At 34.0% G+C, this 72,089-nt stretch overlaps 5 protein-coding genes, 1 long non-coding RNA gene and 1 pseudogene across 7 annotated transcripts; 5 read left to right on the top strand and 2 right to left on the bottom strand.

The window, feature by feature from the left end:
- The first annotated feature begins 18,090 nt into the window (after positions 1-18,090).
- LOC143611906 (F-box protein At1g61340-like) lies at positions 18,091-19,479 on the top strand. Of its 2 annotated transcripts, XM_077086014.1 has the most exons (4): positions 18,143-18,197; positions 18,291-18,459; positions 18,545-18,619; positions 18,927-19,479. In XM_077086014.1, the coding sequence occupies exons 2-4, from the start codon at positions 18,298-18,300 to the stop codon at positions 19,119-19,121; spliced, it is 432 nt and encodes a 143-aa protein (XP_076942129.1). In that variant the 5' UTR covers positions 18,143-18,197; positions 18,291-18,297; the 3' UTR covers positions 19,122-19,479. The 2 variants fall into 2 exon arrangements, with proteins under 2 accessions (XP_076942135.1, XP_076942129.1); XM_077086020.1 differs by having other exon boundaries at positions 18,091-18,459.
- Positions 19,480-26,528: 7,049 nt separating this feature from the next.
- LOC143611898 (uncharacterized) lies at positions 26,529-27,169 on the top strand. Its single transcript, XR_013149861.1, has 2 exons — positions 26,529-26,647; positions 26,816-27,169. It is a non-coding gene; the product is annotated as an uncharacterized LOC143611898 (long non-coding RNA).
- A 917-nt stretch (positions 27,170-28,086) lies between these two features.
- LOC143611888 (vesicle-associated protein 4-2-like) lies at positions 28,087-31,239 on the bottom strand. Its single transcript, XM_077086000.1, has 7 exons — positions 31,005-31,239; positions 29,548-29,618; positions 29,396-29,477; positions 29,199-29,317; positions 28,969-29,046; positions 28,765-28,884; positions 28,087-28,202 (listed from the first exon to the last, which is right to left on the bottom strand). Exons 1-7 carry the CDS (start codon positions 31,231-31,233, stop codon positions 28,143-28,145), a joined length of 759 nt encoding a protein of 252 aa, XP_076942115.1. The 5' UTR covers positions 31,234-31,239; the 3' UTR covers positions 28,087-28,142.
- A 3,131-nt stretch (positions 31,240-34,370) lies between these two features.
- On the bottom strand, positions 34,371-35,830 carry LOC143610870 (uncharacterized). Its single transcript, XM_077085230.1, has 2 exons — positions 35,570-35,830; positions 34,371-34,625 (listed from the first exon to the last, which is right to left on the bottom strand). The coding sequence occupies exons 1-2, from the start codon at positions 35,828-35,830 to the stop codon at positions 34,461-34,463; spliced, it is 426 nt and encodes a 141-aa protein (XP_076941345.1). The 3' UTR covers positions 34,371-34,460.
- A 3,359-nt stretch (positions 35,831-39,189) lies between these two features.
- LOC143610862 (F-box protein At2g35280-like) lies at positions 39,190-40,428 on the top strand (annotated as a pseudogene).
- A 2,929-nt stretch (positions 40,429-43,357) lies between these two features.
- On the top strand, positions 43,358-44,424 carry LOC143611878 (F-box protein At2g35280-like). Its single transcript, XM_077085998.1, has 3 exons — positions 43,358-43,563; positions 43,815-43,980; positions 44,098-44,424. Exons 1-3 carry the CDS (start codon positions 43,358-43,360, stop codon positions 44,422-44,424), a joined length of 699 nt encoding a protein of 232 aa, XP_076942113.1.
- A 16,475-nt stretch (positions 44,425-60,899) lies between these two features.
- Positions 60,900-62,223, top strand: LOC143611869 (transcription factor MYB102-like). The gene is made up of 3 exons (XM_077085991.1): positions 60,900-61,057; positions 61,151-61,280; positions 61,416-62,223. Exons 1-3 carry the CDS (start codon positions 60,925-60,927, stop codon positions 62,212-62,214), a joined length of 1,062 nt encoding a protein of 353 aa, XP_076942106.1. The 5' UTR covers positions 60,900-60,924; the 3' UTR covers positions 62,215-62,223.
- The last annotated feature ends 9,866 nt before the right edge of the window (positions 62,224-72,089 follow it).

The raw sequence follows: 72,089 nt of genomic DNA, 5'->3' as shown, positions 1-72,089 counted from the left end.
CATAATCTTTGGTACTTATACTGTTCCTAGTGACTTGCAGATAGCCGCGCTTGCTGACCAGCCCGATCTTGGCGCTTTAAAGAAATTACTTGATGAATGTGAAGGGACTGGTGGCAGTGATGATGGCGCGGGCAACGCTACCTCTGCCAGCGGCTCTGGCGTGGCCAAAGGACCTACTCCTGACGCTATCATGACAGAAGACGACTATATTCAAGACGAACAGCTTGATTATGGTCAGTTTGGAGATGATGAGGAGCGGGTTGCGCCAGATGCTGAGGGAGGGAATAATGATGAGGAAGATGAAGAGGCTGATATTAACATAGAGACTTGAAAAGCCCCTCTTGTTTTTTTTTTAGTCGTGTTTGTAGTTTCTACCTCATCATTTGTAAATTTGTGAACTTCTATATTTTGGAATGAAATTTTGTTGTTCCCTTATTCGCATCTTGCGCATTCCCAATTCATCTCTTTATATTGCATGTGTGTGCTTGTTGAATATAAGGTATGCTTACACAATGAAATTTGAACAAGGTTGTAAGGAAATTATTTTTACTTAATCCTTAACAGTTGTCATATTTCAAGTTTTTTTTTTTGCGATATTCTGAATATGCTTACACGTGCCTTGGCATTTCATTATTCCTCTTTTGCGCGACGTTATCGTGCATTTATTATAGGGAATTATGAATGAGTTTTTTAGCCTTTACGTGCCAGTATGTGTTACTCTGTCTATATCCATTATAATCTCATGCGCGGCCCCGACCTGAGACCTTTACAACTATGATTTGGCATGTGCTTTGCCTTAGTTGTGCTTAGGTATTTTTATGGTCCGGCTGCGCAATACGTAGGATGGATGCTATGATTAATTTGAGCTAAGGCTCATATTATTGGGCTAAGGCCCTGACGTTTCAGAGTTAAAACTCGTTAACGCGTCTGAGCTTGAAGCTCGCGCATGTATGTTTTACTTCGTTTTATTTTTAGTTTGATGTCAATACAATGTTGTCATATTGCTCAAAATTAATAAAGGGAAGTGTGAAACATGTATGCAAAAGGTAATAGAACGCATATTAAAATAGAGCGTATCATTATTTATAATGGCTTACAAAGCCTTGATTAAAAACTTGACAACTTTTACATGAAACATTTTCTAAGTTGTGCTGCGTTCCATGTGCGCGGGATCTTCTTTCCATTTAAATCTTTTAAAGCGTATGCGCCTTTTCCCAATTCTTCCGAGACTTGATAAGGTCCCTCCCAGTTGGGAGACATCTTTCCCGGGGGTATTGCGCGACTAGCTTCATTGTTCCGAAGGACAAAATCATTCTTCTTGAAGTGGCATTCTTTCACGCGCTGATTGTAGTATTTTTCTAGCTTTTTTTTTGTATTTGGCTTCACTGATGATAGCCACCTCTCTGCGTCCCTCAAGCAAATTGAGATCCAACCTCCTTTCTTTCTCGTTATCCGTCTTACTCATCATGAGCACTCTATAGGATGGGCATCCAATCTCTGCTGGAATCATAGCCTCCGTTCCATAGGTTAGGCTGAACGGGGACTCGCCATTGGTGGTTTTGCTTAATGTCCTGTGCGCCCACAGGACATTAGGTAACTCCTCGACCCATGCATGGGACTCTCCCTCCAACCTTTTCTTCAGCCCATTCAGCAAGCTTTGGTTCGCGCGTTCCACTTGACCATTCCCTTGAGGGTGGTATACTGAAGTGAAGACCTGATTGATGTGCAATTCCTTGAACCAACTGGATATCTTCCTGTCAGTGAATTGTTTGCCATTGTCGCTCACGATTTCCATGGGCAGGCCAAAACGGCATACGATGTGGCTCCAAATAAATTGCTTCATTGCCTCGGCTGTAATTTTTGCCAGTGGCTTGGCTTCAACCCATTTTGTGAAATAGTCTACTGCCACTACCAAAAACTTTACTCGCCCTGGCGCTTGTGGTAAGGGACCCACAATATCGATTGCCCAATTGTGGAAAGGCCATGCAGAGGTCACCGGAATCAAGTTGTTCTTTGGCCGCATGGTATTTGGCGCATAGCTCTGACACGCTTTGCATTTTTGGATCTCTTTAACGCGTCCAAGTACATGCCTGGCCAATAGTAACCTGCGTTCATTGCCTTGGCGATCACCATGCGCGGGCCAGCATGTATTCCACAGATTCCTTCGTGTATCTCTCTGATCACATAGCTTGCTTCCTCAGCGTCTAGACATTTCATGAGTGGTCCAAGATAAGAGCGTCGATATAACGTACCATCGAGCATTTCGTAGTTCTGCGACTTGTGTCTTATCTTCCTCGCCTGTGCGTGATCGTCTGGTAACTTTCCCTCCTTCAAGAATTCCATTATTGGAGTTATCCATGATGAATGTGTTGTATGAATTACAAGAACAGACTTCGCTCCCACCGACGGGTTGCTCATTACTTCCACCCTGACATCTTTGCCAAAATGATCGAAGCTGGTTGATGCCATCTTGCTTAGCGCGTCGGCAGACTTATTTTCACTGCGCGGAATGTGTATGATTCTGAAAAAGTCAAATTGTTCGGTGAGTTTCTTCGCCTGCTCTAGATATAGAGGCATGGTGTTCTCCTTGGCATCATAAAGGCCATTGACTTGTGCTGCTACCAGGTATGAATCTACATGAGCCTCTAGCTTTTTAACTCCGAACTTGTGCGCGATGCGCAAACCAGCCAGCAGGGCTTCATACTCAGCTTCATTGTTGGTGCTCTTGAAATCCAACCTGATTGCGTACGTATACTCATGATTTTCTGGATCCACCAGTTTGAGGCCTGCGCCGGACCCTTCGTTGTTTGAAGCTCCATCAGTGAATAATCTCCAAACATTTTCTTCATTATTGGCTTGCGGAGGGTCTACTTCGCGCTGAGCCTCTTCGACTTTTCCTTCAGGGATTTCTGCGATGAAATCAGCTAAGACTTGTCCCTTGATTGCTGGACGAGGCTTATAGGTGATCGTGTGCTCCCCTAATTCTAGCGCCCATTTTGTCAGCTTTCCTGAGAGCGCGGGACGTCGCAAGACTTGCTGGATGTTGTAATCAGTCAGGACTTCAATAGGATGACCATTGAAATATCTGTGAAGCTTGCGCGACGCATGCGTTAGTGATAAAACTAACTTTTCTATGATGTGTAGCGCGTCTCAGGATCTGTCAGCACCCGACTTACGTAATAAATTGGTGTTTGGATTCCCTTGCGATCCACCAATAATACTGCGCCAATGGCGCGCTCTCCTGCTGACAGGTACAACGTTAAAGTTTCACAAGGTAGTGGAGCTGTGAGCGCAGGCAGATTTATCAGACATTCTTTTATCTCACTGAAAGCTTGCTCGGCCTCAGGCGTCCACTTGAATTGGCTTTTCTTTAAGCAATTTCTCAATGTGTTAATGAATGGGGTAGATTTGCTTGCATGGTTTGCTAGGAACCTGTTAATTGATACCAATCTACCATTCAACTTTTGAACTTCCTTCATGGTGGATGGTGGGGGCATGCCGAGGATAGCCTCCACCTTCTCTGGGTTCACCTTGAAACCATCCTTGGTGACCATTACGCCGAGAAATTTCCCTTTTTCAACACCGAATGTGCATTTGCTCGGGTTGAGCTTCATGTTTACTTCCTTTAGGCACCGAATGTGCATTTGCACGAGAAATTTCCCTTCTTCAACGCGAAGACTGACATATACGTTGTGAGCAATCTTTTTATTCTCACTCTTGTGTCATCTGATATCGTAGCTCCGATTGTGATTGTTTGTTATGGGAATTTTGGGTTGAGAATCCATTCCTCTGGCGCGTTGTTTGCCACTGGAAGCTTCATTCTCCCCTCTCGAGGTATACTTATTACTGCGCATAAATGATCTTGGTACACAAATGTTACTCTTGTTGGTGTTGGGAACCCCAACGCGCCATGCGCTGGTGACGGTATGGCGTTGAATCGGGCAATCGTTCCTCTGCCCAAGATCATACTATGGCATTAAGTGGTGGGCAAGACCAGGAAGTTGACAATTTCAGCTCGCTTGTGCTTCTCATCCCCCATAGTTAGTTCGAATTGTATCTGACCTAGGGGGTGAATAATTTCGTTTGAGACACCCGAGATTGGTGCACTCACAACTTCAAGCCTTGCTTGGTCTTCTGGATCCAACTTCCTGAAACATTGCTCATACATGATGTCTGACTCACTACCGGTGTCCACCAGGACTCTTGACACCTCATAATGAGCGATGTGTGCAGTGATGACTATAGGGCTGCTGATAGACGGGCCTCCTCTGATTCTTGGAAAGATTACTTGTTACTCGCGCCAATCCCATTGGATTTGCGCGCTTCTCTTCCTCGAGCTTTGCCCTTGCCTTCTTCCTTCAGCTACACAGATTCTTTTGAATTTTTTACTGGCTGAGGCTCCGTCTGGTTGTTCGTTCTCTAGTCTTGGATTTTTTACCAGGTGAGCCAACTTGCCTGATTTCACATCTTTTTCGATCGCGTCCTTCAAATGATGGCATGCATCAGTGTTGTGCCCTGTGGATTTGTGAAACTCACAATATTTGCCACTGTTCGGTGGTCCCTTATGGAGTAATGGCCTGGGGTTTTTAAACTGGACATTCTCTGTGCTTAACACTTGCGAAGGCGTTTTGGTGATGGGAGTCCATATTCTTGGTAGAGGTCTGTTAGGCTCTGTGCCGCCTTCCTTCTTGTCACCTTCTCCGCCATTAAGAATGTCTTTTTGAGGTTGGGGTGAACTTTGTTGCGCTTGCTTTTCTGTAGGAGAATAATTGGTTTGTTGCAGCCTGGACCATACGGAGTTTTGTTTGCGCCTTTTTTCATTGTTGCGTGGCGCTTCTGTTTGATGCCCTTTATCTTTTGCTCTGTCTTGGGCAATTTGTTTTCATTTCGCGCGAAGATTCGCGATGCTTCCATAAGCTTAGCCCAAGTGGTTGGCATGCCTTCTCTGCTCACGAGAGCTCTGCGGAGTTGATCACTGCACGCACCTTGTATAAAGGCCACGCGCAAGAGTTGTTCAGTGATGCCTCCAATTGCAAGAGATTCCTGATTGAAACGAGTTATGTAGTCTTCGATGGTTTCATCATTCCTGCGTACGCAGTGCATGATGTCATCGGGGTTGCGCGTGTGTCTGCGCTGCTGTACAAAGTGAGCCTGGAACTTTTCCAATAGCTCTTCGAACCCATCGATTTGTCCTGTCGGCAAGCTTTCGAACCAGACACGCGCTGCGCCCGTGAGGCAGCGAGCAAACATGTGACACCATGTTGGCATCGTCCAGCTTTCTAAGTTTCCAGTGTTATAAAAACCTTGTAAGAAATCATCTGGATCTGTTGTACCATCGTACTTGCCTAAACCACTTGGCATCTTGGTTTTGTGTTGAATCGGAGCCTTCGCGATGCGCTCAGCGAATTTTGAATGTTTTACCAAGATGGCTGGCCTATATGGTGTGGTTACGTCCACTTGCTCTTTCGCTTGTGGGTTGTATGGTGTGTATAAATCCATATCAGCATTGGCTCCAGGTGCTATGTGCATGTGTGCGCGAAGCTGTGAACCTCCTGATGAGTATCTCGCGTCTTCTTCATGCTGTGCACCTCTTCCTCATCACTAATATCAGCTTGTTCGGTGTGAACATAATGACCGTCTTTTAGCGCGCGCGTCTTTTTTGTTGTTCCCTGAATGGTTTATTTATCAAATGCGAGCCTTTGTGTTAAATCGGCTAACTTTTTGTGTTTTACCAACTCATTGTATTTGTCCATTAAACGCCGTTGTTCGTTTATGAGCCATTCTTTAGGGTCATTGGTTTCAACTTCCGGGCCCATTGGTCCTTTTTGTTTTACACCAGTCAGATTTTGGAACGTGAGATCGTCTGGGGGAGTTTCAGTTTGACTATGAGGTGTTGTGTTGAAGGGATGGTTACTGGTGGTGCGCGCAGTGTCACGCGGCGCCCTCAAAACCTGATGTCCCTCATTAACATCCTCAAGCTCATTATCCTCCAGAACTTGATCATTGTTTCGAACACCGGAAACCATGGTGAAGAGAAAATTGATGAAATAGTAGTTTTATTGCCATTGTAACAGGTGATGGCGCCAATGAAGAAGCGTGTATCGACTTACTTGTATACGATCAACATTCCTCGGGTACGAGTATGCTATATCACCGATGGTTTTCCGAGATACGAGTTCTTCCACCTACAAAACGAACAGCACCGTGAGCTTACCCCTCAGAAAGGGACAGAGGGGTCCTCTTTGGGGTAACCCTCCGGTGTGAGAATCAGGTATTGTAGGAGAAGATAATCAAGATGTGAAAATGAGTAAAAGATTTAGAGTATATTTTTCTGCCTGCCTCCAGCTGTGGAGGTGGTGTGGTATTTATAGTATTAGGGTTTCCAATGATTGGGCTCAGACCCAATTAGGGCCTTTTTGGCCTCCTCCTATTGCTTCGCGCCACGTGTACTTAGGACACCTGGTGCTTTTTCATTGATTATTCTCTGACCAAGGTATTTCACCTGACCCATGTGCCATCACGTGGTGGCACATGGGCTTTGCTGAGTTGTCCACCCTTCATTGGCAGCTGTCAACATCAGCACATTCTTTATTCCTTAAAAGATACCTTCTGGAAGGTTGCCTGATGAGTACAATCATGGTTGTCCTTATCCTTATTTGGATTAGACTATTGTCTCATTTGTTGTGTGTCGCTTACGCGCGGCCTTTATGCGCCTATCCCGGGGATGCGCAAGGTCTTCTCTTTATTCTCACAGATGTTTCATGCGCTTGCGCGTATGTAATATGCGTCACGCGCAGATGTTTCATGCGCTTGCGCATAGATTTTGGCTTTGTGTCTTCATGACATCCTGATTTCAAGCCTCTTGTCTATATCTTGTGGGTTGACCCGCCCCGCTCGATGTTAAGGATGGTGCATACCTCTTCAGTATGTGATTCTAATTTGTAACGATGATTTGAAGGGGGTGGTACATTTTAAACTAAGAAGGGTTGAGTGTTTGTCTTATAGTTGAACAACCATACGGAGTTTTGAAAGCGACATGACTCACCGGCGTGATCTTCTGGATTTGTCTAGTGTGAAGTCGTTTTATGTGACTGTATCGATATACGGTGGTAGTATTGGTGAAGAAAACAACTTTTTAACATTTTATTTAATTATTTTGGGTATTGCAAATTAATTGTTTGAAGAAGGTACATGGGTCTATTGGGTTAGTTGATTGGCTCGCACATTTGAACGTAAGACGCCTACATGCAATTTCTTTTTATTTATATTTTCAATTATTAATACAGTGGGTATTTGGGCGACGGGTATTCTCTAGGACAGGAGATGATAGGCTTTAGCTACCTAGTGTTAATTGTCTTCGATCATGAGTCTAAGGGTCGCTATTCGCCATTGAATTACCCTAGTGGTCGGCTTTATTAGTTGGAGTTGAAAATAAATAACAATTGTGGAGGTTGTTTGTAATCTCTCTTGTGAATAGCTTTCAACTTTCCTTGCATTTGTATAATGCATTTTTTGTTTTTTTGGCAATTGAATTGAGATTTTTATTTGTTTATAATATTTATTTAATTAATAGTCATTTTCTGAGAATATATTGAATAACTTTCAACCTTTAATCAAATTCGTCCTCGAAATTGTTGATTTAATGCCAAAGAAGACTCATTTTTCCAGGCTTAGAATACGAGAACTCAAACGCGCATAACCAAGATAAAGAGGATGGTGATGGCAAATACATGCTTGTTAGTTGGGGCGGACCTAAGCAACTTCCGTGGGAAGGCCCCACTAAAAGTTAACAACTAATAACCACACCAAAATAATGGCCCCTTTTGTTTATTCGGAGGGCCTTAATACAAAATGGTGTGTAAAAAACATCGAGCAACAAAATCAGTAAAGAGGAAAAATCTTATTAGAGAGATGAGATTTTTGTTTTCACAAAACGTCACGCAACCTTCAAATCAAATTCCAAATTTTCCTCATAACATTTATTTTTTCTACAGCGTAAAACATTTACAAACCCTATTAAAACTTTTTGAAGTTATAAAAAGTGTGTATAAGAGATAGGGAAGGCCATCCCATTAGTCAGCTTTTAAGTCTGAATCCACATACTTCTCCAACAAACTTTCCCTACAAACCACGCCACATAAATTCGCCATCTCCTAGTCCTCATATCACTTTGATTTGGACCACACCTACAAACCAAATTTTGATTCTCAAAAGGGCTGAACATTTGTACTGTCTCTTTATTGTTGAGAGACATATTATTATTATTATAGAGATAAAAGATAGGAATAAAGGATAATTTGTTTTATTGATATTTACCGTATTTTGTTTTATTGATATCTTCATTGTTCTATTTACTCATGTTAATTTTTATGTCCTTTTAATACATTTGAATATTTAAAAACAACTAATGCAGTATTTCTTTATCATATTTAATCATATAAATTATCACTATTCGGCACCTATTAATTTTATTATTATTATTATTATTATTATTATTATTATTATTATTATTATTATTATTATTATTTTATTTGCATATTAAAATGATTTGAACCAATATATGCTTGGCCATACGGCACGTTAATTTGTCACTGTTTTTTAATTAATATTAGATTACCCATTCTGGTTTCACTAACACATGCATAACGCCTTCCCATGTCATCATCACGTACACAATGGCTTTAACTAACTTATTCTTTTAATAATCACATTGTGGTTTAACTGATACTTAAAAGAAAAACAAAAAAAGAAAAAAAAAGTATTAAATATGTGTGCGTTAATGGTTTGTTGCCCCCTTTTGATGGCGTCCCTTTTAATTCCAGTAGGTTTGAGCGCCTGTTAGCGGGTTGCAGCTCAAACCGTTTGACCCAAGCCAGCTCGGTTCAAGACCCAGCTTGTCGGTTCGTGACTAGTTTTCAATCTCGTTCTCTCAAATTGGTTTGGACCCGGTCCAATTTTGTAAGGCCCCGAACCCGGTAGCCTTACTTTAGCGTCTGATTTACTCATAAACACAGTTCTTACAAATCAAGGTTCATTAAAACTTTCGCGGAATATAAAAACTTTCATGAAACGTTACAACAATCCAAAACTTGCCTTATTTAAACATTCTTGTCTTTCAAAATAAACGTCAATTACATTAAAACATCTTGAGTCTTCAGATGCCAGTCTCCTATTCGCCCACCATGTGCCCGCTCAAGCTAGCTGTCTCATTCTACTCACCTGCGTGCATACTAAAAGTCATCTACGCTGAGTGAGTTCTAGTTAATCATACACTATACAATACACATAAACTTATATTCTTTCATTCATACTTTCATACTTTCATACTTTCTTTTGTATTAACTTACTTTCATATCTTACGTTATAAAGAGCATTACGCCCTACATTCCTCGAGTATTATTAGGGCTCGGTACCCTCCTTCCTCGAGTATTATTAGGGCTCGGTACCCTCTTTCCTCGAGTATTATTAGGGCTCGGTACCCTCTTTCCTCGAATATTAGTAGGGTTCGGTTCCCTAGTTCTCGAATATTAGTAGGGTTCGATTCCCTCTTCGTTACCATACAACCATACATCATACCTCAAGTATTATTAGGGCTCGGTACCCTCCTTCCTCGAGTATTATTAGGGCTCGGTACCCTCTTTCCTCGAGTATTATTAGGGCTCGGTACCCTCTTTCCTCGAATATTAGTAGGGTTCGGTTCCCTAGTTCTCGAATATTAGTAGGGTTCGATTCCCTCTTCGTTACCATACAACCATACATCATACCTCGAGTATTATTAGGGCCCGGTACCCTTTTCGTAACCATACAACCATCCTTTCATTCTTTTATTAACTTTATCACGTTCATACACATAAGCATACATATCATACTTACTTTATACATAGCGTTACAACCTGACAGTACGTGCAATATCCGAAGATCGTTCACGTACCATCAAGCAATCATTCAGACATTTCACATTATTCACATAAGGCATACACTTATCTCTTAGGATAAGCGTATTAACAAACATATTGAGTATGCACACAGCCCCGAAAACATAACACATAAATGGGGCTAGAAACTCACCTGAACTCTGCTTCTTCCTCCGATAGTTGTAAATCCCTTCTTTAACTAAGCTCGGCTGACTGTATAAGTTACACGTATCAATACTCGCCTGATTTAATCTGGTGGCCTAGTATTAGCTTACTTTTACTTATCGTTTTTAATTTATTTTCTAATCGAACTTGACTTTAGGCGAAGTTAAACCTTAGGCGAACTTAGCTTTAGGCGAAGTTAAACCTTAGGCGAACTTAGCTTTAGGCGAAGTTAAACCTTATGCGAACTTAGCTTTGCAGGCGAAGTTGTCATCAGGCGAACTTAGCTTTGCAGGCGAAGTTCATCAGGCGAACTTAGCTTTGCAAGCGAAGTTGTCATCAGGCGAACTTAGCTTTGCAGCGAAGTTGTCATCAGGCGAACTTAGCTTTGCAGGCGAAGTTCATCAGGCGAACTTAGCTTGCAGGCGAAGTTGTCATCAGGCGAACTTAGCTTTGCAGCGAAGTTGTCATCAGGCGAACTTAGCTTTGCAGGCGAAGTTCATCAGGCGAACTTAGCTTGCAGGCGAAGTTGTCCAGCTGCAGGTACTGTTCGTCCTTAAATCCCTTAATCATCTTCGTTTCTTAACCAAATAACTCGATTTAGGTATCCACGGAATCGTCTGACCAGCGCCTACAAACCCCAACCATCAAATCGACCTAACATCGATGTTTAAAGGGTGCGATTTAGGCATATAGGTTACGGGTTCTTTTATCAATCGATTAACCCATCAAATCATATCCATTTTCAGTAAGTTTAGCTTTGTTGGATTCGTTTTTACCATACAAACACAGATCTATCATTTCTATACTAATCCAAACCTAAACGAACAAGTTCTCGATATAAACGTACCGTAAATGAGTCGAACTACGAACACGAGCTGGTCTTGTTGCTTTGGTTCGTCACGACGATCTAGCACCAACGAGCTCGGGTCCTCGCCTTTGGATCTTGGTTCGGGTTGTGTGTGTTTTGGAGTGTGTAGAGATTATGATGGATAAATGGATGGAATGGAAAGGATTGGGGTTTAAGGGGGTATTTATACTCCCTTAAGCCCATGGACCGAAGGCCCATATTTCCTTTTGGTCCATATCTAATCCCATCTAATTATCCTACTAAGTCTTCATACTTTGCTATTATTATTATCGTTCCACTAACTCGTTTATTTCACCCGACAAAATAATATAATAAATATTACTTTAGAAATTTCGGGATGTTACAAATTTGAATACATTCCAAAAACTTTTTTTTTTCCCAAACTTATTCAACCTAATCCAAAGCATTTTGATCAGGCTGGCTAAACATTCTTGCCTCCAAACTGGTTTAAAGCCCGATTCAGTTTCTTCCAATCCGGTTTGGATCGCGCCTTGACCAACTCAAACCGGTTTTAACCCGGGCCTGTTTGGGGTATAACCCGCCTGTACATGTTTAAATAACAGTCAAGAATATAGTTGATTGTACCTTTGAACATTTAGGGTGGGATCCTAAGGAATCAGTGGGCTTAGAAGTTGTTGCGTTTGGTATGTTATTGGACATGGATTTTAATTGGACTTGGAAACGTGGATATGGGGATGGGCTTTTAAGAACTGGCATGGGTCAAATTGATGAAATGAGTCAATTGACAAATAAGTTTTCAAGTTTCTAAAACCCAATATACTTAAAAAAAATGAGGAAGAAGAAAATAGTAAACTGGTATTCCAGTCTCTTTTGTTGGGCCAGTTTTACCATTTTTGTCCTAAAAAATCTATTTTATTATTATTTTTAAATAAGTTGTACATTCAGCTTAAAAACTAGTACGCTTAGTAAAAAGACCTATATTCCGCTGATTTAACGGAATCAATTGGATGTGGTTAACGAGTTGGATGGATTTGGCAACTTTTGGAAACCATGAAGACAGAAATGCCAACAAAAAATATTTGGACAAAAATGAAGCTTACTCTAAAAAGATATATACATTACTTTATTTAATAAATATTACTTTTGTAGGAATGTTAACTAGTATATTAAGGTTTAGGTTTCCATGTCTACATAAAAATGTATCAGAATATGAATCACAATAAGTCAATATATAGGAAACTTATGAAAAACAATGTTAGACTGGATTAAACTATGGTGACGTGGACGAATATATTTAGGTGCTGTTTGTTTTTGCAGACATAAACTGTCTGCAAGCTGATTTCATCTGTTTTCATGTCTGCAACTGAAGATGTGGTCTGAAGATCTGCAAGCTGAAAATATAAGACTGTTTGTTTTTATAAGCTGATACTGTCTGCATAACTGTCAAACTTATCTCACAAGATAGAAGTCATTTATTCAAGTTACATCTAGTTTTTAGTCTTTGCTTGCCATGCCGATTTGGTTTTGGTGGGTGGTGGAAGGTGGTGGTGGTGGATGGTGGTAGTGGCGGCGGACGGTGGGTAGTGGCGGTGGATGGTGGTGGTGGACAATGGGTGGTGGTGATGGATGGTTTTGGTTGGTGGTGGACGGTGGTGGTGATGGATGGTGGTGGTGGTGGGTGATGGATGGTGGTGGTGGCGGTGATGGATGGTGGTGGTGGTGATGGATGGTGGTGGTGATGGATGGTGGGTGGTGGACGGTGGTGGTGATGGATGGTGGTGGTGGTGGCGGACGGTGGTGGTGATGGATGGTGGGTGGTGGACGGTGGTGGTGGCGGTGATGGATGGTGGTGGTGGTGGTGGTGGCGGTGATGGATGGTGGTGGTGGTGGGTGATGGATGGTGGTGGTGGCGGTGATGGATGGTGGTGGTGGTGGCGGACGGTGGTGGTGATGGATGGTGGGTGGTGGACGGTGGTGGTGATGGATGGTGGGTGGTGGACGGTGGTGGTGGCGGTGGATGGTGGTGGACGGTGGCGGCGGGGTACGGGGGTGGTGGTGGCGGCGTACGGTGGGTGGTGGTGTTGGCGGACGGTGGTAGGAGCAGTGGATGAGAGGGTGGCTGCAAAGGGAGAAGAGTAGGGTTTTTTTGTGAAGATGTTTTAAGCAAGATTTCCTTGCTTTTCTTTTAAGATGAAAGAAGATAACTTCAGATCTGTTTTAAGAAAAAAAACAAACAGTCTTCAAGGGTAATTTCTGCGCGCCTGCAGACATTAGCTCCCTTGAAGATGTTTGAAGAAAAAACAAACACCCCCTTAGTTTAATCTAGTTGCACAAGTAGGTCAACAACTTACCCAACTTGGAGCATCAATATTCATGCTGGTCAACCTTTTCACCTGATTTTAATGTTTGTTTGGGTACTATCATACACCTATAATTTATAAATCCCGATAATGTAATTATTCATTTAATTGGAATTGGAAAACATTCGATTCAAAATTGTATTTGATTGGTAATTGAAGGAATTTGAATGGAAAATATTTTTTTTGTGATGAAATTATAAACATTTTAATGGAACGTGGCAAGATTATAAAAAACACCCTCAAAATTCATATCCAAAAATTTATCAAAATTAAATCTTCAATCAAAATTTATATCAAAATTCAAAATCACATGAGTTCCAAATCGTAAAACACTAATGTAGATCCATTAATCAAATCTATGAAACATATACAAACAAAAAAGTAGTCATCTAGCTTCCAATGGAACTCGTTCCACATAAAACAAAAAAAGAAAAAAAAGAAAAATCGAGAAACTAAAATCTGTGAAACATGAACAAAGGCCTTCGACGAAATGAGCTCTTAAGAAATTGAGCTTTAAATCAGCATAAATGGAGCATTAGAATTAAATTGACCTTCATTCTTTGTTTATTTAGGAAGAGAAAATAAGGTTTATATTAAAATGGATGAATTAGAAAGTAGGGGACGAAAGTAATTTAGTCATTTACTTTTTTAAACCTTCTAATTATGTTATCAAATTTACAAACCAAACACCACATTAAATATTTGAGATTCCGTTCAAATTCCAATTTAAATTCTAATTCTAATTTCATCACAGAACACTTCTAAAACAAACGTCCCTAAGTTAAAGACGATGAAAAAAATTAAGAAAAATTAGGTAAATGTATAACATTTGAGTTCTAGCTAAATGCTAACAGTTAAGGGTGGCAAAACAAACCCATTTGGGTTGTTTTGGGTCAATTTGAATAACTTATAGAATTGAGATGGGTTAAGATGGATCAAAAGAATTTTGCAAGAAGGTCAAGATGAGTTGGGGAAATGCTAGTGACTTTTGGTTATAGGTTAGAATGGGTTTGTTTATGAGTTAGAATGGGCTAAAGCAAGTTTTATCCAATTTTATTTCAAACAAAACCCACAGAACCGAATAGAAACCAAGAAATCGAAACCGAAATCGTCGAAACCGAACATATACCGAAACCGACCGAAATGAAAAAAAACAAAACCGAAGCGAAAAAAAAACTGAAAAAACCGAACCTGAACCGAGACAAAACAGAGTTTTTTTTTTATTGAACGAGGAAGAAGGGAGAAACATTTTAGTTATTTTACTTTTTGTGTTTTCGATTTATATTTTGAGTTATTATTTTTTTATTAATTTTTTTGAATATTTTTTTGAGGGGTTTTTGAATCCTTTGTATTTTAACCTTTACTTAGTTCAAGATAGGGGTTAACTTTACCCATCTTGACCTATATCCATCCTAAACCGAATGAAACCGAGAAACCAAAACTGAACAAAAAACCGAAAACATTGAAACCGAATAGATACCAAAACGAAAAAAAAGTAAAAATGAACCGAAAAAAAACCGAGCCTAAACTGAGACAAAACCGAGTTTTTTTTTTATGAATAGAGGACAACGGCGATGAGATTTTAGTTATTTTACATTTTGCGTTTTTAATTTATATTTTGAGTTATTAATTCTTTATTGAATTTTTTGAATATTTTTTTGAAGGGTTTTTAAAACCCTTCGCATTTTAACCTTTACTTGGGTCAAGATGGATTAACTTTACCCATCTTAACCCATACCAATCCTAACCCTCTATTTTAAAAACCCATCCTAACCCATACCCATCCTAATCCATCACCTAAATCTAACCCAACCCACTCATATTATCACCTCTACTAACAGTTAAGCTATATATATGTAGATGCTTTTACAATATGTCTTGCTACTGAAATCCATGAGATCCATGAATCAAGCATTAAACTTATTTAAACTTCAAAAGTAAATTAGTAACATATATTTCCTTAAATTGACCCCATTAATTATGTGTAAATGTAACCAAATTTCATATTTGTTTTATAATGTCACGTTCTATAACATTTATTATAATTTCTTTTATAAGAACAAAATAATATTAAAACCGAAGTGCCTTTTATATTATGAAATAAGACTTTAGTAGAGTAGTGAAAAACTTAATGACGTAAACTTAGAAAACATTAAACATCAATTAGGAGCGAACACACGGCAGCAGCACCACTGTGTTCGGTTTGTCACCTAGCATCGTTCGTTAAACCTCGGTGTCTCAACCGGTTAATTATTAATCGAGGTAAACTTAAATATATCGTTAGTTTAATTATATATTTATTGTTTGACTCGTACTTGTATTGTCTGTAACCGGATCCTGTTGGGTTTAGTTTCGGTGCTGATTAATTGTATACTTTCCGCTGCGTATAATTATTAAATAACAAGATTAATTATTATTTATCACGTTTATTGAACCGGTTTTAATAAACAAAATTTTAACTGATCACCACTGAAACCCAACTGGGCCCGGTTAAGACAACATAGTCTGGCTAGAGTGGGGCATCGGGGCTCTCCAAATTTAGAGGGTGCGGTAGCCTAAATAAAAAAAAAGGAAGTCGCCGTTCTAAAAAAAATTAGAATTTTAATTTCTTTTAAAATCATATAAGTCTAAAATTAATATATAAATAAATAAAATCGCTTTTAGATGTATAGGTTCAACCTCACTATCACCAATTTAAATGGGAGATATGATGGATGATCTTGGCTTGCCAGGGTTCGAGTCCTGATCTCACCCGGTTTTACTGGCTCCTCGCTGTCGTGTCGTTTGGCGGGCGTGGGGGTCGGGTTTTATTCGGGAAATCCCTTAATTGGTGGACCGCCAGGGGCTCCGTCTGTCCGGACTCGTAGCCGGCTCGGGCTACATTTAACCAATGGAAGCCGCATACGAATTACCCGGCATTACTTTATTAGTCGTTCAAAAAAAAATTGTATAGGTTGTGTGGTTAAACAAATACTTGTTTGGCAAGTGATAGAGCCGCCACGATGGAATACAAAATCAATATTGATACTTCCATTTTCACCACGTACACAAAACCATCAAACCCAAAACCACCACGTGGCACTTGGTATTCGATAAGCACGCAGGATATTAAGCAACCCACTAACCACTAATAGACTCTTGGGGAAATCCCTAACAATTTTTTTTATATTAAAAGAAACTCTCAAAGTTCTGGAATTTTGTGGCTTACAATTGTTGGATCTCTCTATTTAAATGATGCATTTTTGGAATTTTCCTTAAATTATATTCATTAATTAATCATCAATAAAAGAAATAACAAATGTAACAATAACAATCAGTTTTGATCATTAGTATTTTAAAAAGCGTATCAATAATTCAATATTGTATATAAAAGATAACAAATCTATATAGTGGGAGGACAACATAGACATAAAAAAAACTCATCTTATACATTGAGCTTACACAATTGACATAAAGGACACTATGACATAATTGTCTCGTTAATTCCTCAGCTCCCTGGCTTGATTTGCATCAAAAAGTCACCAAAACAAATACAAAAACATCTATGAAAAACGAAGATTAATCCTTAGAATTGCGTTGGAAAAAAACCCATAGAAACACACGCGCGCGCGGGGGTGGGGGGACACTTTTGATGGCATTAGCGGATCCACTCCGTCTTCTCTAAGTGGATAAGATGTTAATTGTTTTACTTAGAATTGGATTGCTATTACATTTGGATATGATAACTCTTTGATTTATTTATAAAATAGTTTGTCTGAGTTCATTGGATCATATCACGTGACCTAGCCAACTTATAAATTGGATACCGTCATGTATTCACGTTCTTGTTGCAAATAAAATATTGGTCAACTAAGCTGACACGTCAACACCAACATCATCCACCAAATTTGATTCATGCCATAAGTCAAACTCACACAGGTCGTAGCCCTTCAACGGCTAGTTTTCTTCTTATAATCAACCTACCATGAGCCACTCTCACAAACAGTTAAAGTCAAATATTTCTTTTAACTAATTATTTTTTAAATGTTATAATTCTCATTAAGAAATTAAACCTTTTTAAATCTCATTGCTTGAGAATTAAACCTTTTTAAATCTAATTACTAGGAATGATGTCAGCGCTATACCAACGAATGAAACAATACCGTATCGGTTTTTTCGGTTCAGTCATCGGTACTATTTGAAATACTGAAAACGAAAACGAATGGTACGGATACTGAAAACTAGGCATGTAGACGGTCGGTTTTTGGATTCTTGAAAACCAGTTTCGGTTTTGCCATTAAAGTTTGAAACTTTTGGGCTGAATAAAAAAATCTGGCAAAAAATAATGAGTTTAGACATAAATTTTATTATATAATAGCTTATCGATTATTATACATTTACATTAAAATATTGGAGTCACATATATAAATTACTAAAAGTAATTATATAAAAAATAAAAATCTAGAAATTCAGTTCGGTTTATCAGCTTTATCACATGCAAAACAAAGACCAAACCGTAAGTTTGGTTATTACGAAATCATAAAGCCAAACTGTCGACTTTTGTTTCGATTCAGTTCTTACAATTCCGAATCATGTTTTTGGTTTCATGCACACCTCTAGTCAAACATGAAAATTGAGTACCGATGCCGCTGCGAATAACGATTATGCTATAGATTCTTGAACGAAACCCCCAAAATATCAGAACCTTCGAGTGTTTTCCACCACCAAGTATAACTAATCCTTAGAAGGAAGTTAAATTCAAGTGGACCCCACCACAAAGACAAAAATATTTAAATATTTTTGTTATATCTCTATCTATCGATATAAACCAACTTTAATTTAGCTTCCTCTTACAAGATCTACTCTTTATTTCCTTCTCAGAACAACCGTTACATCAATTAACAAGTTACCACCACCAAGAAATTAGGCCTAATTTCCACTTCAAAGAAGGTATTTATTTATTTACTTAGTATTCTTTTGGTATATTTGATATGGGTTTTGGTTCTTTAGTTTGATTGATTATGTTTATGATGGTAATATCAGGACCAATATGGCTTTAGGACTAGTTAAACGTACAAGTTCATTTGGTAGAAAGAGGATATTGATGTTGAATCATATGGAGTTTACTCCCAATAAGAAGCAGTTTTTGGATAGTGGATATGGTTTTTGTTGTCAAAAGTCTTTGCTTGAAGCTCTTCCTGAAGAAATTTTGGTAAGTTTTTAAGTTATTTAATTTAATCAATTTGTGTAGTTTGTGTATGAAGGTTTGCTGATTTTGGGTTGTGATTTTTGAATAGATTAAGATTGTATGTGGAGTGGAACATGATGATTTGAAGAGGTTGTTTCATGTGTCTAAGCAAATACGAGAAGCTGTAAGTTGTTAAACTATAACTTAGGTTATCGTAGTCTAGTAGTCTAGTCATATCACTGTCACGTAGATATGAGGTTTTTTTTTTCAATTTTATGTGTAGTGATTTTAAGTCTTTTAATGGTTAAATGATTAACAAATTAAAAAGAAACAAAAACAAAAGATGTGATTGGCCCACGAAACGCCTCACACGTAGTGGTGTATGGGTGTTTTGAAGAGAAAACGAGGGTGTGAAACGCCCCGTTACTTAATTTTGAAAAATGCGTTATTACTAGAAACATGAAAAGTTAATTTTGATGCACAAAATGCAGGTTGTGATTGCAAAGAAGTGGCATTTTGAATATAGCACACCGAAAAAGATCCCGGCTTTTAGATGTTCATTAAACATGGAGGACTTCCCATCAAGCGATTTTGATGAAATCGAAGCTCCAAATGCTCCAAAACGAGGGCGATTTCATCGTCCACGTACTAGCATTTGTGTGTCCTTGTTTGCTTTGTCACCGTGACTCCGTGAGATGAAAACCCGCAATTGTTTTCGGCTATTATAATTTTGATTTTGCATATGGAGTGTTTATAGATATGGGTGTTGATTTGGGTTGTACATTAATCTTCAAATTTTTCATTGAAGAGGTGTGGTTTGCTTTTAGGGGTTTGTACAATTAGTGTAAAAATTAAAAAAAGGTTAGGGGTATACAAAACCTTTTAGTTTTGTGGTGCTAAAGAAGTGTAGTTTACAAGTTTTTATGCACAATGTGCAAGTGTGTTTCATATGTTTTTGGAGGGAAACCAAATTGAGGCATGAAAAGAGGACAAGATAGTGGGTGTTGATTGAACATAAAATTTGGTGTGGTCAAAAGGAGAAAAAGATGCATTTTTTTATCTTAAAATTTGATTACTTGTGTATTATTATAAAGCTTAGTCGTCAAAAGAAAAAACATAAATTTTTATCTTGAATCTTAATTATTTATCTATTGCTAAAATCGTAATCTACTAAGAATAAATTACATGATATCATACTTATTTGGCAATTAATCATAGTATAATATTCACTTGAACGGTAACTCGGTAAGAGTGGTTGAGCGGATAAGTTGAGTTGTGAGAACAAGTCAAGACACATACGTGATACGTCAGTTTGAGTTTAGGTTAAGATTGGCAACTTAAGAAAAGTTCAAAATAGGTTGGTCATAGTAGATTCATCAACTAGGTTTGTTTTTCACCATATGGACTTAATTATAAAAATGCATAAAATAAAAAAATAAAAAAGTTGTCTAAAAATAAATAAAACAAGCTGTCCAAATAAAATTCTCTACAAATACAGAAAGTGATAAAACAAGATCCTAAACCCAAACCTGATTTGTGGCAGCCCAAATTAGTTCAGTGCTAGTGACAACCCAAACCTGATTTGTGGCAGCCCAAAACAGATTTTGTTGCAGGCCGAAGCATACTCTTAAAGCCCAAAATCTGAACCCAAAAACTCGATGTATGTTAATGTTACAAGTTACACATTAAAAATCTAACTTCTAAAACTTTTAATTAATAATAATAATACTAATGAAAATAATAATTATAATCTATCTACTTATTATACTAATAAAAGAAAATAATCTGGACACATGACATTCTAAGGTTAATCATCACTATCAAATTCCCGTCTAAATCACTTCTCTTGATGGAAAACAAAAAAAAATATCTTTGTTCTAAATATAGGATTGACTATAAATTCAACATACCGTATTAATTGGTCAATCTCTATTAATTAAATTATTAATGTTATAAATTATATTGTAAACATACTTAATATAAAAAAAATATTAATATATATAATAATTACGTGTCATAAAGATATTTTCTTTAAAATTAAAATGTATATAAAAAAATTTGTGTTTAAAGAATACACTAACATTTAATTTTTAAGACATCTTCATATTGAAGAAAATTATAATAACTTTGTTTACTTTTTACAAATATCAATGTTTAATAGGTCATAAAAATCATAGACAAACTTTTCATTTTTTATATTGAGTATAAGACTATTATGATAGTTGGTGTCTTTTTTTGTTTATGACTTAGGGTTTAGGGTATGGAGTGAAAAACATTTTTGTGAAAGGCTTTAACTACATCCTTCATATATAAATGACTCATTGTTTTAAATGCTGCTTCCAGTGGTATTGCTTTTTTACATTAATTATCTTTTATTTTAATTCTATTAAATTATTTATTAAATTATTCATTGTAATTTATACATTAACTTATACCGTGTAATACATGGGGTTCTAAAGCTAGTATACAAATAATCAACGTGGTAGGTTGAAAAAGGAAAAAAAAAGGGAGGGGGGGGGGAAGCTGGCTAACCATGCATTTTACATGTAAAAAAATAATTAAAAAAATTATTTGTACATGTATAAAACACATTTTTACATAATCATTATAGGGTTTTTAAATATAAACACATGTAGAAGTTGTTTTCATATATTTTTTTAAATCGGCTAAAAAGGTAAAAAATTATATTTTTAGAAAATTAAATTTTTTTATTGGAATGTCTTCTACATGTATTTATAAGCAAAAGCTTCAAAAATATTTATGCTAAAACTAATTTTTAACATATGAAATTGAGCTTTATATGAAGGTTACCGAGTTGTGTCAGTTCCTTTTTTTTAAAAACACCAGTTTATCTACAATTTAAGAAAACAAAATGTTACAAATAAATTCTTAATTTATACACAATCACTAAGTAACTGATTGCGATACGCCTAACCTTATTATGCCAAGATTCTTTTTCCGCTTATCTTAATTTACCCTTTCGTATTTGTAGTAATAAAACAAAACATTTTTTTATATATATTAAACTTAATATAGTAACATATTTGAGATATTATTGACTTTAAATATTAACTCGTGTGATATACGAGTTTCTAACTTAATTAGTTACCCACCTAATGTATTAACAAAAAGATAACAAGGCATATACGGTAAGTTTTATAAATTCAAAGTTTTTTTTCATTGAAATAGTAATCATTATTCAAAAATAATATCATAGAGTACATTCATTTACGGACGTTAAGTCTCTTCACATGACATGAGAATAACACGATACAACATTCGATCTATACGACGCATAACGAGGAACAAACACAAGCATATGCCTTTAGAAATGATTCAGTATACTTCACATTGTTTCTGATACTTGTCTTTTATTTGATGATGTCTATGTTACAATGCAATCTTTGTGTTTGTATAACATTGGTGAGATCATCACTTTACGTTTAACATATTTGTATTGGTTTATATGTTGGCCTCATTATAGGCCATGACTTCTATAAATTAGTGTGGCATTTAGCACAACAATGCATCTCCTCAAACATCAATCTATAGACAAGAAGATCTAAAAACATCTATAATGGCTAAGATGATTAACAACAAAACATTCCTTTGCATGCTTTTCGTCTTCGTTCTTGTTGGTATCATGACAACAACCCAAGGCCGAAAAATCTCATTCGGTAAATATTTCATTTTAAAATTCATGATCATTTATTAATTTGTCGCATATTTCATTTTAAAAATCATAACGTAGAATTTAACAGATTCATTTATCTCACTTAATATTATGGTCTTTAATTTTTCAGATTTCCCAATAACATTCCCTGTCTGTTCATCTGTTGTCGGTGTCAAAAGTGGAGATACTTGTTTTGACATTGCGCAAAAGTTCAAGTTGACCACCGATGTTTTCAACTCCATCAACCCGAATCTGGATTGTGACAAGCTGTTTATTGGTGAATGGATTTGCGTCGATGGAATCTAGTTACCGTCTACAAAATGACTCGGTCCATAATAAGTTGTTCTTTTGCTTGTATGTTTATGTGATGTTCGAGCTGAGAACAGTGTCTTTGTAATGTTGTTTTTGCCAGTGTTTAAGAAATAACATGCTTTGTTTTATCCTTCAAGTGGATCGCCTTGAAACCAAAACATTTTTTTAAAGCTACTTATTTACGCTTATGATTTTTGTTAAACCACCTAAAAACACTCTTGTAACATAGAATAATAGAAACCGCATAAGATATTACGTATTATTTATCGACTATTATATAAATACAATATGTAACACCGAACTTTTATAACATCATGTTGATTAATCAATGACTAGCAGAAAGTTGGTCATAAGGCCATGATAGCTGTTTACACACTTAGTGATGCTTCAAAACACATGAATTTGTCATTTGAAAGCTTATCCTTCGTCGTCATAATTAAATTCTCGAGATCTTAAACGAACCCATCAATCTCTGTGGAGCCTTTCCAACATGCCATAATACAAGTATTAGCATAATAGTGTGTTAAAGACCAATGTTTAAACTTTAATTAATCTGTTGGTTTTAATAATGATCAAGATTAATATGACCTATAATGTTACATTGTTACTTGTTAATTATTAATTATTATATGTTACATACGTGTCCCTAAATACTTAATGAACCATCTTTTAGTGATAACAAATTACACAATCACATATATCAAGACTCAAGAGTATGAAGACATGATGTATCTTGCATCTATAACACAAAACACACATTGAATAATTGCAAGAACTATACATTGTGGCCTTTGCACCCCCATTTTCTTTAGCGTTTTGCTCTCGTCTTTCATATATATATATAGGAAGCGTGGGAAGACTTTCAAAATTTTTTTCCATGCAAATAGGACATTATACCTATTAAATAGGATATTATACGGTTTTTAACACTACAGATTGATCTAAACCACTAACTATTTTGATCTAAAAGCTCAGATCTATTTCTATGCTTCTTAGAAAACCATATATTATTACAATAACCCTACCTTACGCGCGCGCGCACACACACACACACATAATTACACATCTCTTTTTAATTAAGGCTGTTTATATCTAACATCAATTTAAAGAAAAGCGCTCAAGTAGAAGAAGGAACAAAGAGAAGAACAAGTTTGACAACATCATTCATATTCTCTTATATAAGTGCCGGAAGTGGTACTAGTGATTTGTTTGTTAGTTGTTCATCATTTTGTTGATTTCAAAAGGGAGCACTATCTTGATATAACGTTGTTTTATTGTTGAGAGTCTAAACACTATCTTGATATAGTGTCGAGAGGTTTCAATATTTTGATGTAGTGTATGCTTGTTGAAGTGTAAAATACATTCTATCTTGAGATTAAACAAAACATTTTAGTATTATTCATGTATGCATGTGTGTATACACATTCATTACTTATATAAGTATAAAACAAAGCAGCTTTCTTATTAAACCCTGAAGTACAAACTATTACAAAGCCATTGTTATAAGATCAAACATCACACAAACATACAAGCAGAAAGTACAAATTATTGTTTGGATCATTTATTGAGGCACAACTTTGAAGTTTGTAATTATATTCCTTTGATGCAAATCCATTCACCCACAAACAACTTGTCACAATTCAAATTCGGGTTGATAAAGTTGAAGAATTTAGAGTTCAACTTGAACTTCTACGTGATGTCAAAACAAGTATCTCCACTTTTCACACTGATAACAGATGCGCAAAGAGGGGTTGTTATTGGAAGATCTGATAAAAGATCATAATTATATGAAGTGAGATAAAAATGATTCTTCTCGGTTGTTTCAAACAAAGGTTAAATCAACATTTTGCTTTTTTATGTGAAAAAGACGGCAATATTTTCTAAAAGACGTTTTGATTTCACGGTAAGCTATAACCAGGACTACCAATGACCAATACCCGAGTTCGAGACCTGAGACGGAATTTCAACAGTCCATTATTCGTTTGACGCTCTAGAGTTTCGAACCAATCAGGACCTCCACAGGAGGAAACCCCTAAGGGAAAACAGACCTCTCGACCATAGGCATGATGTTAAAAGACGGTAAATTAATAAATGATTATGAACTTTGAAATACGAACATTATGTGACTTACCAAGAGCAGTTGTGGTCATGAGACCAACGAACACGAAAAGCATGCACACGAATGCTTTGTTATTGATCTTAGCCATTATATTGCAGATTTTGTTGCTTGTATAATGTTTGAAGATGATCTATATGTATTTAACGTGCTAAATGTAACCTATTTTATAGAAGTCATAGCTTAGAGTGAGGCCAACAACATAAACCAAAACAACATAATGTCATATTCACTAAATAAAAATATATAGATAAGTTTTGTATATGATTAAGAGTAATATGTTTACAAATTGAAAATATTGTATTTTACTAAGTGACCATATTTACCAATGCAATTACAAAAATAAGACCTTTTTTCCTTCCAAAATAGCCATTGAATGCCACCTCTAAATTCAATTTCACTCGTAAGTATCAAGCGGGTGAGAGTAAATACGTCAAAAAAAGTAAACAATGCAGCAGGCGTATAAATCTTACGCACCGCTACATGAAGTAAACGCACAATATGTTTGGTAGAAGCTAAACTTAAATGCATTTAGTTCAAAACAATTTAAAAATATAACTTTAAATAAATTTAAAAAATATATAAAAGTTATTTGCGTTTAAAAAGTGGATAAAAGTCACAATAATGTCATCATTTTACTATCCTCAACAAACAATACGTGAATTAGAGTCTACATGAAATGCTCCGTCTAATTTTAGTCGTTAATTATCCTTGATCAATAGTTGGTAATTGGATAGCATCGATTACTAGCAACAAGAAACGGAAAGATGAAGATGAAAATAAAAATACATAAATTAAAAGACTAACTATCAACTAGAGGTGGCAAAATAAATGGATTGCGCTGGATTGGATTAATTGTTGGATCAAAATGGGTTTTGGTCATGATGAGTATAGATCAAGATCGGTTATTTACAAAGAAAATAGAAAAAGTTAGGATGGGTTAAAATTTTCTGGACATACTATTAACCAATAAATTAGCTAAATGGACTAAACGGACCCTAGCTTTATTCGAAAAACTCCCCAGACACACAACCTTCTGTTCGACAGCCAATGAGCTGGTGGTGGCGTGGTAAGGGAAAGAAGACTTGTTATTCCATGTGATCCAGGTTTGAAACATGCCTCACTCATTTTAGTTTTGGCGACACCGGGTGATGATGGGAAACTAGAAGAATATGAGGCGTTCACTAGTTGGATCCTTAAATTGAACGGGTTTTATCTCACCGCACTGTCATGTCTTAGGGCAAGTGTTCACGGACGTTAGCCTTAGGTGGGTTTTCCCCTGATGAAAAGGCGAGTGGTATTCCGATGTGGTGGATTTAGCCAGTTGTTCGTTTGAAGAATTCGTTAGCCGTTCAAAAAACATTATGTTCGACCTAGATGACATGTAAAAAGATTCGGACTGAGCCCACCAACCCGGTTCATAACCTGACCCACTTCACTTAAAAATCTGGTCTCCAAAACGATTCGTCTATCCCAAACCTGTTTTGACCCAGAGTTTACCAACCCGAACCGGTTTGGGTTTAAAACCGATTTGTACATGTCTAGTTCGACCTGATAAATCAAGTAGTCCACTTCACAGCACGTTTCCCGTATGAAACCAAGCTATTAAGTCCAACAAAAAGAACTATAGTTTAAACCATTTTAGCCACATTATATCATTCCATGAGTTGTTTCTTTTATTTGTTCCTTGTATACATTTGTCATTTTGTGTTAATGCAATAGGGTTAAGTACAAACTAATGAGACACAATGTATAACGATGTTTCTCTTGTTTATATCAACTTAAACAAACATAATCTTAATTCTTAAAAAAATGTAGTCATGTAGATTTGATGCATATTTTTGGTTTTACTAGCTACTTTCGTTGGTTGGATCAAAAGCGAGATTTACCAACGTTGTTTTGGTTTATGCGTTGGTTTCATGTAGGATATGAGTTCTATAAATGGACTAACATTTACCAAATCCAAATCATCTCTAGCTACAAACTTCTACAAAACAACATATTCATCATAACAATGGCTAAGATTGACATCAAAACCGTCATTTTCATGCTTTTCGTCTTTGTTTATGTTGGTTTCGTGATAACAGCCGCAACCAGAACTATTTCTCGTGGTAAGTCCGATACTTAACTAGAGAATAATAATCATTATCTCTAGTTCTTCTAAACATTGTTTTATTTTTAAAACGATAACTCACACACTCTCAAATATGCTGCTAAAATACACATTTGAAATGAATCTTTTACATGAAGTCATGAACTAATAATATGATGATTCACAGGATTATCAGGAAGAGAGCCGGTTTGTACTTCTGTTGTCGGTGTGCAAACCGGAGATTCATGCTTTGGCATAGCTCAGAAGTTCAAGTTGAGCTCTGGATTCTTCGATTACATCAACCCGAATTTGAACTGCAAGAAGTTGTTCGTGGGTGAATGGATTTGTGTCGATGGACTCTAATCAATGTCACCGATCTATGAACGATATGATATGATCCGACCAATAAATATTTCTTTCTGATAAAGACTGAAATACGTACTAAATATTTAAGGGTGTGTTAAAGCCTCGTGTGGATAGAAATAACGGTTTTGTACCATATGTTCTTCGTTTATTAATAAAGGAATTCGCTTTTGTTTCATGTTTGTATCGTTATCTATACGATACATGTACTCGTGATACAAGACAACCTAATGAGACGCGATAAAGTGTTAATACTCTTGTGTTAATAAATCAACTATGACAAACTTCAAGAATAAAATCTAGCATCCACTATATGCTTTATTATACAAGTGAATAATATCCAAGTGCTTTAACAAACCATAAATGACATAAATACAAATTTTGTCCTTTAAACATAGCTGATTTATGGATCAGGTCCTTTAAAAAATTTATTTTCATGCAATGTCCTCTATATGGCAACTTTCTTTGCTTTTTGTCCTTTACACTAATGAACGTTAAGTTTTTCTGTTAAATCACCTCATGTGTAGAGCATATGAGGGCATTTTAGTCTTTTTACACCTATAGTATATCAATTTATTTTTAATTACAAATAAATTAATAGGGCAAAAAGACTAAAATGCCCTCATATGTACTGTACATGAGGTGATTTAATAGAAAAACTTAACGTTCGCTAGTGTAAAGGATGAAAAGCAAGAAAAGTTGCCATATAAAGGACACGCCTGAAAGTAAACTTTTTAAAAGACCTGATTCATAATCAGCTATGTTTAAAGGATAAAACTTGCATTTCTGTCACCATATATTGATGTTTGTTTTTGCAAATAAAGTGTACTACAGAATTCGTTTCATTCGGGTCGATAAACCATATGCTAAAACAACTCTAATAAGCGTACATATTGTGAATCACGCAAGAAAATAAAGGTTCCGCCTGTTGATGGAACTGTCGGGTGCAAGCCCAAACAATGCTTCATGTTGTTTTGACTTGTACCTCCTACACGTTACCACCAACGGGTGTAGTTTTATATACGTGTTGTAACTTGTAATCTACCTCTCGAGTTACATATTCAACATCGGAAAAACCATTTACAATGAGAAACAACATAAACAGAATCCACAACATTGTACACGGGTTTAGGAAGTAAAATGTTTTATTATCATACCGAGTCGTCTCCTTCAACTTGTTGTCGGGCCAGGTATCTCTCGCGTCTCTCTTTCTGCAATAAACAGTCATACTATTATCAGTAATTTTATACACCTTGTGAGTGAATCAGTTTTGTTATACTTTATATAAGGTGTAAACAAAACGACCTGAATCCAAGCTTGACTAGGCTCGAGCTCAGCTCGTTTAGAGCTTTATATCTAAAGCTTGAGCTCGTCTATTATTTATTAATTAATTTATATACATGTGTAACTATTTTAATTATAAATTTTATATATAACATAAAACATAATAAATATTATTTGGTTATTTTTATCATTAAAATTTACATACAATAGTAAATATTATATAAAAATACAAGCCATATATTTGATAAAACCTCATTTTTAGGCTCGAGCTCGTTTAAGCTTTCAGTGAGGTGGTCTCGAGTAGCTCACGAGCAGCTTGGCTCGTTAACACCCGTGATTTTATCTATATCTTGTCTGCTTGTCAAACGGGTAAAAGAAATAAGCTAAAAAGCAAACGGGTCGAAATGATTTTGACAGAAAAATGTTTACGGGCCAACCTAACCCGCAACCCAATACCCATCCCATTGGCCCGCCCGTACAGTAACTCACCCATTCATCTATGACAAGCCCATCACCAACAATCTTTGGCCCGGTATCTTCTGGAGGCTTTTTTCGGGTTTCCAGGGCGGCCTCAGCCTCGGCTATTTGGCGCTTCAGTTTCTCCAGTGCCTTGTATCATGTCAGAATAACGTTTAAAATAAACTTGTAACGCGTATGAAATATTAAAAAATGACAGCTTTATTAAAAACTTACCGGGCTTGGTTTTGCGACGTCTAGGAAAACAACTTGCAGTATCTGCTCCACGGTTACTAAATCTTTCTGCTCGTCAAACTGAGCGAAAACACAACTTAATAACTACTCTGGTGTTAACCTAATTACTCTAGTTATTTGTACACTTCTCACGATAAAAGTCATTTGTATTTGATCCAAACCATATACAAATGTATGCAATAATATCTCAAAAGACGGTGTATATAACTTACTAGCTCGGGTACATAATCCATCATTCCTTTCACTTTCAGACTCATGATTTTAAATTTCACTTTCCTCTTTCGGTCTATCGGCTTTTCATTATTTTCCGGAGGTTCCACAAACTTGAAAACTATCATAAAAAAACCAAAACTGAAGCTTTAGTATACAAACATACAGAGGCTGCACTTGCAGGAACAAATGTTGTTACCAGTTGCAATAATACTCTCGCCGGGAGTCAGAATAGCGCCCGGAGGACGCATGAAACAGCTTTTAGGTGCAGTTGTTTGAAACTAAAGTAACACAACAAACAACATATGTCAAAACTAATAATTTAAGATATCCTATAAGTAATATTCATACCTTGAAAGCCACATGAGACTTGCTAGTGTTCTTTATCTTAATAGCACTTTGGACTTGCTTGCCAGGTTCATCTACAAAGTTAATATACTCAAGTAAATAAAATATTGTGACAAATATAAGACTGATTTTACTCTCTTTGAATGATAGTATTAATGTAAATAAAAAACTCAACCTCAAGTTACAATTTGTGATACAGAGTTAATCCAATAGTTAGCAGACTCTTATAAGGACCGAGTTTATAAAAGACTCAAATTTCTTCATATCACGCCCTGATTTTAAATACAAAGATTATGTTCGTTTTTACTTGACTCAATTTTTAGTCGTGAAACGCGTATGTTACTAATCCACCCGTTGTCTTAACTCTTAATTCTCTAATTTAATTTCTATCAATTTTGATTTTCAAGATTTGACGTTACTTCCCAAATTTAGAATCACAACGCGCTATATAAACAGCTAAAAATTACTGCATTTTCTCTATCATGTTCAATTAAATAATTGTTTTTATTCCTTATTTGTTATCTTTTCTCTTTCCTCCACTCCCAATCATTTTCAAAAAATATTATACGGTGTGAACATAACCCCAAATTTAGTTTTCTCATATAACATTTTCTCTCTCCTCTACCTACAGTCACTCATAATCATACCATATAATTTATAAAATACACTCACATAATTATATGTCACGGGTTGAGAATGCTCTAACAACATACAACCTAAGCAGTTAATGCGGAAAAATATAGGATATCAGACAAGAACCGATATCTGAGATATCGGTTATCGCGGTGAGATATCGATCGGATATCGGTAATTTTAATATCATGTAAAATTCGAATGCATAGCAAATTTAACACTAACAGTTCAGTATACTCTCCTACCCCTAACAAATTAACCTTTTGCTACTTGCAAAACACTAACAATCGTAGCAAGCAGGAACTGATTAGGACTTAAAACACTAACATTGAACACTAAAAGTTGATAACAAAGACTTAAAACACTATTATTGAGAATTTCAGTGATATATCAGTCAAATATTGGTCCAATATCGGTAAAATATCGGTCAATCGCCGATATTATCGGTACCGATATTCTGACTGATATTTTATCAAGTGGCCAATAACCGAGGTGATATCTACTGCATAGCATACAACTTGTGTTATCAAATTTCAAAGGTAACAAAAAGGGAAAAAAGATTTCCACAAACCATTACTAAAAATACCTCTAATAAGTCACTTAACATAGTACACCTTAACTATATAAATCATAACAACAACAATAATAAATGGGAACTTAATTTAAATAGTTGTTTGGTAGCAAAAGGCCAAAATATTAAAACACAACACTTACATAACTAATCATCTGGATCTCATGAAACAACAAATAAATAAATAAACAAACAAACAAATAAATAATAATTAATAATAATATAATAATAATAAAAGAAGCTAAATAGTTCATACATGGAAAGTAGAGTTTAGACCGTGGATCAAGCCTTAAACGACGCCGTGTGGGAAGCAAAGATCTAACAACCGAAGACATCGAAACATTCGAACTAGAACTACGATGTTCCTCCACTTGGTTCGAGGTTGTTGTTGTTGGACGACTTGACTTGAATAATAAGCCCCAAAATCCACGACGGCGTTGGACTTGAACCGGTTGTTGCTGTTGTTGTTGGTCGAGTATTGGCATATTATTATTTTTGATTGATTGATGAAGTTTGTTTCTCTCTCTAAAAAAATTTAATAAATAAAATTCTATGGATGGAGGATTGACTTCGAACAGGTCGTGTTGTTTAATGTTTAGTGTTTACTTTTGTGTCTGTGTTTGTGTGTTTTGTCATTGGAGCATTCAATACGAGATTTTGATAAATACTGTCGGGTGGTGTTTTGAATATTATTATTTTGTAACATTAATTTGGATATTTTTTATTTTTATTTTTACTTTTTTGAGTTTTGAACCACCTGTAGGGTGTGAACGAGTGGATACGAGCCGAGTCAAGTCTAAGCTCGATTTGTTTTGACTTTGGAGAGTTTCAACTTAAGTTTGGCTGGTTTATTATTTATTAAATGATTTATAATATGTTTTTAATTGGTTTCATATATTTTTTGAGAAAAAAAAACCTTAAATGAGTCAAAACTTAGTTTGAACTCGTGTGGTACCTTAAACTAGTCAAAGGTTGGCTCGAGCTCGGTTGTGCAATGTTATATTAATGCATAAGGCGAAAAGAGGTAAAATTTAAAATGCATAAGGCTTGTTAAAGCTTGGCGAGGCTCGAGCTTAGGCTCGATAACTAAACAATATTTAATTGAGCTCAGATCGAACTTGAGAAAGCTCGGCACATTTTGAGTGTTTTAATTGATACGAGCTCGGGTAACTCACGAGCATTAAGCTAGTTTGCACCCCTAGAACAATCCATGAGTTATTTTCCATTTTTGATCAAAACAAGTTTGGAATACATTAAAACGTGATCATATAGATCCCATGAATTAACTTCCTTTTTTTATTGTTATTATACGCTGATATATATACGTGGGGATCCAAGAGATTGTTGCAAAATGTGATCATATAGATACCATGATTAACTTTTTCTTTTTTTAATTATTATACACAGCATGCGGGTGATTCAAAAGATTGTTGAGAGAGTTCATGGGAAGGTCGGGTAACCAACACCATTGTTGAGTGTAGGGGTATGGTACTAAACGCGGCTTACGACCTTAATTTATTATGTTTGGCTTATTTTATTTTATGGACTAATACAATATTATTGGGCTGAGGGGGTTTTGTGGAGGTAACCCTAACTGGGCTAGGCCCATTAGGGTACCATGATGGTGGCCATGAGGCTCCCTATATAAGGAGGTCTCCACCTCCTTATTAAGGGTCGTTGTTCTCAATAAGAGCCATCACCATAACCATTTTTGTGTCTATAAACAAGAGATCCTCGAGATTTCTTAGCAGTCACCTCCACACCCTCAAAAATCATTGCAGATCTCAAGCTACCGGAGAAGAAGATCGAGTCGCGGTTCGTTCATCTCGAAGACCCAGGAACATCGTCATGGATCAGGTCAGATTCATTTCATGTTTCTACATTGAGCTCTACACCAAGTCAACTTAGCCAGATGTGAAAGATACCCGTAGACCGTAGTTATGATGTAACCAAATTAGGAAAAATGTTGTAACTAATATACACTATGTATCAAGAAAAACTTTTAACACGATGAGATATTTAATTATGAGATAGTAGCAAATTAAACTTTAATCGCCAAATTATAATCGTGCTTACTTGTCACATTGTAAAAGGTATGGCAACTAAATTAGGCTATTTTAAGATTTTAACAAGTAGAAAGAATTCTATTTTCGGTAAAAAAAACGTTTTGAAACTTTTATGAGTACTTCGTCTAACTAAGATGTCGTCTGAGTATTCATAAAAGGTATAGTAACTTTCATGAATTACTTATGTGCTTGTTTGTTGGTTATTTTGAATACAACTTTAATGCATCCCGACTTCAAGTAAAGAATGTTGGATCACAAACCCTTTTTCTATAGTTATCGCATCATTTTATATAGAAACATTCATGAAAAGAATCGTATATCATACATAAATATGGTTGTAAATGTTTTATACAAATGATAAGTTTTCGCAATGAGTTCTCTCTCATACATACTTAACAAATAAGATTTTGACAGATTAATTCCTCACGTATAAATATGTATGAGAGAAAACTCTTCGAGAAATATCCGGTTTGACATTTTGACTTAATTAAGGTAATCTTACAAAAGGTTTGATGGCTACATTTAAGTTGGGAATAGTGGATGAAATCATTATTAAAGGTTCTTTTACATTAGAATAACTTTATCCAAGTGGATTAGTCACTTAATGCACATGCTTAATTCTAGAATTAGAATATAATATCATTTTAAATAGGATTAAGCTCTTTTGGTATATTTAAGAGTAGAATTTTTATACTAATTACCGTGAGAATTGATGTGATATTTTTGTTGTCCGTTCTGTTTCGCGTTTCCTTTTGAATAGGATCTAGCCAAAGTAAATTGTATTAGAATCAAATAGGCTGTTTCCCTCATGACGATGAAGCTTATCCCCCATTGTCTCACTAGCCGACCTTGACCCTGTGATTTTGAGGTCATACACATGCCATAATCTATTGTATGAATCTCAGTTCAAAGGTAACATAATATGGACCCTAGTTAAACTCTGTTTTGCAATAGAGACAAGTACACGCTCATGATGTTGTGAACTTGTTATAGTGCCTTTGATGCTTACTTGTATAGTTATATGTGATCTTAGTAGTTCACAATCTTACAAAACATTTTAATGTTGGTTTTCATTTTGCTCAAAAGAATACGAAACTTGATTATTACACAATTGTCTTATTTTTGTTTCATTCGCACGCGTAACACCTTTTTTTGTATTTGATTCAAACTTTGTGTGTGTATGTATATAGAGAAGAAATCATAAGAAAACTAACAAAATATGAGAAAAGTACTGCTAAACAATCAACTTTTTTTCATTTATTTTCATTTTAATGCTAGAAATGTAAAAAGTAAAAATAATTTAAAAAAAAACGCTCACAAAGTTACATATATAACTTAAATTATTATGGAATGTGATTTCTTTAATAGTGTATTATTCTAGTTTAGAATTATGGGCACAAATCAAACTCTATTTAATACCAGAAAAGTAAACATATAACCCTCAACTTATTAGATGTGTTTTTCATTCGCACCTAAAGTATGCTTGAAGTTCACAGTCATCGAGTCTAAACTCGATAACTCAAGTTCAATAATCAAATTATAATCATCTGATAAACCTGACCAGCATAATTTCGCAAATAACAAAATATCACCGAATCATAGCATGTAACAAGATTATGAGTGTGGAAATATAGGATCAAAATGTCCTATAATATGAAATCAGATTCGTCCCATTGAAGAACAGGATCCAAATTTTTTTCCCTTTTGAGTTTGTCCTTCAAAAACCAATCGCACACCTTCCCCGCATTTAGTTCTTCGATACTACTCCCTTCTTGCTCCCCTATCACTCTCAAAAGATTTAAGGACGAGATCTGTACAGTATAAATTGTTATATAAACTTATTAAGTCGTCACGTTACACGGTTTGTAATAATTACTAATAGGAAAAAAAAACTTTACTAAACAATGAAGTGTGAAAACACACCATCCATAACATAGTCGGTTTTTTTTTTAAATTGTGTAGTTTTGTGTTTAAATTTTTGAATGCAATAACAATAAAATTATCAATATATGTGCACAAATATGTATGTTAAAAGTAAAATAACAACAAAATAACTATATATAGCACAAAAACACTAGCGGTGAAAATGAGCCGAGCTGCTTGCGATCTACTCAAGCTCGGATTGATAAAAAGCTCGAAACCAGCCGAGTCCAAGCCTCAAATAAAGCTTGTTTAGTTATGAGCCCGAGCTCGAGCCTTAACAAGCGTTATGTATTTCTTAGTTTTACCTCTTTTAGACTTTGATATATTAATTTCACGCCGCGCAACCGAGCTTTGGCTCGTTTAGTGTTTTTCTCTAAATATATAAAAATATTTAAAAGCCTTTGTAAATTAAATAAGAAATAATAAATGAGCTGAGCTCGAGCCTGAAAAAATATATCACGAGCGAGCGTGAGCCCGAACTCTCATAAGTATAACGAGCTGAGCTGAGCTCGAGCTTAGTCAAGCTCGGCTTGGTTTGCTTACGATTAAACACATTCAAATGATTAAAATTTAAACTCATATGACTCTATTTATAAAGTACCGTTTACCTAGCAATGTTTGCAAGCTGACATGGCAGCCATTAATCATCAGTCTACAAATTATAAAAGGTCCGACACAATATATGCAGGCTACATACACGGGACAAAAATAAATTTAAAAAAACACAATCAACAATTAATATTAAATGTCTTTTAATAATTATTTAATTAATGAGTTCATACATGATATAACATGACATGATACGTAGTTAACTATTAAGAACGAGGCATACCGTCAAGCGACATAAAAACGCTTCATGAGAGCTCAACCCGGACATTTCAACAATGCCGGCTTCTTCGAGGGTCAAGAAGCTTCGCCTTTCCGAACTTGTTTTATCTTCTTGCCCATCAACACTAGCTTTCAATACAAAATGTGTTCTACTAGATGTTCTAGCAGTCGCATAATTAATATTTCTGATTCGAGCATGCGTCGAATATTTATAGAGTACTGATGAATGATAACTAGTAGCTTTGTATAGTTTGAGTGTATTCATGGTGGTTTTGGGGTCCTTCACTGGATGAAGAAGAAATTGACACAAACAACCAATTTTATTTTATTTATTTTTTTGAATTATTTGATGTTGTGTATGTGGTGCACGTTAAGATATGGATCTGGATAACCCTACTCTTTTTTTTCCCAAATAAACAATATTTTATAAAATGTTGAATTATATAATTATATACCACGTCTTTATAATTTATTTTATTTTGTTAACAAAATAATTTATGGTTAGAAAAGGCTAACCAAATATAAAATATATGACATTGTTTTTAAATCACTCTATCAAAGTTACCTTTATTTTCATCTTTCCACTAACTAGCCACAAAAAAAAGAGAAAAATAGTAACTGAATATAAAATAAGATCCGATTTTAAATCATTAGCCTTGAAAATACTTCATTCTAGTCCCAAATCACCCACTAGTACATGTAAACAATACATTCTACCACTTGTTCATTAGATTTGGGCATCTTTAATGAATCTATCCAAGTTACCATATCTTTCGGTTTCAGAGTTACAAGGCCCGCAATCTTCAGCAAAGACTTAATTAATCTATAAGCTCGACTAGAAATCTGACAAGACAAAAAATGTGTTATGTTGTTTCCATCTCGTTTGCACCAAACAGAGGCACGAAGAAAGAAATACCGTAGCCTTTATTGTAGAGATTCACAAATTCTATGCCAATTCCATGCCTACTATTGTTTAATTTTTCCGATCAATCATAAGACAATCTTTATCCGATTTAAATAATCTAAGATAGATCTTCGCTAAAATTTGAATCTCACAGCCAAACACCTTAATCAACACGAAAGGAGATAATGGATCTCCTTGTCAAAGACCACGGTAAATGGAAAATTCATGTATAGGGCTTCCATTTTTAAGAACCGAAGCTATGGCCGAGCTTAAACAAGATTTCATCATCGCCACCACCTACATACTACTGAAACCCTTGAATTCTATGAACGAAAAAAGACAATTCCAACCAAATAATTCCATTATTTCATTGTCATATTTGTGGTGTTCTAATTGTAGTATTATATTTTTTATTGGTTGAACTGAGTGGATTAAAAATCCTCTCCTTAGCATGTAAACGTTTTTGTTTTGTCCCGGTTTAGTTTTTGGCTAACCGGGTTTGTGATCTTTATAAAGCTGTCTTTCAAAACAAAAACAAAAAAATGATTGTAGGCTTTCCCAAAGTTCACTTGGAGTTTCAATTTTTTTAAACCAATTGATCGCCTCGTTAAGGATCAAGTGGCCATCCGAAACTTGATGGTCTTTTATGAATGTAAAAAAAAATGAATTCGGAACTGATTAAACTGAAAACCAAATTGGTTTCTACCAAATTGGTTCTCAAACCGAACTAAACCGTCGGTTCATATAGCGGTTTGGGTTTTTTTTCAATGAAACCGGTTAAAACCAGTTTCAAAACGATTACACACTGACCCGAACCGTTTGGATCAGGTTGGCTAGTTTTATGCTTAAACCAGTTCAGCTTAGAAACCGGTTTAGAAAATGCAAAAACCAAACCGATTCGGTTTGTTAAAAAATCGGTTTTGTACACCTCTACTTCTCCTAACGTCGGAATCTCTTCAAGTTTGATTGCCACATTAGGATCTATTCTTTTGAATCGAAACCCATCGACCAAAGCCGCTACAAAACCTTGCAATCTCTCCGCAAGGTAGTTAAACAAATGGTTTTGATCGAATTGGACCGAAGTTACCATAGTTAAGGTTAAGAATGACCGGGCGATGGTCTCTAATACTTCATGTCACAAGAAAACAATCTAAATGATTAGGTTTTAAGAGTAGATCCATCTCTATTAATTCGAGTGAATTTAAATCCCTCTTGGGAGTTTTTAAAAGCAATGCCTCGTCAACAAATTTAATAAAGTCGTTCGCCTCAACCTGATTCAAAGCGTATCCCATCCTTTTCGATGTTAATACACGTACCATTTGTTCATCCATAATATACGTACCCTAAAAGGGAGTAAACATGGAAACACACTGGCTCATAACAACACTCGTACACACAGTAAGAGGACTTGTACAAAAATGAGCAGTACAAATGAGCGTGCAATATTGGCTCATAACAACACTCGTACACAGCAAAGGGTTTTATTTTCAACGGCGAATTTATTTTAATCATTGTTTTTTATGATGCTTGAACTCAAAGACCTCCATTTTCAAACACAAGTATTTAAAAGATTTGTTTTTTTCAATAGAATGCCAACCTATTAGTAACCGGGGACTAAGTTAAACAAGTTTACTATACTTGATATTACAAGGCTTATGATGAGTTGTTTTTGTTATTTCATATATTGACATTTTTTAAAATTTATCAAGTTACATAGTAATCATATTATTATATTCTAAACATATATAAATATATAACTACGTTTTGACTGATCAAGTTTCTTAATGACTCAGCAGTGAGCAGTGCAAGGTTATCAAACAACCCTTAGTCATGCACTCACTAAACTTTACTCATAAAGATACATCAGTTTTCACTGGGGTACACGTTAACGTAAACGACTTTACGATACAGCTTGATATAATTACAAGCCTTAGGATTACTAGGTTTTGTTCTTATATATATTTACCTTTTCCAATATTTATATAGTTACAAAGTAATCATATTATATATTCAAACATATATCAATTGTAGTATATTTACATTGATATTACAGGTTACAATTTAAGAAAATTCATTACTAGTCAATTTGCAAGTAAAAAGCGTCACCAGTTGGATACAACCAGAATTTGTTATCTGATCGTATCAATTTTGTTATTGCAAATTTACTCAATTAACTACAAATTAATGTTTTGGATTAATGTTTAAAATAATCACATTAAATAATTGATAATTAGCATTAAATACAAGTCAAAGTTTCATTTTGATTATGCCATTGAACCTTTGGTCCATTAGCAGTTTGGCTTCTTGTCTAATGACATGGGCCGGTGATGGTTAAGGTTTGAGATTTTAAGGCTTTAGGTGCGAAATCCGAGTCAATGGGGTTTTCCCACAATAGTATGTTTCATCCTTAGTGGTGTCCATAAGCGAATCAGGCATGTAGCGTTAAAATCAGTATAGACAGTTGACATCTCGTCTCATTAAGACTCACTCGGATATTGGTGGTAGTTCCAAATGTTGTTTAAAAAATAAAATAAAGGTTATTAATATATGGTAAGGATATTCCCCACAACTATATCATATTCAAATCTTCAAGATTCTATTGCTACTCAAACTCTCATGTGTATGTATATATAAAGCCCATAAGGGTCATAGGTACATACACTCATTGGTATATTTTCTTTGTAATACTGTAATCAAATACACTTGTTATTTGAATAGCAATGGCCATTCCAAAGAAAACAACAAAAAAAACACCAAAGATACCAATGATGATCGTATGAGTTTGAGTGTCCGTAGACAAAGAGGAAAACGAGTCAGTAAACTCGTTAGCCAACCAAAGAGAACTATTATATCGCTTCCTAGAGATCTTTTAGTTAGCATTCTTGCCTGGGTTGCATCGTCTTCTTTCAAAGATCTTTTTAAGGCAAAACTATGGTAAGTTTCATAATCTCATGACCTAACTTCGTTGTTCATTAACTTTAAAAAGAAGATTATACTGTTATTTTCATATTTAAATATACTGTTAGCATTAGGAATAAGATTAACTTGGATTATCGATTTTAATCAATTTCTTTTAATATGCAGTTGCAAGGATTTTCTTGATGCAGCTTCAGATGACTATATCTTTCAATGCATTTCCATTGACAAATTTCCGATAATCCAGTGGACCCCACCGGGTGAAGAAGAACATTTTTCATTCTTAACTCATTGCTTCAACAAAGGAAATCCTGAGTCGTTGTTCAGACAAGGAATGGTAAGAATAACTTAGATGTGCATGGTACTGTAATCGTGACTCCTAGTTTGGTTTACATTTTCAATCTAAGATGCTAAAATAATCATGTTCATTATCATCCGTAATTTTAATTAACTACAATGATGATTTTTTATTTTGTCAATATAATTATGTTCATTATCATTAATAATTATGTTCATTACCGTTCAAAATCCTAAATTTTCAATATAGGATGCTAAAAATTACGATGATGATTTTAATGAACTACAATGGTGATTTTTTTAACAGTTTGATATTTTCTGCCTCGTTGAGTATCTCAACATACCTGATGTTGAATCCGGGTTAGAAAATTTGAAAAGAGCGATTGAGAAAGGACACACGGGGCGATGTGTGTATATGGAATGATTCTTCTTTCACGTGGGGACGATCAATCTGATCAAGAAGGATTAAATCTTTTGAATTCCATGAAGTGCTCAAGATCAAGATGTTGGAATATGCGAGAAATTAGAAATAAAGTTGAATGGATATTTAATCAAGTTCGGGCCAACAACCCGGTTACTCCAGAAATAGTACACACAAAATGTCAGAAACAAGAGCACGCTAGACATTTTGGAAGTAGAACCTGGTTTTTTAAATATGTTAAGGAAATTGCAAGTTGTGATGTGTGTTGTTGGTATCGAGAACTGGTTGATTTTGTAGAGCGATGAATATTATCTTTAAAATTTAGTTAGCATCAACAAGTAAGAATGTGTGTTTTTAATTGTATGGATGGTTATTAATGTTTCAAGTTTTTTACATATATTTTAGTTTGGTTTCTTTCGAGAACTGGTTTATTTTGTAGAGCGATGAATATATTAAAAAAATTAAACTTATAACCAAAACATAGGGTGTAACATAGATTACACGTGTAGAAATAGGTTATCAAAATGTCTTTCTATAACTGGAATTAAATCATATTTAACCCATTGAAGAAGGGGATCCAATTTTTGTTCTCTTTTGAGTTTAGCTTTAAAAAACTAATCGCACGCCTTCCCTGAATTTTGTTTTTTGATGATCAATACTACTCCCTACTCATCACTCCTAAAAGATTTAGCAACTAGATTTCTATAATATAATTTTTTATATGAACTTGTTAACTTGTCACAATACACGCGTTTGTAATAACTTTAAAAGTTGTTATAGAAAGAAATTAAACATATTTTTAAGCTGATTGTTTAAGTCACTCGGTCCAAGTTACATTTATTTGCTTGTTTCTACTCACTAGCCACAAAAAGGAAAGATGATTAATCGAATATCTAAGATAAGATTCTATTCTAATATTTTTTTTAACCCTGAAAATCGCTTTAAACTGAGTATTCTAAATCACCAACCAGCACGTGTAAATAATACCTTCCACCACTTGTTTCTTAGATTTTGGCATCTTTAACGAATCTATCCAAGTTACCATGTCTTTTGTTTTCGAGGTACTGGGCCCACAATATTCAGCCAAGACTTAATCAATCTCGAAGATCGAGAAGAAATCTGGCAAGAACCAAAAACATGTTCCGTCGTTTCCATCTCATTTTCACCAAAGTACACATAATGAATGGAATATCTGAGCCTTTATTGCAAAGGAAAAAAAAAATTCAATTCAGGTCTTAAACTTCAAATCACAATAAAAGTATTAAAAGATGTTCGACAAGAAAGGCCAAGAAGGCATGGGCGATGAGAAGGGAAAGGCCACTGAGCCAATGAAGAGTCAGGCGACATGAAACCAAAGCGTCAAATTCGACTGGCTAGGAGACTTGTAGAGGTAACACACTAAAATAACAATCTGAGATCGAGAAGAGGCGTATCTCCGTAGATAAAGACAGAAGTGGTTCCAAAAAGAATGGTTAACAGTCATTATAGGAAGTGGGTCCCAACGGTATAAACATAATATCTCCTATATAGTGGCATATAGACGTATAGTCAGGCCCGGCCCAAGGGGAGGGCGAGGAGGGGTGATGAACCCGGGCCCACTCTCTTGCGAGACCCATAATTGTTAAAATATAAAATTTATGTTTTATATTTAATTTTGTTTTAACAGAAAAAACAACAAAATGACTCTTTGGTTGAATGAAAAGTGTTCTAAACTATGGAAACAAAGATTATAGGTTCGATTTCCACAATTACTGTTTTATTTATATAGAAAAAACATTTTATATGTCATTTTATTAATATTTTATTATTATTTGTTTGTTTTGGTCTTTTGAAAGTAAACCTTACTGGTAAAATATCTATTAAATAATTGAGAGCGTGAGTTTATGGGTCGTCTTTTTACTCGTCCCAGGCCCCAACATTTTTGGGGGTTTTCGGAAACGGCCCTACATGTAGTGATCCCTAAACGTGCCCATAGATGCAATCCATGTCTGTATATATATTGTAAACTTGTAATAAATCACAATTAATTCAATCTGTGATCTTACTCTCAGTTATCTCAGGCAAACTACCATATTTTTCGATAAAGTAAATATATTTCCGTTGATCTAGATTATTGATATTTGCTTTAACCCTAGCAGTATTTTTTATCGAATTTCGATAGCGTACATCAATAATGATCAACAAATTATAAAAGGTAAGACAGTTTCGAACGGGAGATTATGGATATCTAGATCATTTAAATTGCAATTATAGGTGCAAGTTTCCTTTTAACAAACCATAAGGAGTATTAATTTTTATTTTTTATTTTTTTTTTGAACGGGAGATTATTATTAAGGTAAAGATATTTTCGACAACTTTTAACCGTCCTATTACTATTAGGGCGCGTTCGTTTGACGGACTTTTTTTTAAAGGATTTGGAATTAGAATTAGAATTGGAATTGGAATGGAATGGAATGGAATGGAATGTTTGATAATCCCTATCATGTGTTTGGTTGCTTAATATGTATTGGAATTGGAATTGGTTTCGAGTTGACACGAGTTTTCGCACTAGACGGGTTGGGTTTCGGTTTTCTTTGTTTCTTTTTGGTCGATTTCGGAGCACTGGACGGGTTGGGTTTCGGTTTCTTTTGTTTGTTTCTGGTCGGTTACGGATTCGTTTTCGGCCATTTGTTTCGTTGTGGTCGGTTTTTTCAGTTTCATTTATGTTCGGTTTCAGTTTTTTTGTTTCGTTTTGATCGATTTTTTCGGTTTAGTTTTGGTTTGTGTTTCGTTTTCGTCGACTTTCGGTTTTGGCTCAGTTTCCGGGGTTTTTTTTTTTTTTAGAACGAGGGCAAAGGCGGAAACGTTTTAGTTTTTTTACATTTTTTATTTATATTTTGAGTTATGATTTTTTTATTAATTTTTTTGAATTTTTTTGGAGGGGTTTTTATTGTTAATAAGAAAATCTTTTATTTTTCATAACAATCATTTCAAATAGGTGGGATTTTAAAATCCCATGAAATGTGGGATTTGATGGGATTTAGTTTCTATTCCCATTCCTTCATTTAATGAAACGAACATATCAATTAATGGGATTTAAAATCTCATTCCTTATAATTCCTTCTAAATCCTTGAAACGAACAGGACCTAATTCAAATATTTACTTTCCCAACAAGTAATATATTCTATTCTTATATAAAAAGCCCATATGGGTCATAACTCATAACTCTACATGCACTAATTCACATTCTTGTTGTTTTACTGAAATCATACCAATGGCCATCCCAAAGAAAACAACAAAAAACACCAAAGATGATCATAAGAACAGTTTGAGTGTTCGTAGACATGGAGAAAAACGTGTCGGTAAACCTGTGAAACGATCAACAAGAACCGTTGCATCGCTTCCACGAGAGCTTTTAGTTAACGTTTTTGCCCGGGTTGCATCGTCTTCGTTCACAGATCCTTTTAATGCTAAACTTTGGTACGTTTCATATGTATGTATAATTCATGCGTGATGTTAAATGTTGTTATTATATTTCGATTTTTTTAAGTTTAATTATTCGGTTATCATAATGATAAATAGATGTATGCATGCTTGATCATATATTTTGTTTAAGCTGGATCATCAAGTTTAATCAATTTCCTTTTATTATTATTATTATTATTATTATTATTATTATTATTATTATTATTATTATTATTATTATTATTATTATTATTATTATTATGTAGTTGCAAGGGCTTTCTCGAACCAGCATCAGATGACTATATCGCTCAATGCATTTCCCTCGACAAGTTTCCAATAACTAATTGGTCCCCGCTGAGTAAACAAGCACTCGCATTCTTAACTCACTGCTTCAACAAAGGAAACCCCGAGTCATTGTTCAGACAAGGAATGGTAAGAATCACTTATGTATATAGTACTATAATTGTGACGGCTAGTTTGGTTTTATATGTTCATTATCATTCAACATAATATTTAACTACAATGATTATTATTATCTTTTTTTTACAGATTGATTATTTCAAGCTAGTTAACGTTGAATCTGGTCTAGAGCATTTGAAAAGGGCGGTTGAGAAAGAACATCCAGAGGCGACATACGTATACGGCATGATTCTTCTTTCACGTGGGGATGATCAATCGGATCAACAAGGATTAAGTCGGTTGAATTCCATGAATAACTCAAGATCAAGGTGTTGGAATGTGGGAGAGAGTAGAAATAAAGTTGGCTCGATATTAAATCATATTTGGATCAACAACCAGCTCACTCTAGAAAGTGTCAACACAAAATGTAGAAAACGAGATCACGCTACACGTATTCAAAGAAATTGCAAGTTGTGATGTGTGTCTATGGTATCGAGAACTGGTTTATTTTTGTAAAGCGATGAATGTTATCGTGTAAAAAGATTAGAAAACATATAAAATAAAGAATATATTGATGATTACTAGATTTTATTAATGTTATCGTTTTAACTTTTAAGAACGTGTGTTTTAGATCGTATGTATGGTTATTAAAGTTTATGTCAATTATCTTATCTTTATACACATATATTTTTAATTCAGTTTTTCTCATGTACACTGGTGATTCTTATCGGGCTTTGGAATGGGCCACTGGATGTGTATAACTAGAGGTGTACAAAATCGGTTTTAAACCCAAACTGAACCGGTTTATAAACCGAATCGGTTTGGTCAACAACTGGTCAAAATCAATTTGACTTAAACCAGTTCGGTTTATAAACCGGTTTAGAAGCAAGATAGGTCGGCCTGATCACGTCGGTTCGGTCCGGTTTATAAAATAGTTTAACCGGTTTTCCTCTAACCAGATCGGTTTTAAAACCAGTTTGATATATATTAAAGGAACCGGTCCTGAAAGGTTTGGGTCTTTGCCTAAAACCGGTCCCTAACCGGGGTTTTTCACACCTCTATGTATAACCATAACCGGAAGTTTTTTTTTCTTTCTTTTTAAAGAAAAAAATATATTTTCTTTTCTCATTAAACGTATTTGAATCAATTCCTTTGTAACTAAAAGATCATATTATATAATTATTCGTTATTGTTTTTATATGTATAGTTTTTATCACAATGGTATAATTTTAGTATTAGCTTTATTGTTTGTAGTATGATATAACGTTTTGGGCTTGCCTATTAGCTTTTCCTTTTTTTTAAAAAAAAGGAAAAGGAAAAAACATTGTCATACCAAGATAGCAATTAAAAAAACATACTCGATATAATCTTTCAAAGACAATAGAAATACCGAGAAAAATATCATATGTTAAAAAGACCATTTTGACCCTATACATACCACAACCCCTCTCCTCGTCACGTTTGAGCTTCTCCTCGCTCTCTCTTCCACGTCGGTAGGTCATGCCCCTAAAAACTCCCAAGCATGAAGCATATAGTCCAAAGATACTCGATTGCAAGAAAAAATGACTATTTTGCCCTTGTCAAAGGTGGTTCAATTCAATCCCCAAGAGCTCAAATACATAACGGTCTTAAAAGATTCTTCTGTTTGATTCGACTTCTTCAAACCGGACGAAGTAGAATCAACCCCATGATTAGAATACACCATTGAAGCCTGCTTTGAGCTAGTTGAAATTAAGTGCCTTAACTTCTTGATAACCACACTCTCACACTTTGAAGTAATTTGATCTTTTTGTGCCATCCTTAATTACCTCCCTTAATATGTGTTTGTGTATTGTAAACCTTTTACTATTGGTTTAGAAATTTTAAGATATCATGAAGATGTTTGGAAGCATATATATAGAGGGTCTTAACTTACACTTCAACCACTTGTAGTTTTACCTATTCACACTTTAGCCTTTAAGTTCCTAATTTAAACATTAAGGTCCTTACACTTTGTCAACAGAATACATAATAACAATACTGCTGGTACAATATGGGAGTTGATGTAACAATGTAACATGACCCAATGTAATAAGTACGTGAAGTTGAATTTTATCTTAATTGTAAGCACTAGTTAATGAGATGTAACTCGACATAGAAAGTATTATTTTCATGAAGATTGATGTAATTTAAATATAATAAATAATCAGTTATTTGTGTGTTAGTGGTGTGAGTTATCTCTAGTTGTGTCCGACATTTATTTTTTTTTTCAACCATCAAAAGATTGTTTAGAGCCAATTTGCACCACCAACTGATCAATAGTTGTTTACTTGTTGGTCAAGCCCTCAGGCGTTGATGTTAAGCTTGGAGTTTATTCTTCCTTAACGTTCTTCGAATAGTTGATACGTAACCTCTAATTTATTATTGTACGTAGGGTTGTAAATAAACCAAATGAACACGAACCAGCCTTGTTCATGTTCGTTTGTTAAGGAAATAATGTGTTTACGAACGCTTACCGACCGAGATTTTAGGATCATGTTCGTTCATTAAGGAAATGAATATGTTCACGAACACAAATAAAATTGACAAAGCCTAGAGATTGGGACCGATGCATTCATTTATGTGAATAACGAGAAAGGAAATGGGAACATTGCAAAAACAATATAAGAATTTGGTTTTCTATTATGTGTTAGAGGTAATAAATTAAATAATATAAAATTTTTAAATAAAATAAATAAATGTACAAAAAACTTTCATGAAAAACATAGAGAAACGAACATGAACGAACGTTTATGAACATATTATGAATGTTCATGAACACAATCGAACGAACGAAATTTCTTGTTCATTCTCGTTCTTTTATTAAACGAATGAACATAAATGACCTTTTCGCCGAACGGTTCACGAACTGTTCGTTGAACGTTTGGTTCATATACAACCCAATAAAATTGTACCTATTGTCGTACTAGCTCGTAAATTTCTAACAATGCTAAATTGCTAGTATATGAATCATAGACCCATTTGCATAATATAACAAATGCATGGACTCTTTTGTATGAAACTAAAACTCTAGGGGTTTAAAGTGAAGTTAAGGGGCCCCTAAAAACTGTGGACTGTAGACGAAGATTTGTAGAAAAAACAACCGGCTGTGGAAGACGGTTACCGGTTGAGTGGGCAAATAAAAGGCAGAAAACCGGGGGTGTAACCGTTATCTGTCGGTTTCATTTTTGGTCTCATGGATAAGAATAAATGTGAATTGTTCACTTACAACATCATTTAAGAACATATGTCATTGTTGTGAACCACCGACACTATTTATGAATGACACATTTCAATTTTGTCAAAAGACGTTGGCCACAAAAACACTCAAGATGTAATTAATGGTCATGTTCGTCTCCTGTACATTTACCTTTTGTGTAGTATAAATACTACAACGATGGAAATGAAATATCATCCCAGTATAATTAACAACTCATATATCTCTTCACTCTCTTGTCTATTAGATATAATAAAGATCAATTATCATTTCAATAATCTTGTTATAATTAGAGCTAATATTATAACACGTTATCAGCACGAGCCGCTTATATCCTAACCAAGAAAGGTAATAGACACAAAGGTATCTACATAAGCATAATAAACACTTCTTTAATTATGTACATTAGATATATATCTATGCATATACATATACTAACTAATATACTGAGTAATAGCAATAATGTGTATAAACATTGTTATTAAAATTTGATAACTATTCTAACTTTTATTTATATATGCACACTAATATCTCATTTAGAAGTTAGATTTATTTACACTAACAATTCTATTCTTATTATTGTGCATACTAATTATATATATTTTATAAAATAAACTGTATTTAATATCTTATTTATTATCTTACTTTAAAATAATTAATATTATATATTATATATACACACACACACAAACGGTAATGTTACCGTTATAAACGGTAATATAACCGTTATAAATGGGTTATAAACTTTCGCTATAAATAACCAATCATTAACCCCATTTCATTTACAACAAACATTCTTCTTATTAAATTTATCCAAGATAAAATTCTCAAAATGATTCACCCGGTTTTGATGTTGGTCACTATAATGCTTATACTACTTCTCATTCTAATTTTTAATCTCCCATCTGAAGATTTCGGCATTTTCTTTTTCTTTTATATGTTTATAGCTCTACCAATGTATTGTATCTCATTGTTGATTGATATATATGGATTCTAATATTTATCTTATTATTTGCTCTATTATGTTTAGCAACAAAATGTCAAATATAGCAAAACTCGAATTCCCTGCACTCAACATTTCTGAAGAAAATTATATGTCTTGGACAGCAAATGTCAAAAGACATTTAAAATCTATGGATGTGTTAGACACAATCCAAGAATACAATGATTGCTCTGACCAGGATAAAGCAAGAGCTGATGTTTTCATCCATAAACATATTGATGAATTACTACAGCATGAGTATTTTAATTATGATAACCCATATATGATATGGGAAGATTTGAAAAGCAGATTCGGTCATCTAAAGGAAGTTTTACTTCCTACTTCTAGAGATGAATGGAACAGTCTTAGGTTCCAAGATTTTAAGAGGGTAAATGATTACACCTCTGCTTTATACCGAATTTGTTCAAAGCTAGAATTTTGTGGGTATCCCGTAACAGAGGAAGAAAAGTTAGAGAAAACTTTCTCCACGTTTCATGCATCAAATATAAACTTGCAAACACATTATCGTTTGCAGAATTTTAAGAGATACTCTGATCTAAATGCATTACTCCTTATAGCAGAGAAAAATAATGAATTATTGATGAAAAATCATCAATCTCGTCCCACGGGTTCATTAGCAATACCAGAAGCACATGTTGCTCACAAAAGTTCTCATAAAAATTCTGATCATAAATGGGAACAAAGTCGAGGACGAGGCCGTGGACGTGGACGTGGTCATTTTGACAAAAGGCATTTTAATGATCGTAAGCATCCATTCAAATGGAACAATAACTCTTACGGTCGTGGTCGTGGCCGTGGCCGTGGTCGTAACCAGAGAGCCAATAATTATCATGTCCCACACAATACCAATTCCAACCACCAAAATAAATGGAATGAAGCTGGTAGGTCTGAAACAATGGCACTTCATGTTTTAGATGTGGAAGTACAAACCACTGGGCAAAGGCTTGTCGCACAGCTCCACATCTGTGTGAACTGTACCAAGCCTCTCTAAAAGGAAAAGAGAAAGAAGTGAACCATGTTGATATTTTTAATAATATCAATGCTGAGCTGAGCGTTGAAGACTTTGGGGTAGAACTTTGAAACAAAGTTGCTTGACCACTATAATTAGATGCAGTTATTAAGTGTGTTCTCATTATCTTTAATTATGTAGTTCCTCTTTCATGTACTACTTGTGTTTCAATTAAATAAAGTTCTTATTAAAATATCATATGTCATCGTTATACACTTATTTTTTTTCTTAATATTTTTCAAGATTTAAAATGAAAATCACCGGAGCACAAGATCAAACAAATGAAGAAGATATATGTATAGCGGATAGTGGAGCCACGCATAATATACTTAGATCTAAAAAATATTTTTATAAACTGAAACCAACAAAAGGGATCATCAATACAATATCAGGTCCTACAAACTTGATAGAAGGAGTGGGAAAAGCTAATTTAGCATTACCAAATGGTACAAAGCTCAAAATAGAAAATGCTTTATTTTCCCCAAAATCAACAAGAAATTTGTTGAGTTTCAGAAACATATATCATAATGGATATGATACTCAGTCAAGGACTGTTAGTAATGAAAAATATTTGCATATCATAAGCAAATATCAAATATTGGAAAAATTGTCAATGCTCCATTCTGGTTTGCATTATACATATATAAATGTGCCTCAAGCACATATGGCAGTCAAAGAAAATTGTTGCGATTCTGGTATCATAAACTTATGGCATGACAGATTAGGCCATCCAGGATCCACAATGATGAAAATGATCATTGAAAATACACATGGGCATCCACTGAAAGGTCAAAAGATCCACAAAATAGATAAAATGCCTCAATGTACATCTTGTTCTCTTGGAAAATTAATTACAAGGCCTTCGCCATTAAAAGTCGATAAAGAAACACCAATGTTTCTTGAAAGAATTCAAGGCGACATATGTGGACCAATTCATCCACCATGTGGACCATTTAGATACTTCATGGTCTTAATAGATGCATCCAGCAGATGGTCTAATATCTCTTTATTATCGACTCGTAATGTTGCTTTTGCAAAATTTCTTGCTCAAATTATCAAATTACGTGCACATTTTCCGGATTATACCATTAAAAGAGTAAGGCTTGATAATGCGGGAGAATTTACATCACATGCTTTTGATGATTATTGCATGTCTGTGGGGATTGTTGTAGAACACCCTGTTGCTCATGTACACACACAAAATGGCTTAGCCGAGTCGTTGATCAAACGCCTACAGCTAATAGCTAGACCATTAATAATGAGGACAAAACTCCCTGTTTCTATTTGGGGTCATGCAATTATGCATGCTGGATCATTAATCCGCGTGAGACCAAGTGCAAATCATAAATACTCTCCCACACAACTTGTTTATGGAAATGAGTCAAATATCTCTCATCTTAGAATTTTTGGTTGTGCTGTGTATGTTCCTATTGCACCACCACAACGCACAAAAATGGGTCCCCAAAGAAGGTTGGGAATATATGTTGGATATGAAACATCTTCTATCATAAGATACCTTGAACCTTTAACAGGTGATGTATTTACAGCACGTTTTGCTGATTGTCATTTTAACGAGACAATGTTCCCAGCATTAGGGAGAGAAATGAAAAAGCAAGAAAGAGATATATCATGGTGTGTACCATCATTGTTACACCTAGACCCAAGATCAAAACAAAGTGAGACAGAGGTTCAAAAAATAATGCATCTACAAGAAATTGCAAATCAGTTACCTGATGCATTTACTGATATAAACAGGGTCACTAAATCTCATATACCAGCTGCTAATGCTCTAGCACGAGTTGAGATTCCAAGCAAGCAAAATAATAATAATCCACCTCATGAATCTCAAAAGCGTTTAAAACGTGGAAGGCCAATCGGTTCAAAGGATAAAAATCCTCGAAAAAAAAAGGGTTCTGAGAAGGATACTGACCCTAAGGAAGAAATGATTGACAAAACCTTCCCTCAGGAAAGAATAAATGATATAACATTTCCTCAGGAAGAAATAAATGATTCCAATAAAGAATTGTCAATAAACTATGGTAAATCACATATAATGTGGGATCGAGATGAAATGGAAAATATTGATGATATATTTTCTTATTCTGTGGCAAGCGATATCATGGAAGAAAATGATGACCCTGAACCAAAATCTGTAGATGATTGTAAAAATCGACAAGATTGGAACAAATAGAAAGATGCTATGCAAGCTGAATTAAACTCACTAAACAATCGAAAGGTTTTTGGACCTATTGTCATTACACCAAAGTCAATGAAACCTGTAGGATATAAATGGGTTTTTGTGAGAAAACGAAATGAGAAAAATGAAGTTACAAGATATAAAGCAAGACTTGTAGCTCAAGGTTTTTCTCAGAGGCCAGGAATTGACTATGAAGAAACGTATTCTCCTGTCATGGATGCTATTACGTTTAGATATTTAATCAGCTTAGCAGTCTCTAAAAATTTAGAGATGCGCCTTATGGATGTTGTCACAGCTTACTTGTATGGATCACTAGATAGTGACATCTATATGAAAATCCCCGAAGGATTTAAACTCCCCGATGCAATAAGCTCAAAGCCTAAGGAAATGTATTCCATCAAATTACAAAGATCCTTGTATGGACTGAAACAATCTGAAAGGATGTGGTACAATCGTTTGAGTGATTATTTGATAAGCAAAGGATACACAAATAATCTTATTTGTCCATGTGTCTTCATCAAGAAGACAACATCAGGATATGTGATCATAGCTGTGTATGTTGACGATCTAAATTTAATTGGGACACAAAAAGAAATTAATGAAGCAATTGCTCTTTTAAAGAAAGAATTCGAAATGAAAGATCTTGGAAAAACCAAATATTGTCTTGGTTTACAAATTGAGCATATGCATAATGGGATACTTGTGCATCAGTCAACTTATACTGAGAAACTCTTAAAACCTTTCAATATGGACAAAGCAAATCCTTTAAGCACACCGATGGTTGTTAGATCACTCAATGTTGACAATGATCCATTTCGTCCTTGCGAAGATAATGGAGAGATTCTTGGTCCCGAAGTACCATGCCTCAGTGCAATTGGAGCACTTATGTATCTTACTAACTGTACAAGACCTGACATTTCTTTTGCAGTTAATTTATTGGCAAGATTCAGTTCATCCCCTACTAAAAGACATTGGAATGGCATTAAACATATTTTTCGGTATTTAAAAGGAACTATTGATTTAGGTTTATTTTATCCTAACGATTCAAAAGAAGGGTTAGTTGGTTATGCAGATGCAGGTTATTTATCTGATCCCCATAAAACAAAATCTCAAACTGGATATGCATTTAAGAATGGAGGAACTGTGATTTCATGGCGTTCTCAGAAACAAACACTCATTGCAACATCTTCAAATCATGCTGAAGTCATTGCATTGCATGAAGCTTCAAGAGAATGTGTATGGTTAAGATCTATGTCACGACACATATTGATTTCTTGTGGACTAGAGAAAGATCGAATTCCAACTCCTATCTATGAAGATAATGCAGCTTGTGTCTCGCAAATGAAGGAAGGATATATCAAAAGTGACAGAACAAAGCATATACCACCAAGATACTTTGAGTATACTCGAGACCTTATTAAAGACAATCAGGTTGAAATGAGATATGTCCAGTCCAGCAACAACTCAGCTGATCTTTTCACAAAAGCACTTCCCACAGCAACATTCAGGAAACATGTTCATGATATTGGCATGCGCCATGTACGAACAATGTAACGACCTGCAATTTGAGGGGGAGCTATATACTGCACTCTTTTTCCCTTAGCTAAAGTATTTTCCCATTGGGTTTTTTTTTCTTTAGCAAGGTTTTTAATGAGGCAGTACTTCAAGACCTCGAAGTTTTGAAAATGTGTCATCCAAGGGGGAGTGTTGTGAACCACCGACACTATTTATGAATGACACATTTCAATTTTGTCAAAAGACATTGGCCACAAGAACACTCAAGATGTAATTAATAGTCATGTTCGTCTCCTGTACATTTACCTTTTGTGTAGTATAAATACTACAACGATGGAAATGAAATATCATCTCAGTAGAATTAACAACTCATATATCTCTTCACTCTCTTGTCTATTAGATATGATAAAGATCAATTATCATTTCAATAATCTTGTTATAATTAGAGCTAATATTATAACAGTCATGTAATAAAAACATTTTTTTCAAAATATATATTTCAATAGAAAGGTGGTGGTTTATGTTAGTATAGAAAGCAAACGGATAATAACATGCGTCGCTAGTTATTTTCGATACTAAAACTAATTCGTTTAAAAACAATGTTCATAGAACGTAGGGCTTTTATAAAAGGTTTTTTCATATTCGTGTCTATTTATATAGGATTAAATAATTTTATATTTCTTTTATTAGTATTATTATTAAAATTTTATTTTTCTCCACTCATAACCATCATAAAGAATAAATATAACAAATCCTTATATTTCTTTATATTTAAAGAATTCATGTAACTTTTCCTCAAACTTTAGGAATGAGACAGGTATCGTACCGGTACTGACAACGAAAATTATGTTACTGGATTGTTGTTAAACCTTAAGTATTTTATTATTATATATTTTCTTAAAATTGTCAAAACTAAGCACGCGAAATGAAATAGTCGTTACAAAAATATTTAACTATCTAGATAAGAGAAATTGTACAAGATTAAGTCATAGGTTCTTGTCAACATGGTTCATAATCGATTGTGGTTCGAGGTTACAAACATGTTCTTTTGAACTTCACATACGGGGTATTTGCTTATTTGGGGTTTGATTATTTTAAGCAAGTTATGAATTATTAACTTTTAAAAAAGTTAAAAGATGTTTGATATTATGCGTTATTATAAGGGATAAGTTAATAAGTTACAAAGTTGTAACCTGTTGACTTATAGAAAAAGTCATAAGAAGGTAAAATAGGAAATCTCAAATAGAGGTGTACAAATTCGGTTTGGTCAACGGCAAGTCAAAACCGGTTTGATTTAACCCGTTTTAGAAGTAAGATAGGCCGGCTTGGTCCAGGTCAGTTTGGTCCGGTTTAGAATCGGTTTAACCGGTTTTTCTCAAATCGGTTTGATTTTAAAACCGGTTTGGTAGATCTTAAGGTCAGTGCTCGAACTCACGGTTTGGGTCAGTTTAGGAACCGGTTTGGGTGAAACCGGTTTCATTATCAAACCGGTTCGGTTCAATTTGCATAAAACCAGCTCCAAACTGGTTTTTGTACCACTCTAATCTCAAACACCCCCTTGGACCCTTAATAGTCAGTATATACGTAAATACGATGATGCTAGCTTAAAGCCCAATAATAAAGGCCTAACGCTACGCTTTTCCTAAAAAGGATTTTGGTCCTTTTTAATTATCGCTTATCATGTAACACAATCTTAATATTTTACGATTCTTTAAACATCTTTTCCGTAAATTATTGATTATAAAAAAACATTTGTTAATAGAAAATTTTTATTGCTTTTTTTATATATTAGACAAAACATTTATAGTTATATACATGTCTTTCATGTTATGTATAAAACTTCGGTCGTAAAATTCGTTTAGTATTTCGTATGAATTTAAATAAATTTAGAAATATATATTATTTAATATATTTGTTATATATAAAATTTGGACAGAAATAACCATTTGTGTAATAAGCAGTGTTGATTTGTTGTTTGGTGTGAAAAGTTTGTAACGTGTTTGATGAGAATAATGATTACGTAATTATACATATCTGTCACATAGTTGATTTTATTAAGATTCAAGAATAATACAATTTACAAATAACAATTGACACAACAAGATTACGATATTTGATGATATTTTACATTTCATGTAACTCTGCTATAGTAAAAGGAATCAAAGATGCAAAATCACTAGGACCGAGTGGCCTAAGAACATGTAATTTTTTTAAGTCCTGGCACCTTGCTACAAGTGTTATGAATAATATCCTTTAATAAAAGGGGAAAATTCTCAAAATAAGCATTTATAAAAACAAATTTTAAGTTTTAGTTATCATTTACAAAAAATTTTCAGAAATAGGTATTTTAAACTAGCCGTGACGAGTAGTTTGTAGAACCGATTAAAACTTGCCGTATGTCCTTAAACTAACCGTAACGAGCACGTTAACTAATAATTTACTCGTCACGACTAAATAAGTTTCATGCCTCGTAATCAACGCCCACGAGTAATTCATAAGTCCTTTTAGTCGCGAAGACTAGCTTACCCGGTTAACATTCCTTACACGAGTAGTTTATTAGTAGTTAACTCGTCGCGACTAGTTTAACCTGATAATCTACTCGTCGCGACTAAAGGACTTACAAATTACTCGTGGGCGTTGATTACGATGCATGAAACTTATTTAGTCGTGACGAGTAAATGATTAGTGAACGTGCCTGTTACGCTTTGTTTAAAGACACGTGACAAGTTCTAAGTTGTAATTGGTTTTTACAAACTATCCGTCCAGACTAATTTATAATGCCTATTTCTGGAATTTCTTACAAATAGTATCTAAAACTTGAAATTTATTTTTATAAATGCTTATTTTGAGGATTTTCCCTTAAAAAAAAGCTTAATTAGTATAATTTGGTTTAATATTCTACTAAATGTGTTGAACTTTCCAGAAACAGTTTAGGTTATTATTAAAGATTATCCAAATCTTGAACCTGTTAATATACGTGAAATCATGCAGAAATAATATATAACACCAGCATTTGATTGGTGCAGGTGGTCTTAAACAGGGATAATATGCAAGTACGTAAAAGAGACAGCTAAGATATCAAGGCTATCTTGAATCTTAGTGGCTCATCTACCCATGTAGTAGTTTAAAATAAATATTACGTTACATGTATAGATAATGTATATCTATATTATATTTCTTTAAATCACATTATGCCACGCTATCACCTTTTTCATTCCAGGTGTATTTAGGGCATAAACAAATGAGTGGCACCACTTTCACACTCATTATTATATGTGTTAGATTGCATGTCACATATCTTTGATTAACATGCATTTAAATAATATTAGTTATGCATGAAGTTGCTTTGTATATTAAGTGTTAATGATTTAAGATTATGTATAGAGAGGTGAGCTTTATTAAGTAAGACTGAATTATTAGAAGAATATAAGAGACAATTTTGAATTGTTTAACTCATTATTGATAATTATTTTTTTTTTTAAATTATTGTGGCTTTTGCATGTTTATATTAAATAATATCCAAATTATAACAAATGAACATAAATGAATAAATATAAAATTAAGTACGTAATTCATTTAAAGTTTTATTAAAAAATTAACATAACCTAACATAAATTAATCAAAATAGGTTCAACTGTTTAAGTATATTTTTAACTTCTTACAATAAATAAACTAAAAATCCAAAAAATATATTCACGATATTAGAAACGAAAATATTAGAAACATAATAAATAACTTCCATAATACAGGGGATAAAAACTAGTAAACAATAAAGAAACTTATTCATATTTTTAAATTTTAATCATTTACATACATATGTGCAATTCTTGCTCATCAATTTTTTTTTGTTAAATGCAGGTGATTTTTAATTACTTTATTTATAATTATTTTTAGGTATCGTATAAAATCGAGTTCTTTGTTTTTTTGTAACTTTATAAATTTATATTATATTGTGTGCTATTTATTATATTAATTATAACGATAATAGTGGTGCGCAATTATAGATATAAGTGTGTTATTATTTTAATACGTGCGTTTTTTAACATTTTACATGAGCCAAATATGTCTCTAGACTACACATATGCATGTGTATAGAGACAATGTAATTAGTAAATTATGCTAGAGTTAATTAGTATTATATAAATACATGTTACGTATATTACAAGTACCTTCTCTCCAATCCATGGCAACTTGGCACCTCCTACAAATAGCAAATGATCATATCCACACACATAGCACACAATTTGCTTAATTAAACCAATATATGCTTAGCTTACATCACATGGTCAGGATCTCACATCAAGATTATACACATATATATTTTGTTAATTAAATTTCGATGGTTGTTTGATTATTAAATAAAGTAATTAACAAATCTTTCGTCGATATCCTCAACCAACTCTACTAGTTGTTGCTGGCCTTACCCAATTCGAGTATGAAAGTTTAATACATTCTTAAATTAATAGAGATTAATAGTGACTAATGTACACTCATGCTATTTTGGGATGATATAAACAATCTTAATTATAAATGAATTCTGCAATTGATGAATAAACTAATATGTGACCAAATACGGAGAGCTAATTTTCAATGGTTTCACATGACACTTCACACTTGCTCAAATATATAAATGTTTAAAGTCTTGAAAAACTGCTAATTTACTTTTGTATTTTTATTGGCATTTCAAAATTTTGGAAGTTTTATTTAAGTGTGTAGTAATTTATAATAAGTACGTGGTCCTTTTGTAGATATATATGTATTTTAAATTTGTTGACCATATTAAGGTTTGAATTTATGATTAGTGACTAATATTAGTTCAATAGATATATAATATAAAATAACACATATATGGTTTGCCTAACAGAATATGCTAGAAAGCTTATAAACAACGTGGAGAATGAAGATGGTGGCCAGAGGGCTCAGAATCCACAATGAAAGAGCATAAAAAGTCAACTTTGATATACATTTTTTCACCGTAAGTACGAAATACACTAATGCATGTAATTATAGTTTTGTTAAACCTATATAGCTTCTAATATAATACAACCTTTTCTGTTATCATTTATATTTATTTAACAATATGTGATGGCATACATGATGTCACATGAATGTTGACCTTGATGTTGACTGGTGAATCCTATGTTAAATTAGTCTTACCCTTGAACCTTGATTACAAATGAAAAAAAAATTATTAATCTTAACTAGGACGACAAAGAGGTCTCACGATTACTCGGAAGTCAGGACATGATGTTTTTTCCATCCGTCCCGTGCAGAAACGTCACCTGTCACGACTAGTACCGATAGTTTTTCGGTATGGTTGAGGAATTGATGTCGACCATTCCGAATGTTTAGGTTAATAATAAATTTAAAAAATCAGGAAAAAGCATTATAATGGTTATGTTTAAATGATAAAAACAATTGCTATTTAATATTAATAATATTTGTTTAAATTTTCATGGAAAATGTATATACATAGTTACGGAATGAGATAGAACAGAGTAATGTAGTGTTGATGTGAAGAAGAAATGATTGCAAGATAGAAAAGATGGGAAGGATGTGCTCCGACCCCACTAAGAAAACTTAAAAGATTAAGTAACGTCATATTTTAAATGCTTCAAATACTATACACATTTTGACGGATGATTATATTTGCTAGGAGGGGAGGCATAATGGAAGAAGAGATAGTCTCATGTGTTACAACTCAATATAAATCCTAGTGTTGAATTAAATCATCAATCAAAGTTTAAACACAATACTCCTTGTTATGATCGTGGGTAGTAAGAACACCTTTTAACGATTATGAAAAAACCAAAACCATTCCTAAGAAGAAGTACAACAAAAGTCGTCAATATTCGTTCTGATCATCCTAAATTCTTTGCTCTTGTATGCATTCTAATCTTGTATTTGATGTTCATATATGGAAATTCAGCATTAAGTAGTGATTTTATAGGTGTTTGAGAGTCGTTTTAGAGCGCTTAGACTTAAGTTAGAAACTAAATTTCGAGATCTCCTAAAACCAACGTTGATTATATGTTTAAATAGTGAACAAACTCTAATTCGCAACGACAATCATTGTGTTTTGCAAACGTTTTTGTTGAGAACCTAATGTTTTCTTGACGAACCAAAATGAAAATTTAACAATATGTTTATCTTCAATATAGTTCGTCATTTTGAATTTTTTTTTCGGCTTGAAAAACTTATAAATTAAAAGCAAAGTATTTACAAACGCACTTTATATTTTATATACTTTGTTTGATTATTTAATACAAAACATAAAAAAATAATAAAAATAAGTTTATTATTTTTAATACTCATAACCCATTTTTGTATCATACCTTATAAGTTTAGTTAGAATAAACAAATCCATACATAAAATGATAAAATTAAAACACAATGCAATCATGCATGCAACTTTTGTTTAGGTTAAATGTTTTGTTTTGCAATCATATTATTTCTTTTGCGTCTTAAAATACAACTTTTAGTGAAACAAAGTTGTGAATATGATAGCCGATGGGATATATACGTACGTGGCTCTTTAGTGTTGGAAGAAACAGCTAAATATGAATCTAATCGATTAGAAAGCTATTGGTACCATTGACCACCAGCACCGTACCACGACACCACAGCATTCACCGCCCCACTCCGCCGGAAACGTGTGTTTTTTTATTTGTGTGTATTATTATTGTTATTCTATCATATCAAATAGTTTGCCGTAATTTGTAAACAGTAAATTAATGGAGGCGTAAATGTGCCAATTCAAGCCTAAGCTCTACTAGGCTCGGATTATGAGTGGCTTTTTTAAGAGATGTTAAGCTAAAGCTCAGATTATGAGTGGTTTTTTTAAACTCGAGCTTGGCTCGTTCTTAATTTAGTTAATTTGTATACGTCTTTAATTATTATTATATATTTTGAAGAAAGAAAACTTTAATGAGTCTAAGCTCGTGTAATACCTTAAACAAGCCAAGCTCGGTTTGAGTTCGGTTGTGCAATGTAAAATTAATATATATGAGTCCATAATAGGAAAAACTTAAAAATGCATAGGATCGACTCGCTAAGGCTCGACGAGCCTAAACGATCTTCCCATATAAGGTATGAGCGTGGGCCCGATAACTAAACGAGCTTTATTTTAAGCTCAGGTTTGGTTCAAGCTTGAAAAAACTCGGCTCGTTTTGAGATTTTATCATTGATCCGAGTTAGAGTATCTCTTGAGTGGTTTGACTCGTTTGTAAAGACTAAAAGGAAATATATAAGCTATTACTAATTTTTTTTGGAACATTATTAACAAAACCAGACTGTTACAAATATATCACAATCCAACAAGCATACTTTTATGCTACTTTGTTATGGGTTTTAATTACATGACCTTAATTTACTCTATCTTAACGCTAAAGCAACTAGCTGTCTTTTGAAGTGTCATATAAACAAAATATCATCGACATACATGTAAGCCATGGGCATCCTCAATGAAGGTCCATATAACAAAACCTGATTTGATTTAACATGTTTTTAGCTTTTATTGACGTAGCTTTATTTTTTAAATCCACTTAACCTAGCTACCTACCGCGGGATTTTAACCATCCGTCTTTAAATGAAACGAGCACCAGTTGCACGCGCTAATATCGTTGCGAGTATATGAGTATATATTCGAACCGTGATCCCATGATCACTCTCATGTTATTTTCCTTAAGCACCACCTTGACATATATGTAAAGTTACTAGAAGCTCAAAAGGCATTTGACTTTGTAAAACATTAATTGCCATCGATACACACACAAGTGTGTGTTTTACGTGTGCTTTTGTGTATGGCTTTAAAAGAGGGGACACGTCGCCATATTGATCAACAGCGGACGGCCACCGAACCACTTTGACTTCCACTTTTGCTTCTTGTCTCTTTCTCCTACCACATGTGTCTATATATATATGACACACATTAACACATAAGTACATACACTCAACATACATACATAACACTTTTTAGAAGCAACATACACAATCTATTACAAAACTTGATCAACGTCATGGGAAGATCACCTTGTTGTGAAAAGAATGGCCTAAAGAAAGGTCCATGGACCGCAGAAGAAGATCGAAAACTTATTGATTACATTCAAAAGAATGGTTATGGGAATTGGAGAACTCTACCCGCAAATGCTGGTAAGTTTTTGATCGAATTTATGGACTAGCGAAGTTTTTATCTTCTTTTACGGTTTTACCTATATGTGATTATTTGAATTTGGTGGTGTGTAGGGTTACAAAGGTGCGGAAAGAGTTGCAGGTTAAGATGGACGAATTATCTTAGACCAGATATTAAAAGAGGAAGGTTCTCGTTTGAAGAAGAGGAAACAATTATTCAACTACACCGTGTTTTGGGGAACAAGTATGTCACATAATTTAAATTAATTAGGTTACGAAAGCAACATTATATTATTTTATAGAAAGAGTTATTTTGAAGATTTGAAATTTGGATACATGTCAAGAGTTGTCTAATCATTTATGTTTGGTGATTCGACAGGTGGTCTTCTATTGCGGCTCGATTACCAGGAAGAACGGACAACGAGATTAAGAATTACTGGAACACCCATATTAGAAAGAAACTTCTTCGTATGGGAATTGATCCGGTCACACATAGTCCTCGGCTTGATCTGCTTGACGTCTCATCTATTCTGAGCTCGTCCTTTTATAACTCGTCTCATGCAAACATGTTCGGGGTTCAACCTCTTGTGAACCCTGACTTGTTCGTGAGGTTAGCAGCTTCGCTACTCTCGTCTCAACAGACCGTCCAAAACCGCAACTTGGTTCAACAAAATGGTCAAGAAAACCAATTCGGACATTGGTACCAAGGTCAAGAAAAGAGTCTACCCCAACTTCAAAACCAAGATCACCAAACCCTAATTCAAGACATCCCTAGTACCCCTTTGCAAAACACAAATTGTGCACCATTTGCTAGTGAATCCGCCCAACTTATGGAACCAAATGTTGACCAACTTCCTTTTTCCCATTTTGACCAACAAACTTCCAATTTAAATGATTGGATGAACAATCTTGATAACATTATAAACGCCAACGAAGGCTACCAACAACATATTATTGACCCTCAGTCAAATATGACCTCGAGGGACTTTGATGTCCCCATGCATTTACCGAACCTATCGACGCCTTCATCTAGTCCGGCTTCTCTAAATTACTCAAACTCGAATTCGACTAGCTATGTTAACGGAAGCAGCACAGAAGATGATAGAGAAATTAGCAACTATAGCAACTTGTTCAAATATGAATATCAAGAAATCTTGGATCCTAATGTTTTTATGTAATTTTATGACTATATACATATCTAGAAGTTCTTTTCTTTTTTATATATTCCGGCTTCTATTATTTTTGCTTCATTATATCAACATATATATTAAGTTCTTGTATTTATGTAGGTTCCCATCATTGATGATGTCTTTCATTTTATGTATTTCTGATTGATGTTTTGTCAAATGTGGAAAGGTATACATTATTAATTCAACATAAAAAAGTTATTCAAAATTATCATAAAATATTTAAACCAATTTGTACAGTGAGAGTTGACTATGCATGACATCTTGAAGTTCACATAAGAGCTGGTGGATCACTTATTCACTCTCACACTACTAATCCTTTTGAGTTCTCTCTCTCCTTTTCGTAAAGACAAACATAAAAACCGTCTAAATTAACAAGACATGGTTACCTTTTTTTTTCTAATAACGGCTCCTAATCTACTTTTATAAATAAATCTTACGTATATATACGTTATAGGATTTTTAAACTCTCCATATCATGAAAAAAAGACAGACGTCTTATCTTCATGATGTCCTTGAGGGCACGATTTCTTTCGATACGTTTATTGTTACACATAACAATTAATCAACTTAATTACTATGCATGCTTCTTTGGTCCAAAAAAAATGAAATGTAATTGAGCGTATTGGCAATGAAAATATTACATTATTTATTTCTATTAAATACCATTTTTAAAACCATGAAACTGCTTGATGTAATTTTGGACTCCAAGCTACAAGACGGTGAATTTGAGCAACCAGTAATGACAAGTTGGTTTTAGTTGGTCATGTTTCCTAATTACAATATGTTTTCTAATTATTTTGTAATTAAAATCGGTAATGTTTTTTCCAAGAAAGTTAGATTAGTTTATATAAATCAAGTTATTGTTAGACATTAAAGAACGTGAGACGCAACCGAGTTAGGGTTCATCTAGAGACACACACGAGATGCAATCGAGTTGAGATTCATCAATAGTCTAACCTAGTTCGTGTTTGAGAGATTATAACAGGTTTTTTAAGTTATATTTTCTAATTAATAAACCAGAGTTATTCGTTTAATTCGTATATTCGTTTATGAGAATCAATTATTAACTGTCAATAATTGGTCTCCCGTAAGCGAATAAATAATCTTTTATTTGTGGCCCTCATTTGGTCCGACCTTTCACCTCAAATATAGAAAGTATTCTTCAACAAGACAATAAAATAAAATAAAATGTAAAAAACAAGGACGTGTGTTTGGCACGAAGAAAGAAAGTCTCGGTTAAGCATTCAATCATAACACTCAAAACTCTTTTATGTTATTACAATAAAAAGCGTGTATCCCATTGAACATTCACACTATAAATAAAATTTTATAAAAAATCTAATCAACAACTCGGTTGCATCTCATGTTCTTTGAGTTATATTTTTTGACTAGCCACCAGTGTTACGTGTTCCATACAACCATCAAGTTTTAAGGGATTTGAGTTTGTGTTCATGTAATGTGCTTATTCTCTTGAGTCTTTATGGTCCTATTATATCGTGTGTAGTGGATGAAGTCCCTATATGATCGTTTTGCGTCATGTGACACCACGTTATTATAGAGTTTTTTGACAGATAGGAGTGTAGTGGATTAAGCTCATTCCAATTATTACCTATTGTTTTTTATTAAAAAAAACAAATAAAGCAACCACCAATCATCTTTCACCCCCTTGCGTAAAAATATTTGCGAAGCTTGGAAGAAAAACGAGTGGGGACTCAAAGTTCGGACGAAGATAGGTAAATTTACACTAAATATAAAAAATTTCGGATAAAAGCAGATAAATTTACACAGTTGAGCAAAAAAATAGTTGGGGGGGGGGCACTTCGGGTCTCTATTAAGCTTCGCTAGCAACACTATATATAAAATTCTGTTTTCAATATAAAACTTTATATTTTATATGTCTTTGTTTTATTTGGACAAAAATAAATAAATCACAACACTATTTTGGTTATGCATAAAATATCGTACATTGAAAGTTATGAAAGAAAAATGAACACGTATAATAAATTAATAACTAAAGTCAAGTCTCTTGATGTAATAATAAGAAAAAAAAAAACTATACAAGTAGATAACACTAAAGAGTAAAATTCCTTGCATGTCCTTTCAGATATGGAAATTAGTTTTTGTTATGATCAACTATTAAATAATATATTGTTATTGTCCGACTTCGATAGAAGATCATAGTTAAGAATCAAGAATTCAAGTTCTTTTCTCTTTTAGTTTCTATTCATTCTAATAAAATGTCGTCTTTCAAACAAAAAAAATCCATTTGATAGGTTTTTTCTATATTTTCGCTTCATTATTACCACTTATGATTTTTGTAAGTTTCGTTATTGGCGATGTCTTTTAGTTTGTATTAACTGTCTGATTGATGTCGCTTATAAAAAAAACTAACAATTTGATTGATTGATTGTTTGTCAAATATGTAAAGGTGTCGTTTATTAATTGAACATAAAATAATTACTATTTCAATTCCTATAAAGAATGCATTTTGTTAAGAAAAAGAGACCAAAAAAATCATACAATATTTAGACCAATATTTGTATCTGAAGTTGACTATGCATGGTGATCTTGACAGATGTACGTTCACATATAATACGATTATCTTCTTATATAGCATTTACTGTCACATTGAAAATATCATATTTGATTTCTTTGGTCCCAAAATGGTTGCCATTCGCATATTTAATAGAAACATTCAACTGTTAATTCACTGTAAATTAAAACATGAAGATGATATTTTATTAAATATCTTGTAATCATCTTTTTGTGTTCTTATATTATATACTTCATTAATATTCCATAATATCTCATGAAGTTTTTGTTTATTTCATATGGTATCAGAGTTTTGAGGTTCTAGCTTCTGTCTTCTTTCTTTTATTTTCCTGCCATTCTACCCCAGAGACACATGTACACACGCATCAGGTTTTCTTGCTTTATTAGTGCCTAACCGTCTTACTATGGTCCAGTCGCCGTCAATCTTCTTTGATCGCCCAACCATCACCGATCTCTCTCAATATGTGCAGTCACTGGTATAACTCCTGACTATGAACTAGCCCCCCCTGTTTTTTTCCATTAACTTAAAAAAAATCTTGGTGCCATACTCTAGGATTTATGTCTTTCTAAATATTTTTAATTTTTATTTTTTTTAATAAACTCACGTATTTAAGTAACCAGCTAATCGAAGACTTTATATATATTGGGGGGGAAGTGGGCGGTGTTATTTTTCATTTGATAGCAGTCATAGTGCAGATTTTGTTAATGCAAGTTTGGACGTTGCATGATACAAAAGAACAAGAAAATGAACATATTTTGATGTATTTTCGGTTAAACTATGAGATTTTTTTTTTATATTTAAAAGGTGTTCCCTGTTGCGGATTGCTGAATAACCGTCCCCTAGTTTGCGTAAACCTCGTTAAATTAGAAAACAAAGTTTATTTTCTAGAAACATAAATCTATTAACAAGTTAACAAATCGCTAGAAGCAAAAGCAAGGAAGGTAAGTGAGCTATAATTAATATGTGGACCAAGCTTTACCCATATCAAGTCATATCCGAAGACCCCAACATCCTAGACTGAAACTACCTAGGTTTGGTCATAGTGCATGTATAACGAAAATAACAATAAAACATGTTTTTAACTACACTATGGTTTGTAAAGAAGGTCATGAAATGCACGTTTGATTGGACTAAATAGTGTAATTTTGTTTTATTTTATTTTTTATCAATTTTAAAACTACCAATATTTGGAGTAAGTAGTGTACTTTTAATTTGACCTATTTTTCCCGGTTTGCTTCCAGCTTTTTGCTAAAGCCTCTAATATGTTTAATAAAAATCATTGCTAAAAAGAATATCTAATAATAATTTAAGAAGTTTCTTTAAATTGAAGTAAATCTAGAGAAGAGAGAATTCAATATTAAGTATTTCAAAAAGATTTTCTTGCGTATCAAGAAGTGATTTTGTCTTATGAAAATAATGGATCTTATAGTTTTGGCGTATACATCTATTCAATGCATAAAATTATACTTCTCCAAGAAAGTTATAAGGGATATCACTATCCGGGCACTCACAGGGTGAGGGCTATTGCTGCTCGTTAATGCATCAAGGTTTTGTAATAAAGACATGTTTTACACAACCTGAGATGTTAGCAAAGACTTTGTCGGTCATAATTAGATTCTTTTGATGCTTTGGGCCTCATGTATAATTTTCAATCGTGTTTCATACTATATATGATTAAGCGTTGCTTATTACATGTATAGCTTTTTTTTGGAGTATCGAGTACACCTTTTTATGATTTGATCTAGTTAAAAATTATCAGTCGTGTGCAATCGCTAACCGAACCAAAAACAACGAAACTAAATCGAAATTAACCCAAAAAACCAGTTAACTGAAAGCCGAATTAACTGTGAATTGGTTATCGCTTTTTGAGTACCCTTGTTAAGTGCAATTAACCAAACCGAACCAAAAGCCGGCAAATAAACCGAACCAATTGGATAAGAAAAAAAGATTTAACTATAACTTCAGTTTCGACTGGGGCACCGAACCCTACTGTCCGCACCCTTATTATATACTTATTATATTTGACTGCTTTTCAAAAAATAATATAAACCAAGGAAAAAAAACATGAAAACCAAAACATCTTACCACAAAGACTTTGTATATACAATTGGAAAACCAAAGAAGAAAGTGAAGTATACAATCATAACACTCAAAAGCTATTTCACACTATTAATAAATATTAAAATATTTAAATATTTACAAATTAATCTACAATATGGTTTCTTATTTCCCAACAGTCAAATTCCTGCAACCTTGCAGCCACAGTCCACCGGCCGGCGTGACACCGATGGACATGTGTTACCTAAAGGCTAAAGATAACTTCCTTTTTAAGTAAACTTGAAAAAAAGTTTTATTAACTTTTATTTTTTATGTGTTTGTATTTATGCAATTTGATTATTTTCTTGGATGAGTAAAGTTTCCTTGGATGCCCTTGTAGATATGGCTATTGATGATTTCGGTCCTTGAACTAATAAAACAACATTCATTGAATCCTTTGTCCTTTGTTTCTTCTACAAATTTGGTTAGTGTAGCTACGACACTCGGTGACCAAATGAATAAGTTTGACATTTTGGATAGTCAAACTAGTTCATCAAATATGTTATCGCCAGACGTTGATTGCAGATGTTTTACGGACATGGTTTAAAGGTCCTTATCTGAAAATGTTTATGATCAACAATTTGTGATAGTTTCGAAGGCGATGTGTCTAGGATAAAAAATTAAAGGTCAAAAGTGAAGGTTATTGCGAGAATGAAATACAGCGTTGGAATCAATTTAGGTAAATTAGTAGTTAAAGCTAACATAGTTTATATGCTTAAACATTAGTAATTTCATCACAAAATGAGAGGTCTAATATATCAAAACCTTAATCTAGGGGTGCTAATTCTGACACAACGTGAATACAATCAAGCTTTTGGTCATAAAGCATTTAACGGGTTGAAAGCGATGTGAACAGGAACTCTTTTTAAACAGCGTTTGGAACTGCCCTCAATAACCGAATGAGTCTTTATAAGACGGGATGTCAACCGTACATACTAATTTTGGCCTTGCAGACTTGACTCACTAAAAAACATCATCAAGGAGAAAACCGGTCACTATAGGAACCCCTCTTGAGTCAAGTTTTGAACTCGAAACTCAAGTCCCGAATCGGCAATCAGACACAAACTAATGAATAACTCTCGTTTATATTAATCAGAAAATATTATTCAAAAAACTGATTACAACTCTCAACTCCTAACTCGGTTTGACTCTTGATGAATCCTAACTTGGTTGCATCATGTTCACCTTCTATAATGTCTAACTATAACTCAGTTTATATAAACTAGCCTAACTTGCTAGCAAAGATATTAGCAAATATAATAAAACCATAATTGCAACCCCATAAACCCATTACATATTAAGAATCTCATGGGTCCAATAGATCTAACCTAGTCATCTCCACATGAAAGGCCTATTAAGATGGAAATTGCGTCCAACAGAAACAATAAAAGTTCCAAGCCTAAACCATAACCTTCATGTTTTTCGGCCAGAAGGTCAATTGCAATGTGAACAAGAACTATAGAAGAAAGTTAGCCTAGATCTTCTGAGAACCAAAAGTGAGAAACTCGTAAATATTAGAAGTTACAACTGCCATTTAATAAAAATGTTTCAACTTACACATGTGTCATCCTTGTAGTGGTGGACACGGTTTGTGTGTACTTTAATTCTTTAAACATGTGAGATTTTGAGCTTTCCTTAATTGTCAAAACTGTCAAGTCATCAAAGGTGACACCTGGTCCATATGATTGACATCTGGTGGACCCCTAGCAAATTAAAACCTTACAATTTTGGACACAACTTTAACCATTGGCTGCCGGATAACCATCATCCTATTTCCTCACGAACCATACAACAAAATTCCACACCCAGCTGTAGTTTAAGCAACCTTAAATGGACATCCTACATGGGATATGTGAAATATGAAATGATTGTTTGTTGTTTCAGACTTAAAGGCACATGTCAGTAAATTGGAGAAATCGATATTGATAAATAGTTCATAATTAATTAGGTTTTCTATTTGCATTGTCATATTAGTTAGCAAGTTATGATTAGTTTATATAATAGGTTAGACATTATAGAACATATGAGATTGAACTGAGTTATAGTATCATAAGTGATTGTGTAAGGTTTTTGAGTTATATTTTTTTATAATATGTTGAGTTATATCATAATCGTCATTGTGCGTTTTCCTTTTGGTGAGTTAATTCATTCTAGAATTGCTATCAAGAAGATCTCCACAATAGCCCTTTTGAAAAATTAGGTTTCTTCTCTATGTATACATCAACCGAGTTAGGATTATGCATAAGAGTTATTATAATCGGGTTTTTTGAGTTATAATTTTCTAATTATAAATAGTGGTCGAGATTAGTTTATCTTGTGTGTGCTTTGTTAATTATCGATTATCAATGTTGAGTGATCACGTAGTCGTTACGTAACCGTCACATAGGTAATTTGGGTTTTATATTTCACACTAAGAACATGTGTTGTGATGGGGTAAATATGAAAAAAATATAAAAATAATTTGATATATTTTTAATTGATAGTTAAAAAATAAATAACTATCTCTTACACCTGCTTGAGCGTCACATCTACTTTTTCACGCCCATTTGTGATGGTGTTATGCTCCCCAACCATTGATGTGGTGGGATTGAGCACACTTTCGCACATACGGTGTACCATAATAGATGGCCCGAGATTAAGGTGTTGTTTGGTTTTTAACCGGGTTGGAACTTAGAAATGACGAGAATAACTATAATATAGTCGGAAACAATAAATATTTGTGATTATAGAAGAATATATAGGGCAGTACTTTATAACCTTTTGAAGTTAGGAGATTGAAATTTACCTATTGTATATCTACAGAGCATTGGTTTATAATATTTTGTTATGTTCATTTGATTTGATGGGATTTGACCAATTAATTGGGTAAATAGCTTTTGTAATAGAAAACCCTGTTAATGACAAGTTGACAACAACATTGGCGACTAAGGAGTTGAATTTATAGCGAATAGTTGTTCCAATAATTGCTTTTTCTTCACTTGAAAATACTTATCACACATTCTTATTTTATTATTTCCCCAAATCTCGTCTTTTACCTGATTTTCTTTCAAAATCTCGTCTTTATTTTTATCTATTCCCAATGCGTCTTGACAGTCGAAATTATAAAAAATTTTGAGAAAAAAAGGACTATTTTGGGACTTCTCTCTCTTAAATAGGCTATTTTATAAACTTTCCCATAAATTTAGTCACATATCAAAGAACTGGTAAGAGTACAATTGGAAAGGCTAATAACTATTACGTATTCATCAAGGCCTTTTTTTTTTAATTCTAATAACATGTCTAGATTAAATTGATTAATGATTATTAGCCCCAAGTTTTTGATATTTCGATATGCTTTTTCTAAAACAAAAAGAGAAAAACAATATAATAATAATTAAAATGAGATTACGGGAGTGTTTGGGATTGCTTATTTTAGCATACTTATAACTTATTAATTTATTGAAAAGTAATAAGACGTTTGGGTTTGTTTTTTGATGTGAGAGTGATAAGTTAATAAGTTATACTTTTATAACTTATTAACTTATTAAGAAATTATAAAGAGTTTTAATAAGAAATCACAAACATCTCTTTTATATCTGAAAAGTAAAGAGGAAATTAAATTCTAAGGATAATGTCCGGCGGGAGAATACAACTTACACTAACATCGCTTTCCGTCGCCGACCGCCCAAAGAAAAAAAGTGATATTCAAAAGTTGGCTTATGTCTTGTCTTTGCATTTATATAATTAAAATGCCATCTCCACTTTGGTGGGATGGTAAAGGCTTAGGCCTTTGGGTGAGAGGTCCAGGGTTCGATCCCTTGCAATGACGGTTTATTGTAAATAGTAGGAGGCAAGCTTAAACATTAAAAAAAAAAAGAAAAATTTATATAATTAATAATAATGTTTTCTCATTCTTTTTTCATAATTTCAAAAGTCATTTTTTGAATTGTTCTTTCCCTTTTTGCCTTTTTAATTTTCCAAAACTTTTTGTGTTTTCACACTTTGATGATTCCTTGTGGCAATGATGAATTACTTTTTGAAATAATCATGAGGTGTTGAGTTTAAATTTGTTTTTAAATGTGTGTTTTAAGAAATCATATTTTAGATTTTAAGACCGATAAAAACAAGATATAAACATATCATACATTAAGTAATGTTAGTAGTATGTTACGTCCGAATCATGGTCAGGCTTGAATGCCAGGTTCGACTGCTATCAACGCTCATGAACAACTCTCATACTTAGATACGAGCTGCGATATGTAAATAAACTTGTTGGAAACTTAGAAGGTGACTAGAGGCAAAGCTTTGGGAATACCCTTCAATGCTAAAGTTAGTGATTTATACAAGATAAGCATATATGTAAACATATATAGATATATAAATGATGCGGACGGTTTTTCATAAATAGATTGGTTATCAAAAAGCTAATTATGAAGATATATAAATGATGCGGACAGTTTTGATAGATAGATTGGTCATTGAACCAACCATCTTACTTGTTCAATTGGTCGAACTTTAGTGCAACAAACATACTCGGTATAATATAACTCAAATACCACAATTAGAATATGTAAGCTTAAACTATTATATTTTCTTGCATGCTATCAAGCTAGTTCTAAAAAGACATGTGATTTTTATGACAATGATTCGTACACAATAAAATGCATTATTTATAATTTTGAGCTTCTATCCGACAAATGTTTTCACATGATACATGTCCAAAACAACATAAAGTTGAAAATATTAAATGAAAAACTTATGAATAATGTGATGTAAGGTGACATCATATATATGCTCCTCTTAAGGTTTGTTTCTGTATTATTTTGTTAAACGCTTCGATCATCGATATATCATTCTCTTAAGGTTTGTTTCTGTATTATTTTGTTAAACGCTTCGATCATCGATATATCATTCATCTTGGCTTTGTTTCAGAAACAATTTAATTTTTTTTTTTTGAAATTCTCACATGATAAAATAAAAAAATCAACTATTCATATTTTATATATATGATCACAACTGTATACAATTATCTTATTACTTATATAGTGGGTAGAAAAACACAAATTCTACTTGATAACAAGACTCATCCTACACTAATTTTTGCCACACACTTTATATCTTGAAGAAAATGAAACCGGGCTCAACAAAGATTTGTGTTTATCTCAATTTTACCAAATTTCAAATGCTACATTACAATCATAACTTTGTAGACTTAAATTTTCATATTTTCTAA

This window comes from Bidens hawaiensis, unplaced genomic scaffold, assembly GCF_021521415.1.
Source record: "Bidens hawaiensis isolate Kalapana, Puna unplaced genomic scaffold, B.hawaiensis_p1.1 tig00002236_1, whole genome shotgun sequence".
NCBI classification, from domain to species: Eukaryota; Viridiplantae; Streptophyta; class Magnoliopsida; order Asterales; family Asteraceae; genus Bidens; species Bidens hawaiensis.
Note: the sequence above shows the minus strand (reverse complement) of the source record. Positions and strands in the feature narration are given on the sequence as shown.

What these genes read in the sequence shown, in the direction of transcription:
- LOC143611906 (XM_077086020.1), top strand. Translation starts at nt 18,298, where the DNA reads ATGGCTTTAGGACTAGTTAAACGTACAAGTTCATTTGGTAGAAAGAGG. An exon ending in CTCTTCCTGAAGAAATTTTG is followed by an intron (nt 18,460 to 18,544) that starts GTAAGTTTTTAA and finishes ATTTTTGAATAG; the next exon opens with ATTAAGATTGTATGTGGAGT. An exon ending in CTAAGCAAATACGAGAAGCT is followed by an intron (nt 18,620 to 18,926) that starts GTAAGTTGTTAA and finishes CACAAAATGCAG; the next exon opens with GTTGTGATTGCAAAGAAGTG.
- LOC143611888 (XM_077086000.1), bottom strand. Translation starts at nt 31,233, where the DNA reads ATGCCAATACTCGACCAACAACAACAGCAACAACCGGTTCAAGTCCAA. An exon ending in GTCTAAACTCTACTTTCCAT is followed by an intron (nt 29,619 to 31,004) that starts GTATGAACTATT and finishes TTAACTTTGTAG; the next exon opens with ATGAACCTGGCAAGCAAGTC. An exon ending in AGTCTCATGTGGCTTTCAAG is followed by an intron (nt 29,478 to 29,547) that starts GTATGAATATTA and finishes GTGTTACTTTAG; the next exon opens with TTTCAAACAACTGCACCTAA.
- LOC143610870 (XM_077085230.1), bottom strand. Translation starts at nt 35,830, where the DNA reads ATGAATACACTCAAACTATACAAAGCTACTAGTTATCATTCATCAGTA. An exon ending in CGTTTTTATGTCGCTTGACG is followed by an intron (nt 34,626 to 35,569) that starts GTATGCCTCGTT and finishes TATACTGTACAG; the next exon opens with ATCTCGTCCTTAAATCTTTT.
- LOC143611878 (XM_077085998.1), top strand. Translation starts at nt 43,358, where the DNA reads ATGGCCATCCCAAAGAAAACAACAAAAAACACCAAAGATGATCATAAG. An exon ending in CCTTTTAATGCTAAACTTTG is followed by an intron (nt 43,564 to 43,814) that starts GTACGTTTCATA and finishes ATTATTATGTAG; the next exon opens with TTGCAAGGGCTTTCTCGAAC. An exon ending in CATTGTTCAGACAAGGAATG is followed by an intron (nt 43,981 to 44,097) that starts GTAAGAATCACT and finishes TTTTTTTTACAG; the next exon opens with ATTGATTATTTCAAGCTAGT.
- LOC143611869 (XM_077085991.1), top strand. Translation starts at nt 60,925, where the DNA reads ATGGGAAGATCACCTTGTTGTGAAAAGAATGGCCTAAAGAAAGGTCCA. An exon ending in AACTCTACCCGCAAATGCTG is followed by an intron (nt 61,058 to 61,150) that starts GTAAGTTTTTGA and finishes GGTGGTGTGTAG; the next exon opens with GGTTACAAAGGTGCGGAAAG. An exon ending in CACCGTGTTTTGGGGAACAA is followed by an intron (nt 61,281 to 61,415) that starts GTATGTCACATA and finishes GTGATTCGACAG; the next exon opens with GTGGTCTTCTATTGCGGCTC.